Genomic DNA, 72,089 nt, shown 5'->3' on the forward strand with positions numbered 1-72,089 from the left:
GCTTGTTTTGTCATAATATCCTTGGACTTTAAAACTCTGAATTTGTTATTGCATGAGATAATGATTGACTGTGAAAGCCATTGAGAAAGGTTTTCTGTTATTAATAGATGAAATTTGATCCTGAATTATAACATTAAAAATAATGCAGTGATTACCAAGGAAGAAGAGAGCTATACATCTACATTCTATGTGCACACATATATAGTTTTTGGATTGTCTAAAACAGGCTTAATTTTAAGGAGTTAATTTAAAAATATTTTTATGAATATAGCAAAACTAGTTATTTTGAAAACACATCTTTGAACTTTGTAAAATTTTGTGCAAATTAACAAAAGCATTTATAAAATAAATCAAATTGAAATTAATTATGTTTAAGGGAATTATGTAATTCCTTAAACTAAAAAGAGAATAGATTAAAATATACTTAATATTCAAGATTTAGCTCAGGATAAAAACATATAAGCAGATTTCAGGAAATTTGAAAATGACTTGGGGAAACTTTTATAGAGCTGCTTAAAATGAAGCATCTTGGATTTTGAATAAAAATACGTAGTGAATATATTCTTTGTCTAACCAACTGAGCCACCCAGGCGCCCAATATATTCTTTGTCTAAAATGTAAATGAGTCTAGTTTTCTTTTGAATAGTCAATGCAAAGGATAGAGAATAAAGCCTCACATAAAAGAGTAAAAGATCTAAATAATAATAATAATAATAATGATAATTGGACTGTTTAGTGTTAAAGTAAGGAAAACCTCCTGGAAAAAATCTGAATTGTAACTGCATCTTCCATGAGGTGATCAATAAGATAAACTTCTTAGCCGCATATACCTAATTGTAGAGAAAGGACCACCGAGTGACTACTACTGATGTTTGAAAGGGCACAATTTTCCCCAACAATCTTATTTAGTGTCTGAGGAACAAATTGAGTTGGATGGAAACAGTAATTTAGAAGCTGCTTGGGGATGGTATGGCATAGTTTAAATTATAGCCTAGGGATGGATATATATCACTATCCCTATCTATATCCATATCTATAGCATATAACACTATGGACAATTTGGTAATAGATGACATATTTATAAAACATATTTGAAGAATTGAGTATATTTAACCCACTTTTAGATCTTTCATGTAAGTCAATGCAGGTGAACTTAGCAAATGGTCATTTTATGCCTCTTATTTTCAATATCATATGATAATAATGTATTCCGTGTTGTAATATAATATGGTATTTGTCTTTTCAGTTTATGATTAGAGTATTTAAAGTTATTAAATAATGTTTTCCCCTCTGGTGTGTCTTTTTTTTTTTTTTTTAATGTTTTATTTATTTTTTGACAGAGAGAGAGTCAGTGAGAGAACACAAGCAGGGGAGCGGAAGAGAAAGAAGCAGGCTTCCTACAGAGCAGGGAGCCCAATGCAGGGCTCGATCCCAGGACCCTGGGACATCATAACCTGAGCTGAAGGCAGACGCTTAACGACTGAGCCACCCAGGCGGCACCCCCCACCCCCCAGTGTGTCTTAATCTATAGCAGAACTAATTCGGCATAACGCTGTGTTTAAAATAGCATTTTGACCAGCTAACTGGTCAAGTTTTATAACATAATTTAGAAGCTACCATGATAGCTAAGTCAACCAGGATTGTTATAAAATTCCAACCATGATCAGTTTTTCTCAGGCATTTCTCATAGGGAAATTTAAAGAATTCATGTAGGTAAAGTGTTTATGTAGGTACCACATGAATTCATCTACTATCAGTAGGTTGCAAATCTGTTTCAACAGTTACCTAAACTTATTCATGTGGGCCATATCAGACATGGCACTTGGTTAATTTCTGCCTTATGTGTGATGAGGGATGAGTAAGAAATGATAGGGTCACCCCATAGAATTGCTTGGATTTCAATTATTATGTAAGTTGAATTATGATTTGAACACTGGGCTCAACTCAAGTTCTTCCATTTTTCTAAAGTAAAGCATCAAATATACCTGCTTTCTCTACTATCTGTTTTTAACTGAATTATTATAATTGTAGGTAAATTGTCAAAGAAAGATAAAATGGATAAAAATTATCCTGGCTATCCCACAATATACTTATTATTTTTGGGGGTAGAGTTATTATTCTTCAAAAACTCAGAATCTTAAATAGAGGTAATATTACTTCAAGGTAAGGCCTAAGCACCACAAGGGAAAACCTGCCACATTTTATACCCCTCATAATTTATTAGCATCTTTATAAAGCACATTCTTTTTGCCTCTTCACTAAAATTACCTGCAAGATATAACTTCACACTGGCATTATCATTCAAATTTATTATTCTCAGCAGTTCATATAGTGAAAAAACATGAGAGAAATTAAGATTCTTTTAAGAAATTAAAATTCACACAAAAATTCTAATGATCATTTAATTTAATAATTATTTCAGTATTTTCTTTAGTCTACAATGTGGATGCAGAGAATAAGTGTTTTCTTAAGAAATGTGCTTAATTGAACTTTTTTTTTCTTTAATAGAGAGAATAGGAGGTATTTTTGCTATATGTTACATTTAAATTTATATAAGGGACAAATTAGGACCTTAGTCATAGGAATTCCCCAGAAAGTACATAGAGAAGTCAAATACAAGATGTCCATGTTGCTATTTTGTTTCCAGTTTTCTAAGATCAGGCATAATTATGGCAAACATTTATAGGTGGACACGGTCAACTTACTGTTTTTTTAGGGTAAATGTAATTTTTTAATCTGGTAGACAAAGAATATGAAGAGCAAAAACTACTTCATCAGCAGTTGTTCAACATGAACAATTAAATCAACATAGATGTGTAGAACAGACAGCTGAAATCCCTCAGAAGAATCTGACCTTTCTCCTACCAGGATATAATCCCATCCATCATCTTACCATGCCCTACTCACATGATATATCTTATATCAAGAATGTCTGGACATTTCCACCAAGAGTCTACCTTCTTGGGAGGTTTCACAAAGCCCAAAGCCAGGTTTCTGGCTTGGGAAGGGAGAATTTCCATGCCAAGTAGTTCCAAAGCTGGTATCCAAGACTAAGGAAACACTTGCTACCTTTCCCAATCAACCTACTTTTGTCTGGTTCATAATCCAGCATAGAGGCTAGACTTGATACCTGCATTATGTAGCATTGTTCAATTATATGTGTTTCTTTAAGAGAATCTTTAATGTGATAACTAAAGTAGGAAGGAAAAATCTAACATTTGTGTTAGTCAACCCTCATTATTATGATGTATATGCTTCTTGCCACTGGTCTATCAGTATAGAGAGTAGTGGTAATAGTAATACCTATACAATAACATATTAATATACATTAATATTGTACAGTAATATAATAATAATGACCTTTTTATTTATTGCTCTCATTCTCATGATTAGAACCTGTGAAACACTGAATTATTAACTCTGCTTCTGCATCTTCCACCCAGAATTCTTTTTTTTTTTTCCAAAAATGTAGAATATACTTTCTTTTCATTTGACATTGTGTTCATCCATGAGATCTACCTTGATCTAAGGAATGTGCACAGAAACTAAGATTGTACCAATTCCAAGCCTAGGACTTAGAAAAACGTGTATGTTTCCACTCGCTCTCTTATGCCCTGCTATTGTCATGAGAGGAATATGCCCCAGCTAGTCCACTGAACAAATAAACATAAAGGCCTCATGGTGTAGATTTGCACCCCAGCTAAATCTTGGAGCAAAGACCAGTTGAGCCCAGCCAAGGCAACCTAAATCTGTTAACACCTATCAATCTGCAGATGTGTGAGCAAGATGATTGCTATTTTAAACCAGTGACTTTGGGAAGTAATTTGTTAAACAGCAATAGCTAACTTGTTCTCTCTCTTCTTCTTTCTCACTCACTCACTCTGTCTTTTCATTCACAAATCAATTTCAAAATAATTTTATGTTATGCCAATTCTCCTAGCATTTATGAGGCTTTCGATTCTGAAAATCAAGTTTTACCAGCAGATTGGGGGAGGAGTAGAATCTTGAAGTTAAAAAAAAAAAAATCTTCCCTTTACACAAATGGTGTGATGACTTTCACAGATCTTTTAGCAATTTTACTATCTGATGTTGATGATTTCCAAAGAAAGTCCCTAAAACTTCTATGTATGACCAAAGCGAACATTTTAAAGTAAGGTATATTTTAAGGTATATGCACCACTTTGCTCTGTGTGCATTGAGAATATTACTGAATTTTGAATAGTTTCTTCTCACTAATTTTTCAAATATTTTTCACTATGGAAAGAAATCAAATCTTTGGATTTCCTAAAGCTCAAATCATCTTCAATATTTTACATAGCACTTTTATGAGACAGTCAAGGAGCTCTGGATAACAATGTTCTACTCTTATTTTATTGATCAAGATAGGTAAGCATAAAAATGTTATACAATTTTCCCCAAACAAAGAATCACCCAGGAATTATGATGCCTTCAAAACTTCAGTTTCAATTCAATGTCCACTATGTACAATTTCTGGTGAAATTTAATAGTAATACTCTCTGTGAGAACATTCAAACCATTTTATAGTCCTTTATAAATACTTTTACTCCCTATGAGATTGGAGAATCAAAATGTTTTATAGATAGTACAATGAATCATAGTGATTTGCACTATATTTACAAAATGCTTACACATCAAAACCATCCCCATGAATTTCTACTAACCCTTAGCATTTGCAAAACAGAATTTCTAGCTAAAAACATTTGAGTATTTTAGCAGTCAACATTCAAATTCAGCTACTTATGTATAGATTTATTTCTCTTTTCTTATGAGACTGCTATACATTTTTTAAAGTTAAACTATAATACATTTCTTTAGAGCTTTATTAATAGTTCTATAATTTGAGAAACAAGCCAATGTAAATTTTTGAATAGCCAACATCTTTAAACACCAATAAAGGTTTTAAATGCTCTATAGATATAAAATACTTATATTTAATTTTTCAAGGGAAAACTGATGTGACTTTAGGATAAGCATCACACACAAAAAAAGAAAAAGTAAATATTTTGAATAAAATCAGTTCAATTCACAATTCTTAATCATAAAAGTACCATAACCTATTTCTAGTAGCTACTTCACGAAACATATTGAAAAGTATTTAATTTTGGTCTTGCAAAGTATCTTTCTTATCACAGTAGCCTGAATTTACTATTGTTTCTTCATTAAAATTTGGTAAAATGTTAAATTTTACAAATATTAAGGATAGTCCTGACTAATGTGCAAAAGGGACCTAAGGGATACTTGTAGATTTTAGTCTAGTTTTACTCCTTTAATATTATTCTTTGAATGTTGATGATCTTACAAAATATCCTATTAGATCTTCTCAGAGTAAGAGGCAATAAATACCAGAGATTTGAGGAAATTGGCAAATCTCCAAATATCCTACTATGGAGAATGGGCAAAGAAGCAAACTTAGGTCCCATAGGAATTTTCTGAAGCACCTACAAAATGGTGAAGGGGATGAATTTACATTGGTCCAAATCATGAGTAAACAACTGATTTTATACTTCCAGGTAAAAAACCTGGGTGTAGTAGTGGATTAATCCAGGGTATGCCTTCACTCAATGGTTTACCTGGAAAGCAAGAGGGTTGAAAGTTGTGTAAAGAGAGTTGAATATCTTGCTGGAAAATAACAGTAGTATGGAGCTAATTAGAATTATGAGAAAGACAGTGAGGTAATAATTCTAGATGACTGTGAAATCAAGAAACAGTGGTGAGAAAGGAGTGAGAGATAGAAAATTGGTTTTTACATGGAAGATAGGAGTTAATATTTTGTAGTGGAGATGTTTTGTGAAGTTAAGTGAATGCTATTAAAGTTAAGTGAAAAAATAGTATGAATATTCACATTAACAAAAACCACACATTGGCTTTTTTTTTTAGATTACAGTACTAACCTTTTTTTTTTTACAGTACTAACCTTCTGACATCCTACTTAAAACATATCTACCATAGAGTTCAGGATACAAATTAAATAATTCATAGCACATTAAACATTGTTCTTAGATTTTCTTTATTATTTGTTGAAATGTATGCTCTAAAAACACAACTAAACAAGTTTTCTTTTTTAAAATAGAAATGTTTTGTGACCTGAATAACTATCTCACTACAATTTACTTTCTTTTCCTCCATTCCTGTTCTTTCTCTTCCCTTTTTCTTACAAACATTATTTATAGTTCTCTATCACCACCAAACTTTTTCAAAGGCTTTTCCCCATTTGGAGAAGGACGGTTGGCATCCTAGGATCTTCTAGGGATGACAAATTATTACAGTGAAATCCACACAGTGAGCATAATTTCCTTATAAAGTTATATTAAGCCAAAAATCATTAATGATTATTTATTAAGGTAGTATCATGTGTTTTGAATGGGAGAGAATTAAAAAGTAGAAAAAAATTGTCCATAAATATGACAATAGGAAACAAGATGTGTAATGGAACAGCTGTACAGGAAGCACAGCCATCCATTACTTACAGCTACTATGCCCAAAAAGTATTGTATTAATTAATTAATTAAACTTCTTTCAGCACCTTTTCAAAGTCAAAGTCAAAGCCCTCATTTTTAGGAGTAAAACAGTAAGTTCTTGATTTTTTACTCAATATGGCCTAATCTTGTATGAGAAATTCACAAATGATTTTACTACTGAATATTAAAGTGTTAAAGGTTACATTGGTGTTTAGTATTTTGCGTGATTACTACGGTGATGCATAGGAAAAAAAAAAAAAAAACTTTTAATAATGCTTGAGGTGCTAGAAATTTCAAAATAGAGAAATATTTGTTTAAGTGATCTCTGAAAGACTAAGATTAGATTTTTCCAGGGCAGACAGAGAGAAACAACCTATAGTAAATGAATAGCAACCCCCTTATTCACGTCACAGAAAGCCAAATTTAAATACTGAATGGCTGGATAAAGTGAAGTCTCAAAATAATATATATTATGTCTGTTTGATTTGTGCTAAGCTATAAATGCATAAAATCTTTGTTAAATATTTTACATGTTGTATTATAATGTATTATTTTATATTAACTGATACTACACACTATATCAATTGATATTACATATTACATTTATTATATTTATATTTATTATATTTATTTTATATATTTAATTTTATATCAAAATACATTTACATAGTTTAATATTTTATCATTTATATTATATTGATGTTTATTACATGTTATATTATGCAGTCTATAGTAATTATATAAAATATATATAATATACATTTTATGTGCATTATTGTTTTCAGGATAGTGCATCCTAAATTATGTTTTATATTAGCATATATCATTGTACATTTAAAATACTGTGACATTTAAAAGTAGAAATTTCATAAATTTAGCATATATGATTGCACATGATTATGTATATGAATCACATATAAAATATATGATCAATACAACACCAAAGACACAATTCATGAAAGAAATAATGGATAATCAGGATTTCATTACAATTAAAAAATTCTCCTCTATGAAAGACAATGTCAAGGGAATGAGAAGATAAGCCACAGACTGGGAGAAAATATTTGCAAAAGACTTATCCGATAAAGGACTGTTATCCAAAGTATACAAAGAAAGCTTAAAACTCAACAGTAAGAAAACAAACAACCTCATTAAATGGGCCCCAAATTTGAACAGATATCTCACCAAAGATATACACATGGCAGATAAGCATATGGAAATATGCTCTACCTCCTATGCCATCAGAAAATGCAAGTTAAAACAACAATGAGATACCACTCCACACCTATTAGAATGGCCAAATCCTGGAATACTTGTCAACACCAAAGGCTGGTGAGGATGAGGAGCAATAGGAACTCTCATACATTTCTGAGGGAATACAAAACAACAGAATCACTTTGAAAAACAAAACTAAACCTATAATCCAGCAATTCTGCTCCTTGGTATTTACCCAAAGGATTTGAAACCTTGGATCCACACAAAACCTTCACACAGATGTTTATAACAGCTTTATACATAATTGTCAAAACCTGAAAGTAACAAATATGTCCTTCAGTAGGTAAATGGATAAATAAACAATGGTACATCCAGACAACAGTATATTATTTGTGCTAAAAAAAACAGAGCTTTTAAGCCATGAAAAAACATAGAGGAAACTTAAATACCTATTACTAAGTTAAAGAAGCCAATCTCAAAAGGTTATACACTGCATGATTCAAAATAAATGACATTCTGTAAAAGGCAAAATTATGGAGATAGTAAAAGGATCAGTGTTTGTCAGAGGTTGTGGGAAAGGGAGAAATATAGAAGTAAAGCACAGAGGATTTTTAGGGTAGTCAATCTATTCTGTAGTATAATCGTGGATACATGTCATTATACATTTATCAAAATCTATAGAATGGGCAACTCCAAGAGCAAAGACTAAGATAAACTGGACTTTGAGTAATAATGATCTATCAATATAGGTTTATTGATTATAACAAATGTACCACTCTGGTGCAGTGTTTTGATAGTGAGGAGGCTATGCATACATGCGGGGAGGGGGAAATTTCTGTATTGTCCCCACAAGTTTGCTATGAACTTAAAACTACTCTAAGAGATAAATTTTATTTAAAAATACAGTTTCAAATTATATCAGATTTCTCCTCTTGTATTAAAATATATTTTAATATTATATCATGAACACTTGATCTAGTACAATCATAAATTGAAATTTGTGCCACTTTTACTTAAAATATACATGTGACATATATCACATTTATTCCATTGACATATAACCTACTTGCAGGAGAAAAATACTCTTTCCTCACTCTTAGGAAACTAATCAGATATTACAAAATTAGAGGCTTTGTAATTGAAACTAAGAATTTGTTTCTGTTGAAGCCAAATGGTTAGTAAATATGTACCTCGTGTGATAATTTTTTTCATTTTTAATGTATTTTCTATTTTCTGCATTATTTCTGAATTTGATTTAAAAATATAAAAATGAAACTACAGAATGACTATTAAGCTTTCCTGGATCTAGTTAATAGGTTCAGATTGAATCTAAAGTGTCAGGTTTTGTTGGTAGCATATTACAAAATAGGATTTGAACAAACATAAAAACAATTATTGATTAAAGATCCATGTTATAGATAAAAACAAATGGCAACTTCTTTTTTTTTAATTTAAGTAGGCTCCATGCCTAGCGTGGAACCCAACATGGGGCTTGAACTCATGACCCTGAGATCAAGACCTGAGCTGAAATCAACAGCTGAATACTTACCCTACTGAGCCACCCAAGAGCCTCCAAAATGGCAACTTTTATTCATCAGTCATTTAATTGTGGAACAATTTTCAGTGATGTAAAAGAAAGTGGATTTGTTTTAATTAAAAGAAGGTTATTGGCACTAGAAAGTTATCTCTTCAAAGCTACATCTCCTATCCTTATTTATATCTTCCACAATCATAATAGCACATTATTTATATTTAAATTGCCATAAATAAGCAATGGATCAAGTCAGATTATGGATGAAAGATTAAACAGATAATCTTGTTCAGTCCTCAGATTTTACTCATTTCAGTTCTATAATAATACCATATGGTTGTCCATTAATCATAACAATGTAATCATAGAATGACTATATTTTAATACATTATTCCTAATATTTCTCTACTTGCAGTTCAGTATAATTTTATTTTATTTTATTTTTTTATTTTATTTTTTTAAAAGATTTTATTTATTTATTTGACAGAGAGAGAGTTAGTGAGAGCAGGAACACAAGCAGGAGGAGTGGGAGAGGGAGAAGCAGGCTTCCCGCCGAGCAGGGAGCCCGATGTGGGGCTCGATCCCAGGACCCTGGGATCATGACCTGAGCTGAAGGCAGACGCTTAACGGCTGAGCCACCCAGGCGCCCCTCAGTATAATTTTAAAGACAATTATTGAACACTCAACTCTCTGCCAGGCACTTTGAGAAGCACTGGGATACAAAAATGAACTATAGAAGTTGAACCTAGGGCCCCCTGGGTGGTTCAGTCAGTTAAGTGCCTGCCTTCAGCTAAGGTCATGATCTCAGGGTCCTGGGATGGAGCCCCAGGTAGGGATCCCAGCTTAGCAGGGATTCTGCTTCTCCCTCTGCCTTTCCCCACTGCTTGTGTGCTTGTTTTTATTGATTCGCTTTCTCAGACAGAACTTCTAATTACTTTCACAAGACACTGATTGAAAATGCAATTTTTTCCTTCAACATCAGATGTGTTTTTGCTGTTTTCATATTTTCATAAGGGTAACAGATGATGATGTTCTTCTAAACTTCCCCACAACCATCCGGCCAAAGACATTTAAAGAAGAAACAATTTTAATTTGTGTCAATTACCAACACCAATCATTTTGGAATAAATCAGACACTCTGTTCTTAATAAGGAGAGTATATTACTGTTGGTATTTTAAGCTATGGTATATGTGAACTGTAAGAATGTTAAGGAATAATTTCTCATCAAGATGGGTATAATTTTACTGAAGGACAGAACCATTAATATAAATAAAGGTCAAGATATGTTGCCTGCAGCTATTTTCATGCCATTTTAGAGTATTGTGGATGATAATAAAAAAAATACAAAAAGAATATTAGAATTTTTAACTGATTTTATTTTTAATGCCTAATTTTTAGTATTGATGTCATTGTCCTTTCAATATTATTGTAGTCTTTATGATGTGATTTGATGTGAGGTCAGGAAAGAATTCTTGAGACATCTTTGGTGCAAAAAAGGTGGTTTTATTAAAACACAGGAACAGGACCCTTGGACAGAAAGAGCTGCACTGGGACTGTGAGGCAGGATTGATTATATAATTTTAAGTTGGAAGGGGTAGAGGCCAAGGAAGTTTCCAAAAGGATTTTCATATGTTAAATAAGACTTAGAGGATCCTGAAAGCCTGGCTACTCTCAAGCAAAGATTGTTTCTTTTTTCCTCTAGCAAAGCATTAACATTAAGACAGTTGGGAGTTCTTGAAGGAATGTCATACTCTGCCTTCCTCAAGTATTTGTCAATGGGCTGCAAGTTGTAAGGAGATTTAATTTTATCTACATTTCCTTTTGCCTTTGTTCTCCAAACAAAGGTATACAAGGTATACAAGGATAAAGGGATGGTATTTTATGGTATACAAGGGTAAAGGAATGTCCTTTCTGCTCTCAAAGGAGCTCATATAGACAAAGAAAAGCTGTTTAAAGAATAGTGTAGGGGCGCCTGAGTGGTTCATTAAGCATCTGCCTTCAGCTCGGGTCATGATCCCAGAGTCCTGGGATCGAGCCCCGCATCGGGCTCCCTGCTCCGCGGGAAGCCTGCTTCTCCCTCTCCCACTCCCCCTGCTTGTGTTCCCTCTCTCGCTGTGTCTCTCTCTGTCAAATAAATAAATAAAATCTTAAAAAAAGAATAGTGTAATAAATAACTCAAAGGTGTTATTAAAAAAAAGCACCTGCTCTGAACCTGTCCTTTTGATGTGGGAAACAAAGGCAGAATAAAAACTTTTAAATTTTCTTACTACCTACAGCCCATTGACAAGTCCTTAAAAGAGGCAGAGTGACATTCCTTTAGGGACTCAACTGCCTTGATGTTAATACTTTGCTAAGAGCAAAAGGCAATCCTAGCCAGATCCCCCACCCCCCAATCCTGGATCCTGTAAGCCTACTTTAACATATAAAAATTCCTTTAGAAATTTCCTTTATCTACCCCCAAGATACTTGTTGGATGATTTCCAAGCATATGGCCCACCGATATACATCTGAAGGGTCTCATGACTAAGGTTTTATTAGACGGTAATAAATGACCTTTTCCCAACAATTGCTAGCCCCCTGGAAACCTTGCTTCCAAAATTCCTTAGAGACTTATGCTATCCCAAACCCCCTCCCAACTTGAAAGTATATAGTGGGTCACTCCTCATGACCCCAGTACAGCTCTTTCGGCCCATGGGTCCTGTCCCCGAGCTTTGAAAAAAAAAAAACAAAAAATAAAAACAAAACACCTTTTTGCACCAAAGACATCTCAAGAATTCTTTCTTGGCCATAGGCTTCAAACCCTAACATCTTTCCTACATCAGAAACTGCTTATAGGGGCGCCTGGGTGGCTCAGCCGTTAAGCGTCTGCCTTCGGCTCAGGTCATGACCCCAGGGTCCTGGGATCGAGTCCCGCATCAGGCTCCCTGCTCAGCCGGGAGCCTGTTTCTCTCTCTCCCACTCCCCTGGCTTGTGTTCCCTCTCTCGCTGTGTCTCTGTCAAGTAAATAAATAAAATCTTTAAAAAAAAAAAAACTACTTATAAAATACAAAATAGACCCTCATTGATTGTGAAGGGGTACAGGATGAGATGCCCCAAAATATGCCACTTTGGCATAAAGATTATTTCAAGTTAAAAGTAATAAAAACTCAGGGCGCCTGGGTGATTCAGTCACGTAAGCGTTCGACTCTTGATTTCAGCTCAGGTCATGCTCTCACGGGTCATGCCATCGAGCCCCATGTTGGGCTCCACGCTCAGTGGGAAGTCTACTTGAAGATTCTCTCCCTCTACCCCTCCCCCCACATGTGCACACTCTCTCTCATAAATAAGTCTTTTAAAAAATAATAAAAACCCAGGCGCCTGGGTGGCTCAATCATTAAGCGTCTGCTTTCGGCTCAGGTCATGATCCCGGGGTCCCAGGATCGAGTCCCACATCGGGCTCCCTGCTCGGCGGGAAGCCTGCTTCTCCCTCTCCCACTCCCCCTGCTTGTGTTCCTGCTCTCGCTATCTCTCTCTCTGTCAAATAAATAAAATCTTTAAAAAATAATAATAATAATCAAAACCCAGTAGATGAAATAAAAGCTCTCTGCACTGCCCCCCCCCCATAACTGCCTAAATCTACATTGGAAAGGAGGGCCTGAAACAGGAAGAGAACTTATTTATAGAAGCTCCTCTTTACCAAGGAACTTAACTACTTAATAGAGCAACCTTGCTTTCCCCCAAATATTCTTTATTACCTTCTTGCTAATGAGTTTTCTCCACTTTGTGTCCTCAGCCCCCTACTCTTCTTTTAGTTCATATAGGCTTCATGTTGGGGCGCCTGGGTGGCTCAGCCGTTAAGCGTCTGCCTTCGGCTCAGGTCATGATCTCAGGGTCCTGGGATCGAGCCCCACATCGGGCTCCCTGCTCAGTGGGAAGCCTGCTTCTCCCTCTCCCACTCCCCCTGCTTGTGTTCCCTCTCTCGCTGTGTCTCTCTCTCTGTCAAATAAATAAATAAAAAATCTTAAAAAAAAAACATATAGGCTTCATGTTGACTCCTTGTCTTTGGAATTTCATGTCAGTGTGGATCCTTGTACTTTGCCTATTAAATTTGATTTTCCTCCTATTAATCTATCTTATGTCAAATTTGATTCTAAATCCAGCTAGAAAGACCATAGGGCAGAGGAAGTTCTGCTTCCCTGACAACTGATATTCACATTCAGCCATGGAGTGAGTATTTTGCCATGAAAATACCATGTCCCTTAGTTGCCAACAGAAAATTATAAGACATATTTTATATGTAAATATAATTAAAAGAGGTATTAAATATTATGCAGTTAATCAGCTAGCTATAATCTAAAATGTAAAAATAGTCTCTAAGGAATTTACAAATACTCAAATAATAGTCAATGAAAGTAGCTCACATTTTCCTTAAGGTATCTGTACATCATCTTCTCCTTGATATTCTAATCTAGACTATACTACATGTATTTTTTTAAATAAATTATACATGATTTTGCTTATTGTAAGACATGGAAGCTAAGGGAAACAACTATGAAACATTAGTAGAAGAAAGATAATGAAACAGGCTCACCAGATACAAGATTCATAGATTGAGTTAAAAAAAAAAAAAATCAGGGTCTCCTGGGTGGCTCAGTTGTTAAGCGTCTGCCTTCGGCTCAGGTCATGATCCCAGGTTCCTGGGAGTGAGCTCCGCATCAGGTTCCCTGCTTGGTGGGAAGCCTGCTTCTCCCTCTCCCTCTCCTCTTGCTTATGTTCCCTCTCTCACTGTGTCTCTCTCTGTCACATAAATAAATAAAATCTTAAAAAAAAAAAATCAACTATACTTTGTCTACAATATACTCAAAGTACAACAAATGGATAAACAACTATGCACATAAAAATAAATGGAAATGATGACCAATTATATATCAACCAAAAAGAAAAAAAAAAAAAAAAGTGTCACGATGATGAAGGAGCAGAAGGCTAGCTAAGGACAAAGTACAAGTTGACACCCTGCAACTCCCCCCTCTCCCCCAACACACACACACTCCTGGATGGGATATTCATGACATTCCTCCAGGAAGTCCCAACTGTCCTAATGTTGATGCCTTGCTAGAGGGAAAAACAACCTTCACCTGACATTGGCAAGGTCTCTGGTATCTTGTGAGTCTTCTTTAACACATGAAAAACCTTTCGAAACCTCCCTTTTCCCTACCTCTCCCAACTCTGAAGTATATAATTAGCCACCCCTCACAACCCTGGGCAGCAGCTCTTTCTGCCCATGGGTCCTGTCCCCATGCTTTAATAAAACCACCAATTAGCAGCAAAAACATCTCAAGAATTTTTTCTTGGTCGTTGGCTCTGGATCTCACCCAACCAAACCTCACCTATACTCCAAAGCTACATCAATGACATTATCATCAGGGAAAAGAGAAATAAAGATAGAAAAACAAAACAAAACAGCAAAAAACTTTTATTTTATATTGTTAAATACAACCTAAATGACAATGAAACAGTAATAAATCTATGTGTTAAAAGTCTAGCATTAAATATCTTTAAAAAAAAAGAACCAGAGATATATTTATTTTACCTTCCAAAAAACAGAGAAATAAACCAAGAAATAAAAGTATTATACTCTATCATATGAGGTTACAATAAACAGACAGCCAAACAAATGTTTTGCAATAAACCTCCAAAATCTAGGTTAAAAAAAGAAATATGACATTAGCCATAAATGCAAACAAATACCTATGGATAAAATTTACAAAAATAGATAGAACCTATTAGAGAGAACTCTAAATATTTGCATGGTAATACTCCTTAAACTCACCCACACATTAACTTTAATAGCCTTTGGAAGCATAATAATCTAGAAAAAAAATAACTGTGGAAAGTAAAGTTCAACTCCTTCTTCATCCCAAACTTTAATTCGTATTCCAATGGATTAAAAAATTAAAGAGAGACCAGAATTACACTTTAAAATGTAAATATTAATCTTCCTCTGGAGTGGGGAAAGGGTTTCTAAGAAAACAAGCAAAGATAATAGCCATACAGTAAAAATTTAGGGAAAATACTGCAAAAAAAATTTTAAAGTATATCTTTAACAAAAAATATATATATATACAATTTATCTATAATAAATTTATAGAATAAGTAGATCGCTTAGGAAAATGCCATTTTTATAAATTTTATAAATTCTGTGAAGGTATTTTTTCTATTTAAGCTCAGTATCAAGCTTTTAGATGGGTAATTTTCTTTGCTGTCTCTTAGAGGAATGAATTTATTTCTAGTTTACTTGTACAAACTATAGTTATTTGCAGTTCAGCATTATTTGAAGGTATTCTTTGGAACTTCCACTAGAACAAGTCCTGAGCTTTGTCTCTGAACATAAGTATTGAAAACCAAGCCCAAATCACCAGGTGTATAGATGTCTGCAAGGCATTTCTCTCTATTCAGATACCTATTTTCTCTTTGTTCTTGCCATCTAATTAATTTGTATATATTTGTAAGCTCATCTCTACATTTAAAAAAATTTAAGCAGAATTGTGGAACAGGGTATTTATTTATGTTGCCATTTCAAGAGAAAAACTCCATATTTGTTCCTTTAAAAGCAAAGTAGTAAAAATCATTATCAATAAATATTAAAAGAAGACAAAATAAAATTAGAAGAAATCCTGTTTGCAACATATGTAAAAAGCCACAAGTTAAATGTTCTAATATTGAGGAGATCTTGCAAATTTCTAAAATATTTTCACTCATTGTACATTAAGACGAACAACATATGAAATTACTTATTTTCACAAATCATGATGGTATGCTAATATCATATTAGTATTTTAAATTTGATATAAAGCATATTTAGGGTTTAGAAAATTATATTACTCTTTTTCTCTCTGAAGACTAAATGAAGTGATAAATATAGACTTATTTTGCAAGCTACTATAATTATGTATTATATCTGATCAATTTGTAATCAACAATTTTAAATAATACTGATAACCACAGATGACCTGTTTTGTATTATGCATGTTTTTGTACCATACTCCTAATTTTAATTAGCTCACCATTTTATATAATTATTTTCAATTTTTCTAAAATATTCCTCTAGCATAGCATGCTTTGCCTTTCCATGCTACTTAAACGTACTTTTTAATTTGCATCATGTTGTTAGTTCACATTCATTCCAACCTGGAAATGTAAAGCTTGACTATTTCTTGTTAGGTTTTAATACAATCTTCATCAATAGATGGGCCACTGCTATGTAATTGGTTTTTATGTAGAACTCCAGCATTATTATGAGATTGCAGTTTATCTTGCATGACAGTGAGTGAAAGATTGCATAACTCCCATTTGCTTAAAGAAGAACGTTGGCTAGCTGACACAGCTGTTATGATAATGGTAATTTGGTGCTGAATGAGAAAGGAACTATCCAGGGAGAAAATTTCCATAACTATTGCATCTAATATCAGATGTAAGAAGTAATTTTCTCCCATAAACTGCATCCAAAATATTTTGTGAGTTCAGGGGCAAGAATAATATGGCAATATATATTTTTAAATCTATATATACTCACCATTAGTTTCTACAATTCTTTTGTTCATGTGGTACATTTTCTTGACATATTTTAGTTATAGTAAATTGGAGAAATTCATAGAAATGTAAATCCAGACATTTCTAATCCCATCCAATATAAAACATTTACACACACACACACACTTTATAGATAATCCAAAAGTCCATGTAAGTATAGAATTAACTTTCCATAGACATAATTAATAAACAGTTATGGAAGAATGCTTTAAGACTCTTTAAAGAATAGATGGTCGTCTCCTTGCCAGTTTTCTTTGAAAGGGTATAAATATACTACACATAAATAATTATCATGTAGTTATCATTTTTAAAAGAACATTTTAAAAGAGTATAAATCAGGTATTGAAGTGACTGCTGTGGAGAGTCTCTGTAAGGTCCTTAGAATCTGGGACCGTTTGGGTACATTTTCTTATCTCTTTGTTTAATTAGTTATGCAGTGAAAATTTAGATAAGAATAACATAAATATAAGGAAATAAAGCTAACGTATATATTTTGTAGCAATGAAACATGGAAATATAGCACAGAAACTTCTGTATTTTTGATTTTAGCAGTAAAAATACATTTTTTTTAGTTTGTTTGAGTCTCTTCCCCTCTAGCTAATATTCCATACGCAGCACTCTGTATATAGAACTCCATCACTGGTTTCAGACTGATCTCCCCACAAAGAACATCTATAAACTTGGAGAAAATATAAAACATAGGTTTGAAAATATCAAATAGCCTTCAAATGCAGTCAGGACTTAAGAGGCCAAGACCTTTGTGATAAGGGAAGTGCATTTATCCAAACCAGACTTCTCTTCAGCATTTTGTCCTCAGAATATTCGCTAATTCACACCCAGAGGCATAGAGACCTAACAGAAAAATAAATCTACATATTATTTTCTGCAGTTTCATTAAACTTGGGAGGAAAAAAAAATGGAGTTTGAGTCTTTGGCAGCAAAGATTCCAGAGACAAGAATTTCAGAGAAAAAGTGGCCACTGAGAAATGAACCCAATGTTCTGCAGTAGATTTCTCTTTGATGCATATGGCAAATTATAAGCTGCCCATAAATGGTCAAATCTCTGAGAAAGTTAACAAAACACATTTGTGGTGTCTCTCCTGATTGGATGGGAGCCCCCAAATGTGGGGCAACCCAACTGGGTGGAAGCCTGTGGTATGGGCAGTGAAGGAATTCACTCAAGGCAGAACAAAGAAGATAGAAGTTTATTGAACACACTCCAAGAAAGTGGCGTGCAGGACAGCAAAGAAGAGAGTGCCTGTGATGAGGCAGTGAGGCCACAGTTGTAGGGTGGAGTGTGAGATGGGAACATAGGGAATTTTCCTTTTTTTTTTTTTTTTTTTTTTGGTAATCTTAGGAACTGTGCCTGGATGTAATTGGTCGGTTAGGCCTATGGTTATTTCAAAGTGGGTCACATAATGAGCCTGTTTGCATTCAGCTTGGTGTTCACTGTGGGTCCTTTTACCTTACCCTGGTTTCCGTTGTTGCCTAAAAGTGGCCTCTACAGTATTTGCTAACCAGATGTAATCAAGTATAGATTATAGCATTAATACAGTTCTAAGAGGACAACAAATCCTGGAAGTAGGAAGGGCCCCAGTAACACTTCAGGCTTTCAGCTGAGATGTCTGGGGTAACTGAAGATACCATACAAGTAAAGGAAAAATTAGTGAGAGCCTCAAGCTAACCTTCCCTTACTTTTGCACCCATCTGCCAAAGGAATTAAATCTTCTCTGAAGGAAGATAACTTCATCCAAAGTAACTACAATTTATCATACACAAAGTCTTACATTAAATAAAAAAATAAATTACTAGATTTACCGGAATATTGAGCCAAATGGCTAGAATCATAAAGAAAAGATGATAGAAACAGATCTACAAATAAGTAATCCAACTTATTAGACAAAAACTAAAACAACTATGGCTAATATTTTAAGGAAGTATATTTTTTATAAAATAATGAATTTTGCTAGAGAACCAGAATTTTAAAAAAATCTAATGGAAATGCCAGAATTAAAAAAAATGCAAAAACAAAAGTTAGAAGCAGAGTGAATACAGTAAAACAAATATAAGTGAACTGGAAAAATATAAGAATAAATTATCCAGACTGAAACAAAGAGTTATAGATAAAAATAAATTCATAAATTGTAGATGTGTGAAATGATGCAAAATTCAGATATTCTTTTTTTTTTTTAAAGATTTTATCTATTTATTTAATTGACAGGGAGAGAGAGAGAGACAGCATGAGAGGGAACACAAGCACAGGGAGTGGGAGAGGAAGAAGCAGGCTTCCGGCCGAGCAGAGAGCCTGATGTGGGGCCCGATCCCAGGACCCTGGGATCATGACCCGAGCCGAAGGCAGTCGCCTAACCAACTGAGCCACCCAGGTGCCCCTAAAATTCAGATATTCTTATAACTAGACTTCCAGGGGCATCTGGCTGGCTCAGTTGGTGGAGCGTGTGACTCTTAGGAGTTCAAGCCCCATGTTGGACGTGGAGCCTACTTAATTAAAATAAATAGAGTTCTAATATGAGAGGAGAAAAAGGCTGCCACATTAACATTTGATAGATTACTAGCAAACAAATTTTCCAAAACTGATTTTTTTTTAAAAAGGGATGACATGAAGAAAATTATATATCATAGTAAATGTGTAGGAAAACAAATATATATAATATATATTAAATTCATATCTCTCTATATATTCATTTCAAAGGCCCCACAATATGCCTGAGAACTAACCTCTGACCAGAAAAATATAATAATAATCATAACAGCATAAAGCAATCAGAGAGTACCTTTAAAGGTTATAAGAAAATTACTGTCAATGTAGAATTCTATATCCAGTAAAAATAGCCTCCAGTAAAAATGGTTAAAAAATAATGTATATTTTTTTCACAATAATGAGAGAATTTAACATCAGCATATATGCACTATAAGAAAATTATAAAAGGGGCTCTTCAGGTAGAATGATAATTATTCTATATGAAAGCATGGTAGCTCAGAAAGAAATAAAAGCATGCTTATAACCTGAAATGATGATTGGCTTTGTCAAGACTTATGATAATGTGGTGAGGTAAAAAGTATATGTAGATTTGAAGAAACACAACAATTATTTCACAGAAGATAAGAGGGAAAAGGAGATGAAGTGGAATACTTTTTTGCATTGCCTAGGAAGTGGCAAAAATAATAAAGTAAGGAGGTATATTTTTCACTGGGTACACATATAAAATTCTAGAGTAACCATCAAATAAATAAAAGCATGTATACTAATGAGCTGAAAGGAAAAATAAATAAAAAAAAAAACATGGGTTAACAAGAGAAGAAGAAAAAAGGTCAATGAAGAGATAAACAAACAAACAAAAAACAAGAGTAAGCTGGTATTATTAAACCCACATATATAAGTAACTGCATTCAATGTACACAAAATAATATTCCAATTATAATTAAGAGAATGTCAGAATTGACTTTTGGAAACTTTTAAAAACTTAAAAACTATATGCTGCTCACAAGAAACACTTTTACGGACAAATGCATTGTTAAAGAAAAAGGATGGAAATAAAATTCTAGTCAAATTCTAACTAAAAGAATTATTGATGTCTTAAGTCTATATTTAAGGCAAATACTAGTAGAGATGAGAAGGGGCAGTTTGTAACTATAAAACAAACAATTTAACAGGAAATATAACCATCATAAAACTAACTGCCTAGTAACATAGTCTACATATTTCTGGAACAAAATGTTGCAGAAACTAATATAAGATACATAAAAAAACTTCAATTATAGTTAGTGATTTTATTTATTTATTTTTAAAGATTTTATTTATTTATTTGACAGAGAGAGAGAGAGAGAGAGAACACAAGTGGGGGGAGCAGCAGAGGGAGAGGGAGAAGCAGGCTCCCTGCTGAGCAGGGAGTCCAATGCAGGGCTTGATCCCAGGACCTGGCATCATGACCTGAGCCGAAGGCAGATGCTTAACCGACTGAGCCACCCAGGCGCCCCTATAGTTAGTGATTTTAAAATAATCTGAAAATGTCTTTTTAAGTAAAATTACCTTTTTTTAAGTAATTACACACACACACACACACAAACTCAAATGCAAATTGGTAAGTGTGTAAATATTTTGAACAATACAGTTAAAACTTAATCACATTTCAACCCAAACTGCAACATATATTCATTTCAATCAAACGGGAAACTTTTACCAAAATTCACCAAATACCTTCAAGCAGGAATCAGGCTGATAAATCCTCCCAGCTGCAAACATGAAATGTAGTTTATGGAAAAGAAATATGGATGACTTAGATGGTGACGCAAGAACAAGAGGATGGACAACCCCAGGTTGCCAAACTGGGTACTAGTAAGACCTATTCTGCATTCCTTGGATCAGAATCTACATTCTGATCTACAGGATCTACATTCCTTGGCCAGAAGTAGATCTGGCCAAATTTCAAAATTTCTGAGGAATAATGACTACTATGTGCTCTCATTCTTCTCTTTATTAAATGAAAATGGCTCTTGCTATTATCATGTCCCTGCCTCACCCTTGTGATTTTGGAGTATGGTGGTATTTGTATTTTTTAGGCCTCTAAGTTATGAGGCTTACTAAGAAACTGTAAATCTTGAACAAAACTTGAGTTGCCTCATCTACTTTTGGAAGTGTTTTAGATAATAAGATACTGAATGCTAGTAATGTTTTCATGCAGTATTGTGATAAAAATTTTGGAGAAGACAGTGAGCACATTTGTGCATGGAACTAATATAAACAATTACATCAAGGGTATATGGACTTTTTTAGACTGGAAATCATGGCCACAATATTTTTCAGCATCTCCTATCAAGGGGAGTCTATTTTTCTACCCCTTAAATGTGATACTGCCCTGTGACTAGTTTTGTGTGCAATAATAAACAAATATTAAGAATAATGTTAGCCAAAAGATAACAGAAGCCAGAGGATAATAAAATTAGATGTTTAAATACTGAGAGGAAAACAGCCACCTATTAGTCTATTGCTAATAAAATACCCTTCAGTAATAAAGAAAATAAATGAATCATAAATTAAAGTCAGTGAATTTGTCACCAGTAGATTCATATTGCAAAAATAGCTTTAAAATTTTTCTTAATGCTAAAGAAATAATACCACATGTCAACTTTATCTAGGAAGGAATGAAGAACATTATAAATGATGAATATATGGAGAAATATAAAAAACAAATTATTTACATTTTTTTCAATTTATTTAAGGAACAATTAGCATGCAAAGCAAAAAACAACAATATCTTATGGAACTGAGAACTCACATAGAGTGAGTGAGGGGAAAGAAATAATAAATCTGTAATTATATTTAGAAATTTTAACATTCCTCTGTCCATCACTGATAAAGGAATTAGAAACTTGATAAGGGTTTAGAAGATTGAAGGAACACTTTCAATCCACATAATGGACATTTACAAAATACTTTAACAAGAGTAGGATAAAAATCTTTACAACTGGACATGAAACAAAAGACTTGGATACTGAACAGACGATATTGGGATAACTATGATCATATGGAAAAATGATCAAAATACCTTTACTCTTCAGAAAAATGCAAATTAAACAGTACCATACATCCATTACAATTGTTAAAATTAAATTTATTACAAGCAACTATTTGTGCAGTTGTGGAGCAACTGGAATTTTCATGCCTTGCTGGCAAAAGTGTATAATGTTACAGTTGTTTTGGATAATTGTTTGGTGCTTTCTTATAAAATTAAACATACACCTACTTATACTATGATGAACAATTCCACCCCCAGGTATTTACCAAAATAACAACAACATACTCATTTCCACAAAGTACTAGTTCAAAATGGTCATAGAAACTATTCATAATAGCACCAAACTGGAAACAACTCAAATGTCTATTGCATTTCCACCCTAAATATTCCTCCCTGCCCTGCCACTTCCCCCAGAAAATACTGTTAAGTCACAACAGCCCTATGCAAAAGAGCCAATAACCACCAAGAAGAGAATGGCTAAACAAATTATTTTACATTCATATAATGGAATACTACTCAGCAACAAAAAAGGGACAAAATACTGACATGTGCACCTATCAAGCTTTGATCTCACAGACATTATGTTAAGAGCAAGAAAAAAGTTGCAAAGAGAGAATGTTCATCATGATTCTTCTTCTAAGAGTAGGCAGTAATAATCTATCTAGGATATTAAAATTAAAAAAAGAAAAAAATTTCCCTAGTAATGGTGGCAGGAAGAGAGGTAGTACATTGCCTAGAAAAAGACATGAGGCAAGTTTCTGGGTAATGGGGATGTATATACCTTGATTTACATGGTAATTTTATGGATTTGTACAATAGTCAAAACTACTCATTGAAGTGGACACTTCAGATCTTGGAGATTGACATTATATAATTTCTACCTCAAAATATTAATGTAAGAAAAAACAATACCATCCACCTCATTTACATTCTTCCCATTTAATAGGACAAATTATTAAAATACATTATGATTATGAACACTAACAAGAAATGATATACTGATACTCTACTTTATTGCTTATAGCAAATAAAAGAAAAATAAACACAATCTACATAAATACAATAGAATTCAATCTCCATCTTCTCTCAGGAATGATTTCTAAGAAGTTATAATAGCATGATAAATATATTGTCTATTAGCTTTTCTAGAAAAAAGCAGTTTGGAAACCCACACCTGTACCCTTAGGCAATAAATAAAATCATGGAAATTAACATTATTAAGGTCAAATTGGTCTATTTGCATGAATATTTCTCTAATAGGACAGCTAGTGATAATTTGTTTTTACACAGAAGTGATTTACAAAACTCATAAATGCAGCCCATTAAATTCAATTGAATATTTTCCCAACTCAACTTCTTTTAGCTGTATCACAAAAAATTTCCATGCACACTCCAATGAGAATTTGCAAATTTTTACCATTTCACAGGGATTGGGGCAGGTTAGAATACAAGTTGATTCAAGAATACACTGAGTACTTTTGTTGTGGGGATAAAGTAATGCATTCACAGATTGAAGCCCTAAACTCAGTTGCAGTTTAAGAATATTTCACATAGGCATTTATGTCATATATTCAGATGATTTCTCATCAATTATCCTGACAAAGGAACAGTTGAAAAAGAGGATTGTACTAGCAGAGGGATCCATGTGGTAGTTTGGTGCAATTTCACTACATTTAAGTATTAGTACAAATTTAGGGGAACTTTTCTTGTCTATGTAGTAACCAGAAATTGTCATTCACAGAGACATGTCAAGTTAAGTAGATTAAAGTGGAAAATTATTGTGGAAATTTTGAAATTATTTCATTAAACATTTTAAACATTTTTTAGGCCTTCAAGGAAAACAAACATTTAAAAATCATCATTAACCTTTTGCTGCAATGAAGCTAGTATATGATAAATATAAATGTGTTTCTGCTTTCAATTTTTATATAGGGAACTATGGATTACATAATATTGGTGGATGTGCACATACCATGTTTGGGAATCATTATGCATAAAATAATGTAACAAGATATCAGAAAGTTAAAAAAGAAGAAGGAAGAGGAGGGGTAGAGGGAGGAGGGAGGAAGGAAGAAAATGATCAATCTATAATTCTATAAACCTTGTTACTGAGCCCGCTTGCTCAAACTATACACCGCAACATCAAAACCAGAAATAGAGATCGCTTAACTCATGATCTAACTAAAACCCATTGTACTTATTTCTTAGCCCACTTTCTTGAGGCATTGACAAAGGTGTCTTGCAATAAATGGAATATCCCAACTACCAGACCAGAAAATCCCTGATAGCTATAGAATGCCTAGGATACCACACTCCATACGTCTCTTTCACTGCCATGATCACAGGCTGATCACATACCGGCTCCCACCCATGATGATGTGTTCTCTGCCTGCTCTCTTGCATGTACTCCCCCAACCACCCTGCCCAATATCTCTTCATCAAACTCTAGGTGTCCATCTTGTCAGTGGAGAGGTCGGTTGCTAAGTCTTTTATCTGCCACCTTCCCCAGCTGCCCGTACCCAAAATAAACTTACCCCTTTCTCTTCTCCAAACGCTCATCTCTCCAGTTATTGGCTTCTCTCTCAATGGGTTTATCCGAGTTTGTTCCGCAACAGCATTGGTAGATTCAACTAAAGACTATGCTTTTGATTTGTCCAGTCCCCTCAGGATTCCCTGGATGGAGAAGTTGGCGGCAGCAGCATGCCAGGGTTTATCCATTCATTTCCCAAGTTAGTGGCTATGATGGATTGATCATAACACACACAAATACTAACACTATGTGTTTGTGTATGCATGTGTATATGTTCTCTTTCAGTTGTTTTCAATGAATACCAAGTGCTTACTCAAAATTAACAAAAAATGGACATCCATATTTCCACCTAGCTTTATAACGATATTTTCTAATGCATTTAAAATACTCTCTTGTTTGAAATACAATAATTTAATTGGTAATCATTACCTTTTGTTGACTTAGTTATTGGGATCTTAATTGGCATATTGACTAGAAAGGGGCACAAAGGAAGTTTCTGGGTAAAGGATATGTTGTATAACTTGATTTATATAATGATTTTTTGCAGAGCTTAAGTATTTGATATATTAAGTGCACTGTAAATATCTTTCTCTATTGTTTCTTTTTAAATATTTCATATAATTTTAAAATTTTAATAATATATTAATATTTTTTTTGGACACTTTTTTCTCTCCAGCACAGCTCTGATGTTTTGGTACTATATCCACCCCTCCTAAATGACTCATGGAAGCTGATGCACCACACATTTCCAGGTTAAGTTCTTTACGTACCAGATTCATCCTTCCAGTCCCTTTATTCCTGCTGTTTCCTGGCTTATATATGGAGACATGTTCATTTCAGATATCTGATAATATTAACCTCTATTTTCTTCTAAGTACATCTTTAATTCTTTAAAAATGATGAACTCTAGTCTTTCTAGATTTTAGCTTGTTGTATATGAAAAGAATGGTTCCGAACTAATTTTTTCTTAACTGTCTACCAAAGATTTTAATTCTATATTAGAAATATTTCTCCATTGATAAGTAGTGCCTTTCTTTTGCTTTAAATCATATCTCTACTTTTGAAATCAACTGTAGAGACTAATTTTGATTTATTTATCATATTAAATTTCTTCCATTTCAAGTTTGAGATAATCATCCTATGATGTTTTTTAGTCATTTCATAAATCATTTTAATATTTGCTCTTGTTCTCCATCAGAATTCTACATTTCAAAAACATTTAGTTTATTTGGAAGTTTATATTTGCAAAGAACTTTTTACTTCCAGATAAATTAGTGCTATTTAAGAAAATAAAAAATTGACTGCATTTTTTTTTTTTAAAGATTTATTTATTTGAGAGAGCGAGAATGAGAGAGAGAGAGAGAGTACATGACGGGGGGAGGGTTAGAGGGAGAAGCAGACTCCTCGCCGAGCAGGGAGCCCGATGCGGGACTCGATCCAGGGACTCCAGGATCATGACCTGAGCCGAAGGCAGTCACTCAACCAACTGAGCCACCCAGGCTCCCCTTGACTGCATTTTTTATTGGAATGTGTATCATTCAAGTAAATATTGTAAGCCTCAACTGAACTGGCATAAACACTGCTTTGGAGAAAAATATTATTTCTCTTAAAAAGAAACCTTGATTCCAGAGTATATCTAAATTGATAAATCCAGCTGCTCAACAGCATTATTAGTACCCCCAATTCTTTTTAGCCTCCCAATCTTCCCTCAGTGTGTTAATTTTGCCCTCAGGCCTCTCCCTAGAAAGTTGCCCTTTTCTAAGAGTGCATGTGCAAATATAATGTTCACAAAAATAAAAGAGACATTGTCCAATGTGTGTATCATTTTATAAGAAAAATCACAAGCAAACTGATAAACAAAAACATTTTCCAAATCCTCCAAATAAACTTGTAAACTTCTGTGACCTCCTTTCCCATGAGATAATTATGTCAGAAAGCTACATCATTCACTGACAAGAGAAATGGAATTAAAAGGACTATATTAATTAGAGTAGACTTACAGGGATTTAACCTTCAGATTGGGATAATGTCAATATTTAGAGAATCTTGTGGTTAGGGTGAATACCCTGTTCAAATTCAGAGATTAGCTGAAAGGAAAGAAAATGTGGATTGACAGAGGAATAGGAATCCAAAAATGCCAGCTACTGAGGTTATCAAAACAATACATTACAGTATTTCATTTTTCTCATGGAACTTTTTTTTTAAAATTTTAAGCATGTCACATGCATACATGTATTTATGTGTTTATGGAATGTAGACTCTTTATAGAAAAAGGATTCAGTATCATTTAGTCATTATGTCCCTCAATTTCCTGGCCCAGTGTTGGCATACAGAAGGTACTCGATGAGCAGTTGTTGAAAGCATAAATAATGTTATGATTTACACAGTGACGAACAAGAAATATAAAACAAGGTTGAGTAGAGGACTTCAAGGAAACAAAGATTCTTGGATTCAGGTAAGGTCCTGCTCCTCTTAATCTCTACTAATAATGAACAATTTTCTAATTGATGTGATAAATAGTTGGTTTTGTTCATCATTCAGGTTGAACTAAGTTCTATGAAGATTTAGACTACATTTATTTATTTATTTTTTTGTCCATAAAGTCACATAGGGTCTTAATGATACGGGCATTTACTAAGAATTATTTATGTATTCAGGCTATAATACTTTTGTCAGTTTTTGTTGCATATATCTTCATGCACACTGTGGCTTTACTTTATACTTTCTTAATAGTGTCTTTGAGGAGGAAAAAAGAGTACTCCAGAATATATCAGAGTATAATTTATTAACCATTTACTTTATGGAAGCAATTTTTTGGTCCTACTGAACATTTTCCCCATTTACTTTATGCTAGCAATTTTTGGTCCTATTGAATATTTTCCTTTTTTTTTTCATTTTTAAAATTTAAATTTGGTTTCAGAGGTAGAGGTCAGTGATTCATCAGTCTTATATAATACCCAGTGCTCATTACATCACATGTCCCCCTTAACGTATATTGCCCAGTTACCCCAACCCCCCACCCTTCTCCCCTCCAGCAACCCTCAGTTTCTTTCCTGTGATTAAGAGTCCCTTATGGTTTGTCTTCCTCTCTGGTTTCATCTTGTTTTACTTTTTCCTCTCTTCCCCTATGATCCTCTGTTTTGTTTCTTAAATTTCACATATGAGTGAGATTATATGATAATTATCTTTCTGTGATTGACTTATTTCACTTAGCATAATACACTAGTTCCATCCACATTGTTGCAAATGGCAAGATTTCTTTTTTTTGATGGCTGAGTAGTAGCCCATCATATATATGATGGAATAATACTATATATCACATCTTCTTTATCCATTCATCTGTCAGTGGACATCTGGGCTCTTTCCATAGTTTCCATAGCTATTGTGGACATTGCTGCTATAAACATTGTTGACCATAGAGTTGAGGGTCCATTTCTGGGTTCTCTATTCTGTTCCATTAATCTATGTCTCGGTTTTTGTGCCAGTGCCATACTGTCTTAATGATTACAGTTTTGTAATAGAGCTTGAAGTCCAGAATTGTGATGCCACCAGCTTTGGTTTTCTTTTTCAACATTCCTTTGGTTATTTGGGGTCTTTTCCAGTTCCATACAAATTTTAGGATTATTTGTTCTAGCTCTGTGAAAAAAGTTGATGGTATTTTGATAGGGATTGCTCTGAATGTGTAGATTTGCTTTGGGTAACATAGACATTTTAACAATATTTGTTCTTCCAATCCATGAGCATGGAATGTTTTTCCTTTTTTGTGTGTGTCTTCCTCAATTTCTTTCATGAATGTTCTATAGTTTTCTGAGTACAGATTCTTTGCCTCTTCCGTTAGGTTTATTCCTAGGTATCTTATGGTTTTAGGTACAATTGTAAATGGGATTGACTCCTTAATTTCTCTTTCTTCTGTCTCATTGCTAGTGTATAGAAATGCAAATGATTTCTGTGCATTGATTTTATATCTTGCCACTTTGCTGAATTTCTGTATGAGTTCTAGCAATTTTTGGGTGGAATCTTTTAAGGTTTTCCACATAGAGTATCATGTCATCTGCAAAGACTTCTTCGCTGATTGGGTTGCCTTTTATTTCTTTTTGTTGTCTGATTGCTTAGGCTAGGACTTGTACTATCTGTTAAACATTTTTTCTAACAAAAATTCGTGAAAATATTCCGCTGTGCTACTATTATACTTTTCACATTTAGATCTGAAATTCCCTGGAACTGATCTTGTGTTTGATGTGAACTATAAATCAAGTTTCATTGTTTTTCATATAGATAATTGATATAGCATCACTTGTTACAAAGTAATATTTTAAAGATTTTTTGGATCTATATTCAAAAAAGATATTTATTTATTTATTTATTTATTTATTTATTTATTTATTTAATTTATTTATTTTCTTATAATGTCTGTCTAGTTTTGGTGTCAAGATAAGCCTATTTTCATAGGATGAGTTAAGAAATAATCCCTCATCTATTTTTTGGAAGAGTTTATGAAGGACTGCTCTTAATTTTTCTTTAAATTTTTAGTTAACATTCAGCAGTGAAGCCATCTAATGCTGGATTTTACTGGGAGAATTTATTATTATTATTATTATTATTATTATTATTTAAATTCCTTTACTTCTTATGGGTCTATTTGACTTTATTATTTGTTCCTGAATCTTGAGTCTTGGAAGCATATGACTTTCTAGAAATCTAGAAATCTGTCAGTTTTGTCTAGATTATCTGATTTGTTAGCATATCATTGTTTATAGCATACTTGTATATTCCTTCTTTTTACCTATAATTTCAGAATTGATTGCACCTATTTCATTCCTTATTTATGTAAGGTGATTGTTTTGTTGGTCTCAGCTTATTCATAGTGACAGTATCAGCTAAAAATGCCTCACACACTACCCTGGGCCCATAATACTTATGGCAATCCCCCACAAACATTTCCCTCACCACAGGCAACATTGTGGTTGGACCAGCCCTTGTGGTCCTTTTTTTTTTTTTTTTAAAGAGTTTATTTATTTATTTGAGAGAGAGACAGCGAGAGAGGGAACACAAGCAGGGGGAGTGGGAGAAGGAGAAGCAGGCTTCCCGTTGAGCAGGGAGCCGATGCGGGGCTCGATCCCAGGACCCCATGATCATGACCTGAGCCCAAGGCAGACGCTTAAGGACTGAGCCACCCAGGCACCCCCCTTGTGGTTCTTTTTGACTGCAAGACACACTTAAGCAACAATGATCTGGAACTTGGAAAGAAAAAGGTTTCTTACAACTCCTGGAGGGTACAGGGCAAGCCAGAGAGATCTCGGCAGAGAGAGGGAGGGAGTGCCAACCTGGATAAATGGTAAGAAGGTGGAGTGCCCAGGGTTTCCTTGATACCCTCTTATTGGTGAATTTAAAACATAAAAGCAAGAATTAAGACCTAGAAGAAAAAAGCAAGGTTACTCAAAGGGTCACTTACTAAGCCTATCCAGGGCACTCTAACAGGGGACTTTCCTGGGTGGAGGTAGCCTGGTTTCTTACCTAGTTGTTTTACTAGTAGCTGTGTCATAGAACTGACCATATGTTTACATGAGACGGATGTCTTTGAAATGGATGTTTTGGCAATCAAAACTTAATGTCAGGCACTTACATTACAATGAGTCACTTCTCTTTTCTTGATTTGTCTAGATAAAGGTATTCCAGTTTTGTTGATCTTTCAAAGAACCAACTTTTGGTTTGACTGATTTCTCCATTATTTTACTATTATCTATTTCATTTATTTCCACTTTCGTCTCTAAAATGTCCTTTCTTCTGCTTTGGGTTTAGTTTGCTGTCTTCTTTTTTTTCCATTTTCTTAAGGTGTAAGGTAATATTATTGGTTTGACCTCTTTTTTATTTTTTAGTGTAAGCCTTTAAGGTCATAAATTCCCCTCAAAGCACGGCTTTTGCAGTATCCTTATATTTTGGTATGTTGTATCCTCTTTTCATTCATCTCAAAGTATTTTCTAATTTTTCTTGTGATTTCCTCATAAACACATTGGTTATTTAGCAGTGCATTGTTTAGTTACTGCATGCATTTTGGTGCTCTACTTCCTTTATTTCTGTCTCTAATATACTACTATTAGAGATTTGATGTTTGAAATAAAGCTCTGTTTATTTATCTTTATCACTTTTTTCTCACTTCCTCAGAGTAAATAATTTTGATTTGTAAAATCTCAATATTTATCTAATTTTATATATCTAAGTTCATTGATGTGTCTGTCATTTCTATTCTGCTATTCAGTGATTTCTTCAACTAAATTTTTAAATTTTCTAATATTCATTTAGTTCTATTTCATCATTTCTGTTTCTCTGCTAACAGTATATCTTTCCATTAGTGTTTTTACTTTACCTCACAGATAATAGTTGCAATAGGTGTCTAAAAATCTTTTTCTGATAATTCCTTTATCAGTGTGATTTAGAGGTGTGTATCTATTAATTCTCTTTTCTCTTATGAATTGGTCATATTTTTCTTATTCTTTGTATATTGTGTAATTTTTAATTGCATCCTGGACATTTGAATATTATGCTATTTAGATCCTGACTTTTCTTTAAAATCCTCTGAAGAATATTGATGTTTTTGTTTTAGCAGTCAAACAACACAGCCAGGTTGGACCATAAGTTCTAACTTAACTTTTGGTGTTTCTTTTCCTTCCTCCCTTCCTTCCTTCCTTCCTTCTTTCCTTCCTCCCATCTTTCCTTCCTTCTTTCCTTCTTTCCTTCCTTCCTTCCCCTCCCTCCCTCCCTCCCTTCCTCCTTTCCTCTCTCCCTTCCTCCCTCTCTCTCTCTCCTTTCTTCTCTTCTCTTCTTTCTCTTCTCTTCTCCTCTTCTCTTCTCTTCTCTTCTCTTCTCTTCTCTTCTCTTCTCTTCTCTTCTCTTCTCTTCTTTCTCTTCTTTCTTTTTCTCTTATTTCAATGACCCCAAGCAGCCAAAGCAATCTTGAAAAAGCAAAGCAAAGTTGGAGGCATCATAGTCCAGATTTCAAGCTATATTACTATGCTGCAGTCATCAAGACTATATGGTACTGGCACAAGAACAGAAATATAGGTGCCTGGGTGGCTCAGTCGTTAGGTCATGATCCCAGGGTCCTGGGATCAAGCCCCACATTGGGCTCCCTGCTCAGTGGGAAGCCTGCTTCTTCTCCCACTCGCCCTGCTTGTGTTCCCTCTCTCGCTGTGTCTCTCTCTGTTAAATAAATAAAATCTTAAAAAAAAAAAACAGAAATATAGAACAATGGAACAATAGAAAACCCAGAAATAGACCCACAACCCTATGGTCAACTAATCTTCGATGAAGCAGAAAAGAATATCCAATAGAAAAAGTCTTTTCAACAAATAGTGTTGGGAAAACTGGACAGCAACATGCAAAAGAATGAAACTGGACCACTTTCTTACACCATATACAAAAATAAATTCAAAGACCTAAATGTGAGATAGGAAACCATCAAAATCCTAGAGAACAGAGGGAGCAACCTCTTTGACCTAGGCCATAGCAACATGTCTCCAACGGCAAGGGAAACAAAAGCAAAAATGAACTATTGGGACTTCATCAATATTAAATGCCACTGCACAGTGAAGGAAACAATCAACAAAAGTAAAAGACAACCTATGGAATGGAAGAAGAAATTTGCAAAGGACATATCTGATAAAGGGTTAGTATCCAAAATATATAAAGAACTTATCGAACTCTTTTGGTGTTTCTAACATCAACTCTGTTTTCAATGTCTTTGTTATGATGCCTTGGATATGTTCTGTCCCTTTGCCACTTAAATGTGAGTCTGAAACTTGTACAGTGATCTCAATTTCTGAAAACTTCTGCTATGCTGTTTTGGATCTCCATAGCACCTGTGCCACTCCTGGATTGGTTCTCAAATTCTGGTTTCCCTCTGAGTAAGGGACAGGTGGGGCTAGGTAGGGAGAGATAGATAGGGGACTCTGTGATCAGGCTCACAAAATTAAAAAAATATGGGAGATGAAAGGAAACCAGAGATAAAGGAACAAACCAGACGATCCTGTCCTAGGTGGGGTCTTGTAACAGCTACTTGTGACTAACAAAATTACTGTACCCTAAAAAGGAAATAAGCCATTGAAGGTGTTATCACTAGTCCTTGCTCAATGGCGATATCAATAGAGATGTTAAAATGATTTAAGTTCCCTGGTTAGCTTTCTATAAAAGACCATCCCTAAAAGCCCCCAGTGGCAACCTGTCTGGACCCCTTTCACTCCTGAGAGCTTTTTCTTTATCCTTGCTTAATAAACCTCTGTCGCTTTACTCACTCCCCTTTGTCCACGAGATTCATTCTTCAATTTCATGAGACAAGAAACTAGCTCTCCCGCTTCACCTCCAAATCTGCCAACTTTTATTTACTTTTCAAAAGAGTCTTCATGTAGTTGCTTTTTGTATTTTGTTTAGAGTTGTAGTCGTAAGCTGGGAAGGTAGGTTATATTGATCTTACTGTATCTTGACTTACATCAGAAGTCTGTGCTCATTTTAAGTTGAATCTAGAATGGCTATTATCAATTCTCCCCAGGAAAGAATTCCCATCAGTTTTTTTTTCCCCCATCAATTCAAAGATAAAATTTTAAATAACAAATTTTATGTTTAGCAGAATTTATTAAAAATTATGTGGTAGAATATGGCATTTTCTAATAGCGTAACATGTATGAGCACTCTATTACCCTTGGATTTAGACTTACCAAATTTTCTTAGTAGGGATCTTATAACCTGTCATTCTTCTGAGATTTTAGAAACTGTGGTTTTAAGCAGACCATAAAAGCAGCTTATTTTAAGGTATCACCTTAAGTCTTGGATCTGAGAACAATTTAAGGATAGAAAAAAAAAAGCTCTATATAGTGGGTGTTTGGAATTGATCACTTTTTTAAAAAATCAAAACTTCCAAAAGGATGGATAATAGTATACAATATAAAATGTACTGATTTTACAACCCCCATAGCTTGTAATGAGGGAGTAAACTTCTGGTCCCCATGGGTTCTTTAATCTGCTGAATTCCATATTCTCCTTTTTCCACTTTAGGCAATCTTTCATACAGATTAAAGATAGCAGAAGCTAAGAAACTGTAGGCCAAAGGGAAAATACTTACAATCAAAGCCAAGGAAACCGTTCTAGCCAGGTCTGGGACGTAGGAGCAATGTTGTGGCCTGTCCACTATCAACAATTAGTGTAACTGAGAAATAGATTTATATTTTATAATGCACTCAAATACAAAAATTTGTATGTTATGCCACTACCCAGAAAGGAAAGTAAAAGGGAAACCACAGACCGGGAGAAACTATTTGCAACAAACACATTTAACAATGTCCTTATATCCAAAATGCAAACAAACAAAAACCTCTTAAAATCAATAACAAAAAGACAAACAGCTACATTTTAAAAAAATGCAAATTCAGAAAGAAGATATGTGACGCTTCACAAGCACATGGAAATATCATCCACATCTTTAGTTATTTGTGAAATGCAACCTAAAGTGAAAATCAGAGAGTAATTACATACACAAAAAATGCTGAAATTAAAAAAAAAAAACAACAAACAAAAACTAACAACAAAAAGGTTTGACAAGAATGTTAAACAAGTGGAACTATCAAATATTGCTGGTAGAAATAAAAAATTGTGCATCCAATTTAGGAATCTCTTTGACAGTTTCAAATAAATTTAAACATAAACCTATGATCTAGCAATTCCTGTCCTTGATATTTACCCAAGAAAAATGAAAACATGTGTCTACAAAGAGACACATTAAAGAATGTTCAGTGCAGCTTTATTCTTAATATCCCTAAACTAGAATAAGCCTATATATATCCATAAAATACTTGGGGGGGGGGTTGGTTGTGCAATATTCATACAATAATATACTAAGTAGCAACCAAATGAAACAAACTACTGTTAACCACAAAAATAAGGATGAATATCTCACCACATGTTCAGGAATTAAAGCAGAAATAAGAGTATATGCTACTGTAACTGGGGCCCAGGGGTGCAAGAGCACCTGGCTCCTGGAATTCCAATCAGATCAGGGTTGGCTACTTGCCACTGACAAAAGCTGAAGGCAGAGAGACAAGCGGTGGTGAAATAACAAAGGTATTTATTTCAGCAAGGTCAACACCAGGAAGACTGAGGACTAATGTATCGAAGTCTATCTATCTCCAAAGTGCTGAAAATACTTCTAGGTTTATATAAGGAAAACATGGGACAAACGTCAGTGGGCACATGCAGTTGGGCAGTAAAGGTCATGTTGATCATTGTCTTTGGGTCATTCACGTTGGTCTTGCTGGCTCAGGGCAGTCTGTTTTGCTTTAGGGGGTAGTTTTGGTTCCTCTTAGGTAATGTTTGCCCACAGTTTTTTTGTCTAAGTTAAGAGATAAGCTGGAAAGAAGACCTTAATCAATTAGAAAGTACAGACTGAGGTCGAAATGGAGGTAGTTGAAGTTCTTGTTCACTAAATGATTCCACTTATACGATCTCTGGAAAATTTAGTCTAAAGTGATAGGAATCAGGAAAAACTATCAATTTAATTCAACATATTAACAGGTTAAAAGGAAAAGGGGCACCTGGGTGGCTCAGTCGTTAAGCGTCTGCCTTCAGCTCAGGTCATGATCCCAGGGTCCTGGGATCGAGCCCCGCATCGGGCTCCCTGCTCGGCCAGGAGCCTGCTTCTCCCTCTCCCACTCCCCCAGGTTGTGTTCCCTCTCTAGCTCTCTCTCTCTTTCTCTGTCAAATAAATAAAATAAAATCTTAAAAAAAAAAAAAAAGACAAGAAAAATCCTACGACCAGCTCAAGAGAGGTAAATACATCACACCTACTCACATATCACAACAACAACAAAATTTTTTAAACAAACATATTCATGACAAAAAAAAAAAAAAAAATCAGCAATCAAGATACTAAAGGGAACTTCTTGAATCTCATAAAGACTATCTAAAACATCCTATAACTAACATCATTCTGAATCATAAAATATTAAATTTTCCCTTACAGCTTAGCAACAAAGTGAGTTTCTGCTATCATCATTTCTATTTACTGTTTAACTATAGGTCCTAAGCACTGCAATAAGGTGGTGAAAATAAATAAAAGGCAAAGAAATTTGGGAAAAACAGACGCAAAATTTTAATATATGTAGGTGATATAATTATATATGTAGAAACACTTTTAAAAATCTATAAAAGTAATCTTCAAATGAGTAAGTACATCATGAAGTTTTGTGGGATACAGATCATGACCTGAGCCACCCAGGCACCCTATGTGAAATATTTTTAAACTGTGACTGAGTTTAGGGCTTCAATCTGTGAATTCATTACCCCAAAACTGGACCTCTTCCTTCCTTCCTTCCTTCCTTCCTTCCTTCCTTCCTTCCTTCCTTCCTCCCTCCCTCCCTCCCTCCCTCCCTCCCTCCCTTCCTTCCTTCCTTCCTTCCTTCCTTCCTTCCTTCCTTCCTTCCTTTCTTCTTTCTTTCTTTCTTTCTTCCTCCCTCCCTCCCTCTCTCTCTCTCTCTTTCTTTCTTTCTTTCTTTCTTTCTAGATTTATTTTATTTATTTGAGAGAGAGAGCACAGGAAGGAGATGTAGAGAGAATGTGAAGAAGATTCCATGCTGAGCACAGAGCCTGATGTGGGGCTCAATCCCACACCCTGAGATTGGGACTTGAGACGAAACCAAGAGTCAGACACTTAACCAACTGAGCTACCCGGGCGCTCCAGGACCATTTTCTTTCACCATACACAAAAATAAACTCAAAATAGATTAAAGACCTATATGTAAGAACTGAAACTATAAAAATCCTTGAAAAGAGTATAGTCAGTAATCTCTCTGACATCAGCTATAACAATATTTTTCAACATATTTCTCCTAAAGGAAGGGAAATAAAAGCAAAAGTAAGTGATTGGGACTGCATCAAAATAAATAGTTTCTGCACAGCAAAGGAAACAATCAGCAAAACTAAAAGGCAAACTACTGAATGAGAGATTTTTGCAAATGATGTATCTGACAAAGGGTTAGTATCCAAAGTATATGATGAACTGATACAACTCAATGCCCAAAACACAAATAATCCTACTAAAAAAAAATGGGCAGAAGACATGAACAGACATTTCTCCGAAGAAGACATACAGATGGCGAATGGACACATGAAAACATGATCAATATCACTCATCATCAAGGAAATGCAAATCAAAACTACAATGAGATATCACCTCACACCCGTCAGAATGTCTAAAATTAAAAACACAAGAAACAACAAGTGTTAGCAAGGATGTGGAGAAAAAGGAACCCTCGTGCCCTGTGGGAATGCAAACTGGTGTAGCCACTGTGTAAGACAGTATGCAGGTTCCTCAAAAAATTAAAAATATATCTACCTTATGATCCAGGGATCACACCACTGGGTATCTATCCAAAGAACACAAAAACACTGATTCATATGGATACATGCACCCTTATATTTATTGTAGCGTTATTTAGAAAAGTCAGACTATGGAAGCAGCCCAAGTGTCCATGTGTCCATCAGTAGATGAGTGGATAAAGAAGAGGTGGTATATATATATATATATATATATATATATATATATATATATACACACACAATGGAATATATATACAATGGAATATTATTCAGCTGTTAAAAAAGATTGAAATCTTATTTGTAATAACATGGATAGACGTAGAGCATATAATGTTAAACAAAATAAGTCAGTCAGAGAAAGACAAATACCATATGATCTCACTCATCTGTGGAATTTAAGAAAAAAGCAAGCAAGCAAGCAAAGGGGAGAAAAGATAGAGAAGAGAAAGAAAGAAACCAAGAAACAGACTCAACTAGACAGATTAAACTGATAGTTACCAGAAGGGAGGTGGGAGGGTGCTGGGGGGAATAGGGGATGGGGATTAAAAGGTACACTTATCGTAATGAAAAAAATGGAAAAACAATAAAGATAAAGGCTTTGGTTGGTTAAAATTAAAAAAAAAAAAATTTCACTTAGCTTTTAACTAAGGTTTCAAGTTACCTGTCCTCAAAGGGCCAAATATAGTAATACTATTGTTGGTGTTACTGACAATAATTGTGGCATCTATTGCTGGTAATTGACTGTGTATATGTATGTGCACACGTGTATGTGAAAAATATCAATTTTATTATAAATCTAAAACCACTCTTAAAAAATAAAACCTTTTTTAATAAATCTATTAAGATTAAGTGATTAAAAGATGAGGAAGAAAAAATTCTAAATAGTATTTATTTATATATGGAAAAATACTTAAGGATAAAAAAAATTAATGCTTCAGAAAATACGAAAGATCTATGTTTACAATAACAGTATTTTAGACTTTTATTTGAAGAGTTTTTTAATAAATATACTAATTTAATACATCATTTATAAATAATGTGGAGCAATCATGAATGAGCTTAAATGTTTTGCCCTAGGTCAATGGGAGAGTCAGAACCTAAACCCAGGTCCCTGAACATGCCTATCCTTTACACTGAAAAGATGCAATTTTAATTAAAAATTTGAGTTTGATTTTTTCCCAAATTTCTGTGAGTTAAATTAAGAAGGAGCAAGGAGAGAAAATCACCAGCATTGCAGTTACTCTTAGCATCCCAGTTTATCCATTGTTAATAACATAGAAACTGACTTTTAAAAAACAAAAAGATCATATTTACAAAGAGACTTGTAAAAATGTCTATTTTTAAACATTGTTTTAGTATAAGCTAAACATTTCTAAAACATCTTAGATGTAAATTTTATACTACTAAAATAGTTGAAGATCCACTCCTAAAATTGAATTTCCTATGGGTGAATTATATTTTATTTTTTAAAAATCGTATAATAACATAAACATTTAAACGTTCTTTCTTTCTTTCTTTTTTTTTTTTTAAAGATTTTATTTATTCATGAGAGACAGAGAGAGAGGCAGAGGGAGAAGCAGGCTCCCTGCAGAGCAGGGAGTCTGATGCGGGACTCGATCCCAGGACCCTGGGATCATGACCTGAGCCGAAGGCAGACGCTTAACTGACTGAGCCACCCAGGCGTCCCTTAAATGTTCTTTCAAAGCAATAACTGCAATTTAAAATCAGAAATGTCTCTCCATTGATGTGAAATTTCTTTGACAGAAAATAGTGGCTTAAATAAATGAAAGTCATTGAACCAAAGATTTATAGTAATGAAATTTCATATTTGACTGAAAAACAGCTGTGGAAAACCTAATCAAATGTTGAAGAAAAGCTTAAGCGAACTTTATTTAATAGCAACTACTGACTTGAATAAATTGCCAAGGTTATGAAGCTACAATCATTTCACATATTTTATAGAAATAGCCACCAATTACTCCAGATCATTATATTTAAATAGGCACAGATAGAGAGCTATAACCACAGAATATGAATGCTTAGTGTAAAATCTTAATTTACCTTGGCAAATAATTATTAGATATTTTATTTTTAAATTACCTTGATATGCTAAATTTTAGTCTTATAAAGTATGATTTTTGCTTTAATTGTATGTATCACTATATCAAAACATTGACTGAGCTTGTTCCTGGTGAGAAATGTAAGTAGAAACATAAAATGTAAGTAGAACATAAAATTTCAATATGCTTAGGAAATAAGAGAATACCTTCACTTAATAATGGTCAGTTATAAACAATAACTCTTAGGTAAGCAGACATATGATTATTTTTAAAGTGTAAAATGCAGAATACTGTATGATTCTCTTACTTGACTTCAATGTTATGGATATTAGATCATAATTTAATATACATAGTGTATATATTCTGTTTATGACCTACCATGTTAAACAAAAGTATTCTAATGATTTCCTTGATATGCTAAGTAATCATAAATATATGTTGGAATAACCAGAAAAGTTTATCAGGTATATACTCGTTAAACATTTTTCTTTCTTATTTTTTTTTCCTGAGATAAATACATGAAGCTACTGCTCAATTATCTGATAATGAAATAACCTAAAATGTCTTTATTGAATAGAAAAAGATGTAGTTATATACACATTTTTTTTTTTTTTAAAGATTTATTCACTTGTCAGAGAGAGAGAGAGGAAGTGCGCACAAGCAGGGGGAGCAGCAGGCAGAGGGAGAAGTAGGCTTCCCGCCAAGCAGGGAGCCTGATGCGGGGCTCGATCCCATGAAGCTGGGATCATGACCCCAGCCGAAAGCAGATGCTTAACCAAATGAGCCACCCAGGCGTCCCACATAATTATAATATTTGTCTTTTTCAAGCTAGACTCCTTTCTTGGTGTGCTATTTTGAAGTTTAACATCAATCTTCCCATACCATAAAAAAATTTCAGGGGTTCCCCTTGATAACTTTCACATATTTTCTGGGTTTAAGTTTCTAAAACAACAACAACAAAATTCATGTGAATGTCTTCTTCTAAATTCATAACGCTAACTTTCAATATAATAAACATACTATGTCGTATGCACAATTATCACTTGTGTTTATACTCTCTTATCTTAAAACCCATCCGTCTGCTTTCTGCTCAAGTTCTATGGATTTATTTCCTTTAATTCTGTCTTAACATTATCCTTTTTTTTCCCCCCTAATGAGGGAAACTTTGATTTAAAATTTACAAGCTATTCTCTCTAGAGAGTACCATAGTTTGGTAGAGGGGCAAAGCAATGTTCTAAGAGAAAAGCGATGGAGATCCAAACACTCCCCTTTTGAGGTTAACATGAACCATATGGTGATCATGTGATGTTTCTTTTTTTAGACTGTTGATGTGATAGATTACATTAATTGATTTTTGAATGTTGAACCAGCTTTTAATTTAGTGAGAGATGGAATAGTAAATCTCTGTTTAAAGTGAATAAATATTTATAAAAACCAATCTACATAAAGAAAATGTAATATTAATTGAAAGAAATGTCCACTTTAAAAATAAATTACTTTTGGGCGCCTGGGTGGCTCAGTCGTTAAGCATCTGCCTTCCGCTCAGGTCATGATCCCAGGGTCCTGGGATCGAGCCCTGCGTTGGGCTCCCTGCTCCGCGGGAAGCCTACTTCTCCCTCTCCCACTCCCCCTGCTTGTGTTCCCTCTCTCACTGTGTCTCTCTCCGTCAAATAAATAAAATCTTAAAAAAATAAAAATAAAAATAAGTTACTCTAAAAGTTGAATACTGATACATCATTTCCCAGTTCAATAAGATAAAAAGATATAGTCTTTTTTCATAACTATATATATACATTAATGTATTCATTTTAACTTAGATTCAAAATCTTATTAATTCATTTTATTGTTTATCTCTCAGGTTCTTTTTTCTCTCTCATTTTTTTACTTCCAATGAAATGTTTCTTTTAAATTAGCATTTCAACTGTTTTTTTCAGGAATGAAACAGTCTCATCTCCATCAGGCTCTTCCAAAATCTATTTTATAAGGAAGATTGATATCCTTCAAACTTTGTAAAATATATTTTAATACATAATGTCATTGCTTAAAAACATTTACTGGCTTTCTGGGATACTGAAAAATACTTAAACCTTAGGTTTCAATATGTCTGAGGTTTTTTAATACTTTAGCTCCACGAAGTATTCCTAATATTATGACCACTTTCTTTTGCTAAACTTTATTCTAATCAAATTACTATACCTTCAATTCATAGGTCCTGAATTACTCAGCAGTTAACCCAGGTTTTGTACTTTACTCATGCTGTAACAGAGTATACAGAGTATTTACACTACTACTTCCTAACAATGTGATCTTGGTCAAGATATTTAACAAAAATCCAACCTTATTAAGCAGTTAACTCTTAATAAAGAATTACATTCCTCATAGGGTTTTGTAAAGATTTTAAATATAGTAATAATACCTATTACCTCATATAAATTTCCTTTCTTTTTTAAAAAAGATTTTATTTATTTATTTGAGACAGAGAGAGAGAGAGAGAGCATGGGCTTGGGAGGCTGTAGGGGCAGAGGGAGAGGGAGAAGCAGACTCCCCACTGAGTAGGGAGCCAGACACAGGGCTCTATTCCTGGACCCAGAGATCATAAACTGAGCTGAAGGTATATGCTTAACCAACTGAGCCACCCAGGCACACCCATAATATAAATTTTCTAATTAACAAAGCAACACAATGCTCAGCAAAACTGAGATATACAGTTGTTTTTGTTTTTTGTTTTTTTTCCTTTTAAATATTGCCCAGGCCATTTAATTAGTAACTAGTAAGACCAATCTTGTTCCAGGATCTGAACTCTTAACTATTATGTGTACTCTCTCTCATTCTTCTATCTTTGCTTTCAGTTAAGTGCCTAACACTTTGTAGCTGCTCACAGTGTATCTGTTATTTATGATGAGATGACAATGGTGATGATGATGATGTAAGGAAGACTGAGTGAATGAATCCAATAATATGAATAGATTGCTAATGTCTTAAGTGATTTTACAAAGTTAGAAACATTCAAGTTAATCAAACAATTTTCAAAATATTTTACCATTTTTTAAAGGAACTCATAACTGTTTCTTAAATTATTATTAAGAATGGACACACTGGGGGTGCCTGCGTGGCTCAGTCAGTTAAGCTTCTGCCTTTGGCTCAGGTCATGATCCCAGGGTCCTGGGATTGAGCTCCGCATTATTGATCCCCTGCCCAGCGGGGAGCCTGCTTCTCCCTTTCCCTCTACCGCTGCCCCTGCTTGTGTTGTCTCTCTTGCTCACTCTCTCTCTCTCTCAAATAAATAAATAAAACCTAAAAAAAAAAAAAAAAAAAAAAGAATGGAGACACTGCTCAGCTCTCTCAAAGCCTGAATAAACTGTGGAAATTAAATTTGTAATTAGATTTTTTCAGTTATATCTATTGACAAAAACATATACTATTTGGAATAGTTTGGAAGCTCATAGGGGAAGCATCATATGCTTATAATTATATTAGGAATATTTTAGGATTATATTAATTTCACATAGTTTAATGGTTTTACTTTTCCTGTAGAAAAATACATTGTAATAAAAAAATCAGGATTTCAGATAAATATCTAAGATCTGACAGAATATACAAATGGACAATTGCCAGATGATATATAAAAATAGAATACAACCTGCAGCAACCAGCCCAGGAAGCCAACGTACTGTCTATAGTAACCAATCCAAGAAGTCAGACTATTTTCCCAAGGAACCAATCCAGGAAGACAAACAATAACCATGGCTACCCTCAGGTCAGAATGACCAGGGCTTAATCAATAAGTGTCAGCTTCCCTAATTTTTGCCTCCACTTCAAACTTAGGATCAACTAGAGACAGCCAATCACATGTAATGCCCCACTGTTAGTCTTATTGAAACTTGTCCATGTCAATATCCTCCAATCAAGGCATAGCTGAAAGCTTCCTTTTTTTCTTACTACAAAGTTTTCCCACTCCTCTGCCTTACTTGTGAGTCTCTACCAAACTCAGATGATAGCGACTAACTCCCTTGCTACAGCAAGCTCTGAATAAATAGCTTTTGCTTGTTTTTATTTTACTAGTCTTCACTTACTTTTATAGATCTTTAGATTAAAGTCTATTAAAAAGCTTTCAGATAGCCTACTTTATCAGGTAATCTTTCATTCAGTGTGTTATAATTTATATAAATTGAGAATAAAATGTATTATTTAGATACTCTTTAAATATACTCTCTTACAAGTGTTAAATAGATAACAAACAAAAACCCTAAGCTTATCTGATTTTTGGAAAGAAATCTGAAATTGATAGCTTCAATAAAATTTATTTTTATTTATTTTCTGTGATTGATCACCTAAATGAATTGCTGAAGGGGTGGGTGCCTGACTGGCTTAGTCAGTTAAGTGTCCCACCCTTGATTTTGGCTCAGGTCATGATCTCAGGGTCCTGAAACTGAGACCCGTGTGTGCTCTGCTCTGGGCATGGAGTCTGTTTAAGATTCTCTCTCTCTCCCTCTGACCCTTCCCCCCTGCTCCAACACACACTCTCACTCTCTCTCTCTTAAATAAATAAACAAAAAGTTGCTTAAGATTGAAGACTTAATGTTTAAAAGCTTATTTAAAGTCGAATTAGAGTGAGCTCAATTGAGATAGAACACTTGAATTTATCCCTCATTTTATTCTCTAAATCTTTGTGAATGACTTTGACTAGGCTTTAGTTTACATAATATTTTCCCTGTTAATCCTTTCTTCCTTGCATTGTTCCTATTAATTATTAAAAAAAAATCCCTTGTATTTTCCATATTTTTTTTTTTAGATTTTTATTTACTTATTTGACAGAGAGAGAGAAAGTGAGAGAGGGAACACAAGCAGGGGGAGTGGGAGAGGGAGAAGCAGGATCCCCACTGAGCAGGGAGCCTGATGCGGGGCTCAATCCCAGGACCCTGGGATCATGACCTGAGCCAAAGGCACACGCTTAATGACTGAGCCACCCAGGTGCCCCATATTTTCCATATTTTCCATATTTTTAAGATAAGGACAAAACTTATAGGAATAAAAAGGAATCAAATATCAATGATAGACTTCAGGGCCCTTGTAGGAAATAGGAAATTACAACAAAAACTTATCATACAAATTGTGCTATGTCTGTTGTTATATTAATAATAGGGACCATCTTTAACACGAAGTGAACAATGTAATATTGGAACTTAAAAGATATGGACACGTTTGTACCCAGAGTCAGATTTTGTGCTATTGCCTATTTTCCACAGAATAGTTATATTTAACTAAATCTGTAGTATTTTTATCCAACAGGTTTTGATTTGCTCCAAGTTCCCAGGATGCTAAGAGTCATAGATACTCCAGGGATAGGTCCTGGTAATTTAGGTAAAAATGTAAATTATTGGTAATACATTTTTACCCCAAATAACCTTACCGTTCTTTAAACCTCTCTCTAGCTTTAGCTTTCAGAACACTATGTTAAGTCTCTCCCTTTTCAGATTGTGGATTGTTAGTTTCTAACTAATCTTTTTGCTACATTACTCTCTTTCTCCCCCCATATCCCTAATTCTACATCTTACCAAATTCACGTCTCCATCTTAACAAATTAGCAAATGCATACATCAGGAATTTGATAGCTCATTATTGAGTAACTAATAATCAGATTAGATAATATATGAACATATTAAGGGGAGTAAAATTGATTCAAGAATCAATTCAGAGCACACTGAATTTTCATTTAAAGTTTTAATATTGTTCTTTACTATTAAGATGAAGAAAATATCATTTTAATATCCTTTGGATTTTCATTTCTAACTTTCACCTTCTCTCTTTTCTTTCTTTTCTCTTTTATTATTCACTTATGCCATTTTTTTCTAACCCTCTTTCTTCTATCCATACACCAAAATATGTAAGATTCTTGGTTATTATGATCAGAATTTGTTAGGAGATATAGACATTGTATAGGGCCCTAATTTCCTTCATAAAGCAATAGTTGGTTATTTGGAACAAATGGAATAAATTCATTTATTGTGAACTCCACAAACTTCGTATTTCTGACCATCAATATGTGAAAAGGAGGCTAATAACTCACCTAGAATCATTTCCATGTATTCAAATCAATACTGTCATATTTTCGTATTATTGCTCAGGCAGAAGTGAAGTCATACTTAGGCATATTGAAAAAGAACCTAAGGCTGACTTGCAGTACACCTGTTACTGGACACTGATTCTGATGCAGGGGATAGTAGAGAATATGGTGTAACCTCAAATTTCTCATAAGGTTCCTCATGCTGTTAAAATAACAGAAAATCTTTATTTCCAATTTATTAAAAATATACATTTTTTGCTTCTATGGAAAGAGCAAATATGCAACTCAGTGTTGTTTCCTGATAGTCCCAGTGTCTGCTTTATGCTTATGGTTAAGCTTACTTTCTCAGTTGTTCGTGTTTTTAAATTGATTAGTGTGGTCAGTGATAGTTTTCATTTTCAAAAACAATTGAATTTTTATTCTCTGTGGAAACCTTCAACTTGCAGGCTACTTTACTTATTTCAGGTAAGCAAAAAAGCTCCTGGTGACTGGAAAAAATAACAATACCTGAAAATATGTTTAATTTCTCTCAAAATCTCCTGATTTAAAATCCAAAGCAGTTGCTAATGTTGTTTTTCTTGATACATGTGTAACAGAACATAGCTATGTTAAGATTTGATTCTAAGCACACTCAGTATGTTTGCAGGTAAATAACAGCAACATGTATGAAATCAAAGAGTGCCTATAATGTCCAATAAAAATGCTTAATGTCAGTAGTATTAGCACAATGGGTCAAAAAACAAAGAATGCAGTCCATAGTGACAACGAACTATATACAACAAAAAATAATTCCACATGAGATCATTATCTAATATTTTAGAGTCAGGGTATTATTATGGCCTAAAGTTTATGGATGATTATAACCTAGTCTTTTTTGTTTTTTAATTTATGCAGTAAGTGAAGTAGAAACTCATTTCAACAAACTGAGTTTCAGAAAATTTAATAGCAAAAACCCCATGCTCTCAAGATCATAAATGGCCTTGCCTGTCTAGGTGCACAATTCAATTTAATTAGATTTATTAAGAATCTACAATAAAATACTTTGTTAGTAACATGCTAAAACTTTCACTATTCAGAAATTTATATTAAAAATATAACTGAGGGACACATGGGTGGCTCAGTCAGTTAAGTGTCTGCCTTCAGCTCAGGTCATGATCTCAGGGTCCTGGGATCGAGTCCCGCATCGGGCTCCTTGCTCAGCGGGGAGCCTGCTTCTCCCTTTCCCTCTGCCTGCTGCTCCCCCTGCTTGTGCTCTCTCTCTCTCTCTCTGACAAATAAATAAATAAAATCTTTAAAAAATATATAATGCAAGTTGGTACAGCCACTTTGGAAAACAGTGTGGAGGTGCCTCAAAAAATTAAAAATAGAGCTACCCTATGACCCAGCAATTGCACTCCTGGGTATTTACCCCAAAGACACAGATGTAGTGAAAAGAAGGGCCATATGCACCCCAGTGTTCATAGCAGCAATGTCTGCAATGGCCAAACTGTGGAAAGAGCTGAGATGTCCATCAACAGATGAATGGATAAAGAAGATGTGGTCCATATATACAATGGAATATTACTCAGCCATCAGAAAGAATGAATACCCAACTTTTACATCAACATGGATGGGACTGGAGGAGATTATGCTAAGTGAAATAAGTCAAGCAGAGAAAGTCAATTATCATATGGTTTCCCTTATTTGTGGAACATAAGGAATAGCATGGAGGACATTAGGAGAAGGAAGGGAAAAATGAAGGGGGGGAAATCGGAGGGGGAGATGAACCATGAGAGACTGTGGACTCTGAGAAACAAACTGAGGGTGTTAGAGGGCAGGGGGCTGGGGGGATGGGTTAGCCTCGTGATGGGTATTAAGGAGGGCACGTATTGCATGGAGCATTGGGTGTTATATGAAAACAATGAATCATGGGATCACTACATCAAAAACTAATGATGTACTGCATGGTGACTAACATAACACACACACACACAAAAAGACCTGAGACCCACAGAGCTCAAGTGAGTGGCTCAGGGCCACAGAGGCAGTTCAAGTGTAGAGCCACATGTTTCCTAGGTTCCATCTGGGGCATTTTAACTAGTGCCAAGGATTTTTGAATGCCTAAAGGTCCACAGTGGTAGTACTAGGACACTCAGACTTATTTTCAGTATTAAAAATAAAGTCTAAATATTTATCCCTTAAAAAATATGTATATATATATATATATATATATATATATATATATATATATATAATTGAACTTTACATTTATTAGGGAATCCAGTCATACATAAAAACAACATTAAGTGTGATAAGCAGTGATCAAGCTCATTTTTTTCAGTTCTTACAAAACAATGACAAACTTAAAAGTGCCCATATACTTTACACTCTTACCTAATTTTCCATGTACTGTAAAATATTTAAATATATTTTTCTTAGTTTTAATTTTAATATTATAAAATAATTGTTCTTTTCTTCCTCAGGAGTAATCAAGTCATAGGAAGAATATACTTTTTAGACTCTAAGATACAGTTGTAAGTTGAGACAGGTTGCTTCCCAGGTACAGATTTTTTAAAAAAATGTTTGCTTCAGGCTCCTAATCTACTGAATGATGGGTTATGTGCTTATAGGAAGAGATTAAATTCATATCATGTCAACATGTTACGCTTCATCTTATATTTGCTGAAGAAGTCAGACTTATTGGTCCTTGAAAAATATGTGACACATTTACTGGGAGACATTTATATTGGTCAAAAATATCAATTCAGTTTTAAAACATGAGCTTTCTAACCATCATATGGAATATGGAGAGATTAGTAACTTGTCTCAGACTGGTTTCCAGTATTTTGACTGATAGACTGAACATAGCAATTCCCTGTGTTTATACTTTAGTCAGGTAAGATCCATATCAATATTCCCAACTTTCAAAATTTAATTAAAAATATATGAATGATTCTGTGTGTATGTAAAATATGAGCTATACATGCTATTCAGATTTGGAAAAGCCACCTAGGCACTTCTCTGTCTTTTGGTAAAAAGATCCCTTAAATCAGACCTTAAATAGAAAAATAAGAGTGTAGGATGTCTTCTTCAGATGTTCAAATTCAGTTGTTTGAATCTGTGGCCCTTGCCAAATTTGAAGGATGCAGCAAGCAGAGCAGACATTTCTCCTCACCACTGTTCCAACTTAAGAGAACCCCATCTTATGTTTTGGAGATGGTCACAGATATGGTTTGGAAAGAAAAAAAGACCTGGATGCTTAAAAACAAACTTGAGAAATAACTCAGGAAATCATATAGCCTTGTCTACAGGTTAAAAAAAAAAAATTCTAAGATGAAAAATGAGGTAACCAATATTACCAGTTTTGTTAGGGTTAGAGTTATGAGAAAAATCAAATTTCCTTTATTCCTGATATTAAATCCTGCAGTCTTATACATTCTCATCAGGTACATTTGCCTTTTTAAAATATCAAAAAAAGGTCTCCATAAAGAAACAATATTCTATACTTAAATTTAGATTTCTTTTCTTCAAAAATTATAACAAGAAGACCAGAACAAAAATATTCTTACAAAGAGCTCGACTGTCTATATTATCAAGTTAATAAAGACTACCTTTTCTTAATTCCCTATGTCATAGAATAGAATGATGAACAGAACCATCAAGATTTGTGCACCTCTGAAAATGGAGGCAGGCTAACAACATATACAGAAACATATAAAACATACAGTATAAGATAGAGAGTACCTGATGAGCAGCAAATGTTTTAGAGTAGATTTGGGCAGGAACCAAAGAGATGAGAGACAAAGTATGTTCTTGAGGAAGTACCTCCTTTCCAGTGGGAAATAAGAAAGTGATGAAGCAGCTATGAGGTTGGTAGGTTTGAACGTTAGTGTAGAGAATTGAAAGACAAGACTTCCATATGTACAGAAGATGGGGCTGGGGAGGTGGGGAAATGTACTAATATGCAGGATATGGAGACTAGATTCTCTTCTAAATTCAATGAAATCTATCAAATGATTTCTTGCAAAGTGCTTGATAATGATCTGTTTTAGATTTTTAAAAAATAATTATAAGCTGAAAGGTGGTAACAGCAACCATGCAGTAAGAATTGACGGTGGTTTGGAACAAAGGTGTAAATAAAATATGAACATAATTGAGGTGTTTTTGAGATAACATCCATAAGAACTCTTGATGAATTTTATAATATGTATGGCACTTTAAATACATCTTTACCTATATCTCATCGTTAACCTATATCTCATCTTACTAATTAGGATGTACTTTTAAAGTTAACACAAACTTCTAGTCAAGGCTTGAAAATATTTGAGAATACTGAGCTAAATTTATCTTACTTATCTCTTTCAGTTTTTAATTTTATTACATTATTTCAGTTTATGGATCATCTCACTTGTTTTAAAACTGAGGGCACTGAATAGTTTTGAATATCTGACAAAACTTATTAAATTGGAGAAATAGAGAGTTTACATTAAGCCGATCTAAATAGCTTAAAATTTAATTACAGCTACAAATTTATTTTGACCACTGAGCTGCCAGAGAATTCTGTAGACCAAATCACATATTGTAGTATCTTTGTCCATCTCTAATTTTTTTTTTTTTTTTTAAGTAGGCTCCATGCCCAACATGGGGCTTGAAGTAATGGACCTGAGATTTAGAGTCACATGCTCAATGAACTGAGCAACCAGGTGCCCCATCTCTAAATCTTATTGAGACTTTTTATTCCTCTTTCTTATTCCCTACCCATTGTCCAAAATGCAATTACCCAGAAAACTACTAATTTTTTTGATTTTATTGTTCATATCAGATTACTTCCTTCTAATCTCTCCTTCTGAATTCAATTCCTGGACCACTATATATATATATTCAAAACTTAGGAGAGAATTAATTTCTTTTGAACAACATGGTCATCTAGTCCATACACATCATGAAGAATAGGCAGATAACCTGAGGGTTTATTTGGTTTGACTTTTAATTCATAGAATTAAGCAGTTAGATATAAAATCCTCAGAAATGGAAGTATAAAACATAAAATTAATTTTGAAAAAAGTTCGTTTGTGTTGTCTCTTTAAGTTTAGTATATAAAATTAAGTAGTAAAATATAAAATGTCCATAAATACAAAGTCTGTGTATATGTGGGGTATGTGGTTGTCCTTTATTTCAAAGACAAAACTTTATGGAAAGTATAAAATGGACTGCCCTGCCATTTCATTTAGAGGATATATTCATTGTACAAGAAACAAGTGGCTTCAGTAGGACCTTCCCTTTTAGATGTTTCTCAATTTAAGAACCAGGAATGTTTGGCAGAAGCCCTGAGTCCTCTCCATGGGTCCTATTGTTAGATTCTCAATTTTCATGCAAAAAACAAACAAAAAAAGCTCTGCCTTGCTTTTCACTTTTAATAACAGTGCATAAAATCTCTGTATTTTACTGTAATACAGAATATTTAGCTGCACAAGAATAATTTATTAGCACAATATTGAAAACTATTGCTAATATATTTCAAAAGCCTGCTGAGAAGAATGTGGAGTTGTCTTTTTTGTTTGTTTGTTTTGTTTTGTTTTGGTCTTTTTTTTTTTTTTTTTACATATTCTAAAATATCCTTCTAGAATTAATCGGAGAAATGTGTACATGGAAAATCGGTGCTTTATTGGTCAGCTATTGGGTGGTCTTTACCAAACTGTGTTTTGGAAAGTTATCCCTAGGTATGGTAGAAGGAAGCACCTTCCAACTCCTTACTTTTTAGACTACATAGATCTGGGACTAGAGCTAATATAGTATAGAAATTATAGTAGTAGGAATCATTAATTTTGGCAGGAAGAAATTCTATTTCTCTAATATATGATTTCACAATGGAAGTGATATTGTCCACAAAAGGGTGAAAATTTGTTCTGGGGGAAGAGAGGCAAAAAAAAAAAAAAAAAAAAGAATCTTACTATTTTATATATAAATCAGAGATATACATATAGTACATAAAGAGATATACAGCACATCTGTGTAATTAAAACTTTCAATGGGGGGCAATAATGCAAATGGAAGGGTGGAAAACACTATTCTAATGAATGCTTAACCCTGAATAATCTAAACAACTAAACTCTTGAGGAGTATAGGGGATCATAACTTGAAGAATGCACTTCCTCTCAGGGCGCCTGGGTGGCTCAGTCGGTTAAGCATCTGCCTTCAGCTCATGTCATGATCCCAGGGATCTTGGGATTGAGTCCCACGTGGGGCTCCCTGCTCAGTGGGGCATCTGCTTCTCTCTCTCTTTCTGCCCCTCCCCCCCACTTGTGTGCTCTCTTTCTCTCTCAAATAAATAACATCTTTAAAAAAAAAAAAAAAAAGGAATGCACTTGCTCTCATCACTGAATATGGTTCTAATTATTAAACTGTTCACTCACCCTGACAGATTTTGCAGGACAAACTGTTTATTTTACAACAAGAAATAGTCCTACAACCCCCCCTGCTGTTTTTACTGGATGGGTTATTTTGAGGGAAACCATTCATTACATTACATAGTATTTTCATGTTTAAGACTTTTCTTTTTCTTTTTCTTTTTTTTTTTTTTAGTAATATCTACACCCAAAGTGGGACTTGAACTCACAAAGATCAAAAGTCACATTTCCTCTGACCGAGCCAGCCAGGCACTGCTCATGTTTAGGACCTTTGAATGAAACATTGCCCTGGCCTCAATCCTGAGAATAATTATACTTTTGAGCATCTGTTTGTCTTATGAACCTTATGGAATCTATAACTGATTTTATTTCCCTCTTCACATTAGCTAATGCAAACATAATCAAAATTTTGTCCCCAGATATAGAAAGTATAAAAGGCCTGAAAACATGTATTTGAATTAACCTAATTTTGATAGGTATATAATGCTTTCTGGCATGCTTTTCTTTCTTATTTTTTAACCTATTTTTAAGTTTATTTGATCTTAAATGAATCTTTTTGTGGTTTGAACTACCTATTATCACTTTTATAATATGGAAGAGATACATATAAAAGTAGTTTTCCTTTATTTTTTTTTAATTTCAGTTTCCAAATTTACTGAGTACCCTCCAGAATTAAAATTCCAAGTGAGTAAACTCAGAATTAAATTTGTCATTTAATAAGAATGCTTTTATTCAAATGTAAACATCATCTTGTATGATTTTGAGAATGCACTGAGTATTGTGTGTGTAATGAATGTTTGTGTGCAGACTCTAAGCTACAGTCTAATCAATTTTTAAGAGAGAGAAACTTAATGAAGAAGTTGTATATTCCTCACCTTTTTTTTGTTACAGAACACTGACAACAAAAAGAAATTTAAGTAGTCCCCATACAATGCACACTCACAATGTTATGGAGACTGTGATTTCAACCGTATTAGCAGAAACTCACTGAAGGACTGAGGGACTATGACTGGGAGTATAAATACACTTATCAAGAGAAAAACTTCTGTGTAAAGAGATTTCTATTTCTCAGATATTTAAAGCTAAAATGACCTAGATTTGAAATATCATCTTAAATTAAACCTTGGGGCCTACAGCACATGGTTACTCTGCTTGTGCAATAAAGTGCCTATATTTGGACAAAATAACGCAATCTAAAGAATCATCATCGTCACAAGACCCTAACTCCTTATATACATTGTCTTGAGAAACGGAAGGCTGTGAGTGGTATGAAAAAGGGGGCAGAAGTTGTACAGAAATTGGAAGTATTAAATGAAAAATTAGGGTCCTCAGTGTCCTTATCACTAGATTAAAGTGAAACTTACATAAGACGCAAGGGTGGTGCTATAGTGGCTAAGATTCTCCCCACCCCCAATCAAACTGATACTTGGCTTCATGTTTTTATGAACTATAAATCCAGTTGATTCTGTTAGGATTTTATTTAGTTTTCTCGAGTGGTTGTTTCCTTATTTAAAAAAAAAAATCTTCTAAAATTCTTTAAAATTCTCTTTTAAGTTGTCTTACTTAACAAAAGAAAAATTCTCAAAAGAAACCAAAATTTCCCAGAATCAAGAGTTGCTAAATTATATAGCTATTTTTAAATTATAAACTAATCAACAATAGCATTTTTTTGTAGTGATGAATAAAGTGCTCAAACTAAGACACACAATTTTTACATTTCTAGGAGGAGTTCTAAAGAACCATGTTTCATAATTTGAATTAATATTAGGTGCTTAATCACAATATTCATAAAAATCCTCCATTAAAGCAGAAACTAATAGCCATGTATAAGGAAAGGATATACTACAGTTTAGCTCAAATTGCATAATATGTCTAATATACGTGAGGTGTTTTTTTAAAATCTAATTTAAATATCAGAGTAACATTTTAGCTGTAGTTCTGCAATTCAATGTGATAATCATATTGATGTCACTTTTTAATATTACCTAAGTTGGTAGAATTAAAAAAAAAAAAAAACCTTTGTGTTTCTTTTTTCTATTTAGTAATTGATGATAATTTTTACCTCTGTTTTTCTAGTAAAACGTCATGCCTTCTTAAATCTTGAAAACATCATTCTAAAAATTCTCCACTATTTTAATGTTTGAAGAAAAACTGAAGTTTTATTCACGGAATAGAGCTTTTATGTCATGCAAAGATATAAAATGTTTTGATAGCACCTGTTCTTCCTATTTTATAACTGAAATAAACTCTACTTTGTTATAAAACCATCTAAAATGTTACCTGGAGGGGCGCCTGGTGGCTCAGCTGTTAAGCATCTGCCTTCGGCTCAGGTCATGATCCCAGGGTCCCGGGATCAAGCCCCGCATCGGGCTCCCTGCTTGGCGGGAAGCCTGCTTCCCTCACCCACTCCCCTGCTTGTGTTCCCTCTCTTGCTGTCTCTCTCTCTCTGTCAAATAAATAAATAAAATCTTTAAAAAAATAAATAAATAAATAAAATGTTACCTGGATAATAACTTTACTTCTGGATATAACAACCATGAAAAAAGTAGTGCTTTTGAATTTATAATTTATAGTGTATAAAAAAGAAGTAATTAAAATATTAGACATCTAAGGATAATTTCTTTGAAGGGAGACATTTTTAGGAATTACTGTTTGAAGAACTTATAAGTAGTGTTTGAAAACTAGCCTCATTTAAAAGCAGGAAGGTTTGAGGCTATGTTTCTATAAATTTTCATATATATATAACTTTTCTACAGTTTTAATATATATGTGTTTACATATGTAGATACATCTTTAGATAACTAGAATATGAATTTTATGAATATATAGTAGAATATTCTCAGCATGGTTTCATTTTAATTTCAGTTCACGTAGAACAGCATATAACAGAATAAGGGTAAATTTTCAAGATAGATAGCCGAAGATCTAATCATGTATCCATTGCTAAGCCTCTGTATCCACATACATCTTATTATAAAGCTGTTGTAAATATTAAATAAGAGAACTGTGTCTCTGACAATGTCTGCTCATTAACTGCCAGTTTTTCTTCTGTTTCTGTATTAACATTCATTTACTCAAGAAGCATCTTTTGGAATTCTAGTATATAATTTGCACTCTAATAGAACTGATGCATAGAATTTTCCTTTAGTTCTGAAAATAAAAAGAGTTCCTAATATCTCATTAAATTATTTTACTTATTCTTCAATTGAAAATTTTATTCAGAAAGAAAAAAGAAAATTTTATTTAGAATAGACAAATATGTAATTTTTTATGCTAGTGAAGCAATTCACAACAAAATTGTTTTATTTGTTATATATTCCACCTGGTAGTAATATGAGGTCAAACAGAAGTTATTCATATTGATAAAATTTTTAAAAACCCTTTGTTAGTTTGGGTACCTTCAGAACTAGACTCTAAATCAAGGATTCAGTTCAAGCAATTTATGGGAGGGGCCAGAGTAGGTGAGGAACCAAAATGCAGGGAAGGAAAGGCAATGATAATGGTTGGCTACACAGTGGAATATGGAGAATACTCCCACAAATACAAGCCTCAGTATTACTAACCAAGTGGTAAGGAAGCTGGTGTATTTAAATCCATTCACTGACTGCTCAGTGATTAAGGCTTCACCACATCGGGAACATTTCCAAACACATCCATCATCCTGAGGACAGATCAATAGAAAAGGTATAGATGCTGGCTCTTGGAAGTCAGGCTGACATACATGGAAGTAGTCAGATGCTGCAACAATGACTGCATCTGCTATAAATGCCTTTTTTTTTTTTTTTTCAAATCACCCAAGGATTTTAAAATATAAAACTAGGTAATAGTCATTGAAGCTAATTTTACATTTTTTTTTAAAAACTGAGTTTGATGAAAAGTTTCATTACTCAAAAAGCTTTAAGATCATATACATTTCATTTATTTCTTTTTCTTTCTTCTTTTTAGGGACAGAGAGCGTGCACGAATGGCGGGGAACGGGAGGGGCATAGGGAGAGGGAGAGAGAATTTTAAGCAGGCCCCATGTCTAGCACAAAGCCCTACGTGGGGCTCAATCTCACGACCCTGAGATCATGACCTAAGCTGAAATCAAAAGTCAGATGCTTAACCAACTGAGCCACCCAGGCACCCCAAGATCATATACATTTTATTAAAATAACAGAATAATAATCATTTTTTTTCGTAAAGACTAGAAAATATAGATAAGGAAAGTCAGAAAAGTGTGGACTTAATACTGTGAAGAGATAACCAATGTTAACTTTTTGAATACATCAGTATTTTTTCTAGTACATATCTATATTGCTAACTATAATAGGTTTTTTAAATTTATTTTTTATTCAAGTGTAATTAATATACAGTGTTATGTTAATTTCAGGTAAACAATATAATGATTCAGTGTATAATATATAATCCATGCTGTTTACTTGGTAGCATCAATGTCCCAAAAAGCAGCAAGAGAGAAAGTCCCAGTTCATACAGACTTTTCAAGCCTCAGCTTCTGTCGTTAATTGCTATCGTTCTATTGAACAAGACAAGTCACAAAGCCAGCCCAACATCAGTGTGAGATGGTGCAACTAAAGAAGATGAATAGCAGGAAGGGAATAAAATATTATAAAATGCCATACTATATAATTCCATAAAATACCTATTCTCAAGAAGCTCACAGTGTAGTGGAAGGGAAAGAGACATGAACAAATCATAACTTTCAAAAGTTATGTCATAGTAAAATTATTGAAACTGACCAAGATGGCCATATCATTCTCCATAGCTTGACTAAACTTTAGACAGGTTTCTTTCTGACTATAGGCTCCTAACCTCCCTTTCCTTAGAGCATTTACTTTAGAAAACTTGCAGTTGTAAATTCTTACTCTGATCCTTTCAGATATCAATCTTCTCTCAGTCTCTTGCCAGTTTTACAACACAGGACTGTCTTTCTCAAGGACATCACTTTGAAATGTAATCATCAAAAGAAAAAAAAAAAAGGTAGTGCTCCTATCTTCTGGTCTCTATGGAAGAGTAGGAGCCTAAATTCTATAAGCACCAATTAGCATAACACACATGACCTAATGACATTAACCAACCTTCCCCTTAACGTCCTCTAGTACTTTTTCACTGTTCTCCTCAGCACTAAAAAATTCCTGTCTTTTGTTTCAGTAGAGTTCAATCTCTCTCTCTCTGATTGCAATTGCAATAGTCTTCCTTGCCTGCTTAACTGGTCCAGTGCAATTTCTCTTTGACAGAACCAAGAAGAGAGTTTTAATCTTTCACAGACAGAGGAGTAGACTAGGAATCAGGAAAGATTTCTCTTGTAGGTATTGCCTGAGTTTATTGTTTATACTTTGGACTGCGTTGGAAACAAAATATGATCTTTCCCTTGAGAGAACCTAATGAATAATGACTGGGTTTCTTAACTTTCCACAAAAAAGAAGAATTGATCTGGAATTTAAGGAAAATATTGCCTAATTCTATCCCAATACCTTCACTCAAACCTTGTGAACTATGTTGCATTTTCAGAGTTATCTTGATACTAGTAATGGTGTATCTTCACCAGGGAACATGCATTTATTTTCCTCAATATTATAAAATTGGAAATTGGTACTCTGGCACTCTAATCATACTACTGTGAATTTTGATAATAAAAGAGGTTAGAATGATGCTTCAAGAATCCTAAAAGAACAGATTTTCTAAGAGTGCTACAACTTTTCTTGAAACTAAGAATCCATTCTTTAATATGAAGTTGAATTTTTTTCCCTGATAGGTATTCATTTTGATGTTGAGAAAATATTCCATATTCAAGTTGTTAAGAGGTGGCTATGGTCTGTATTTTCGCATCCTTGCAAAAGTCATATGTTAAAATCCTGATGTCCCAGGTAATAGGATTAGGAAGTGGGGACTTTAAAAGGTGCTTAGGTTATGATGGTAGAACCCTCGTGAATGGGACTAATACCCTTATAAAAGAGACCCTACAGAGCTCGCTAGTCCCTTCCACCATGTGAGGACCCAATGAAAAGGTGCCATCTAGGACATGGGCCATACCAAACACTAAATCTTCTGGCACCATGATCTTGGATTTCCCAGTTTCTAGAACTGTGGAGAAATTAATTTCTGGTGTTTATAAACAACCCAGAGTATGGTATTTTGTTATGGCAGTTCAAAGGGACGAAATAAGATATTTAAAAAATATTAATGGACTTAAAGACAGATATAGATGTGTTTTATCTACCGCCTTTTCTGTTTGTGTTTGTTGTTGTTGTTTCAGGTGTAGGATTTGACGATTCCTCACTTACATACAACACCAGTGCTCATCACAAGTGCCCTCCTTAATACCCATCACCCATTTATCCCATCCCCCTAGCCACTCCCCCCCCAGCAACCCTCAGGTTGTTCTCTATAGTTAAGAGACTGTTTTATGGTTTGCCTCTTATTTTTTTCCCCCTATGTTCAGCTATTTTGTTTCTTAAATCCACATGTGACTACCACCTTTTAAACACATACTTAATTGTTTATATTGATTTCTGCTTGACACATTCAGGTCATTTCTTAGTCTTATCGTATTCCTGTATTCTTGAATTAAACCTTGCTTTTCTAAGATCTATTGCAACACAATATTTCTAGAGTATATTTCCTATTGTTAGACTTAAGAAATTTTTATATTCATATTACTATGTCATTGGTATATAAAATTTTTATATTAAATTTTTTAATCTTTGAGTTTCAGTGTTGGGCCAACAGTACAAAATCTATGGAGAAATTTTCCAACACTATCAGTGGTGAGTAATAATTTTCAGTAACAGTTCTTTTAGAATTTTAGAGATTGAAAAATTCATTTAAATACGGACATAACATATTAGCTTTTTAAAACATTTTCTCTAATTTCTCCCATAATTATTATCCTATTAGGTTTGTTTTCTTTAAAATCATTAAATCATTTCTGTTAATGTATTTTTTGAGAAAATAATATAGACTGATATAATGAATTCTTTTTTGTCTAAATCTCAGTTACGGCACACATCCTACAAATATCACACATATTATAAAGGAGGGTAAATGAACCACCATTGCCCATATCTACAAATTAAAGAGAAGATAGAAATCACTATTACTTTCAATTCATAGGTAATAAAATATTGGAAACAAGGCAGAGCCATTCAAAGACCATTACTGGAGCAGAGAGCCTTGTGTAGATTTCATAAAAAAGAGGAAAGAACAGTGGAATCAACAATGCAGAACACACATGAAAATAACCCCAAAATTTCCCTGAGTGGACAATTGTTAAAAACAGGTCTGAGATATGGTGGTTAAAACACCAAATGCTGTAAGAAGGAATAGTAATTTTAAGAAAAGCACTACCTTCTGGACAGAAGGGAGATGACTGTGGAGGAGATGGCATCCTCTGGAGGCTTGCTGGTAAAGGATGAAAAGGAAGAAATGAGTGAAAATTAAGGATCTCAAAGTAATCAAAGAAAATCAGAAAAGCAGAAAAGACTAATCCCCTCCTCTCCAAAATTACTAATTTATTAGTTGAAATGCTCATCATAATACATGCCAATACCAACTATTGTTGATTAAGGAAAGTATATGACATTTCACAATAAAGAGAACATATTAGGCAATGTCTATAAGAAGATACTAAATGAAAAAAAGATCAAAACATTTCAGCTGACAAAAATACTCATAAGAAAAGCAATCATTGGAGCACCTGGGTGGCTCAGTCAGTTGAGTGTCAGATTCTTGATTTTGGCTCAGATCATGATCTCAGGACTGTGAGATCGAGCCTCACATTAGGCTCCACGCTCAGCAGGGAGTCTCCTGGAAATCTCTCTCCCTCCCCTTCTACCCCGCCCCCTCTCTATTTCTCTCTCTCTCTCTAAAATAATTAAATAAATCTTAAAAAAAGGAAAAGTAATCATTAAAAAGAGCAATCGTGAAACACAACACTTAATTAGCTGAATAAAAAACAGAGACTCAATATCAAGATAGGAATGGACAAAATACAGGAATATATGAAAACAAGAGTTGACTAAATTCATGAAAGAAATTGGGGCATGGAAAGTAGAACAAACTCATCCCAGAAATGAGATTAAATTCAAAGTGCATAAGGGAGAGGAGTTCCCACTAAAAATACAATAAAGCATCGATTGATGAAAGATATTGATAAAAGAAAATAGCCAAAAACCAAAAAAGAAAATGTCGGAAATATTGGAATTAAGAAGTATATGAAATTAGAGTATTAGTGGTGGACTTAGATAATTGATGAAGAAATTCCAACATATGTACAGTTAACATCTCTGGAAAAGAAAAAAAAAATAAGACAGAAATGGTATTTAAAATATAACATGATAAATTTTCAGAAATACATATAACACTTGAATCTACCAATAAAACAGACTCATCATGTAACTGAAAATCCTGATCCCAAATACCAATAGTAAGACATATTCTTATAAAATTTCTTCAATCTGGGCAAAAAGATCAAGAAATTGAAATGGAAAGAAAACCACAACAACATATAAATGAGACAAGAGAACAATTTGAGATTTCAAAATTCTCAAGGAAATAAATTTTGAGCCAAAAGTTTTATATCAAGTAAAGCTATCCTTAGGTGCAAAGCTATTGTACTAGAATTATAAAAACACAAAAATTTAGGGAATATCATATATACAGATCTTCCAGAAAATCTACTAGAAAACTTCACCCAAATAAAATATGCTGGTGAGACTTTTGCAGAAGGTCTCATAATGAGCATTGGAAATATTTAATTGTACAGCTAAAACTAAAGCAAAAGTAAAAATAAGTGCAAGAATAGTATGTCAAAATTTTTTGCTCTACTGAAGTAAAAATAACACAAATAAATTGGAAAAGGGAGAACGGACAAAGCAGAAGAAGCTTGTTGATAAAATGCTAAGAAAATAAATGGGACAAGGAATAAATTGTTAGCATTTAAAGCTAATAAAGAGAAACCTAAGTAAACAAATAAATTACTATAAAAATCATAAAAAGTATAATTATTAAGGAAATCACCAGAAAAGTGGAAAGTAATGAAAAAAGCACTATAAAAGTAATTTAAAAAATCAACAAAGCAGAGTCAGACTGATACAATAATCTATATAGTAAATATAATCTAAAATAATATCACAGAACTGAGGCCAAATATAGTAATCACATCAATAAATGTAAATAGATATAATCACTTACTAAGATAATTTTAAAACACCACAAAGCAAAACAACTCAAGGCTATATACAAGGTACACAAACAAACTGAAACAAAGTTATTGAGAAAGACTAAAAACAAGGGGATGGGCAAAAGTATATCAGCAAATACAAATTGTTAGAAGCAAGGTTGTCAAGAAATATGAAGAATTCAATTTTACTTCACTTGAAAGTTAACAAATTATTTTGCCAGTCTCATGCATGCTGGAAGAAGATGCAATACCCCTGGGTCACAGACAAAGGACATTATTATTCACAAGTCAGCAGGCAGCACAAACTTAACTTTACACTGATTTTCCTGGCCTCTCAAGCCCCACAGAGGTTTGGTAAAGCAACTGAGGTGGATGCTACATATGCAGTACCTGTGTATTATGAACCCTGAATTTAGGAATCTGACACTGTTATCACGAGCTGCAAGCAAACCTGTCTGTCATTTGCCTTGTAAAGAGACATATTCATTACACTAGACCGTAAGCCGACCAATCTTTTGTTCCAGAAACAGACACATTATCATTCAAAGCTGTTTAGTATACACACATATTGTATTAATCAGCCCTTTGATGAAGGAGAGATTACTGATATAGGGATATGGGGATGGCCAGACACACAATCTAATACTGAACAGATAAATCCAACAGCAGTTTATTAATCACATTTACTCCCAGCCTATTAAGAACAAAGATGGCATTCAGGACCCTATGGGGTTGTAGCCAGAACAGAGAGGACAAGCAGAGGCTGTGGATGGCTGACTCTGACACCTCACCAAGGAAGATATATAGGTGGCAAATAAGCATATGGAAACATGCTCCATATCTTATGTCATCAGGGAAATGCAAATTACAAGATACCACTACGCACCTATTAGAATGGCTGTTATCCAGAACAGTGACAAACAAAACACTGGCAAGGACGTGGAACAACAGGGAATCTCATATGTTGCTGGTGGGAATGCAAATAGTACAGCCATTTTAGAAGACAGTTTGGCAGTTTCTTCTGAAACTAAAAATACTCTTATTTATGATCCAACAATTTTGCTTCTTTGTATTTACCCAAAGAAGCCGAAAACTTGTCTGCATAAAAACCTATGCATGTATACGCAAACAATGAATCGTGGAACACTACATCAAAAACTAATGATGTAATGTATGGTGACTAACATAAAACAAAACAAAACAAAAACCTCTGCATGGATGTTATAGCAGCTTTATTCATGATTACCAGAGGTTGAAAGCAACACATGTCCTTCAGTAGGTGAATGGTTAAATAAATGCTAGTATAACCAGACAAAGAATCTTATTCAGCATTACAAAGAAACGAGCTACCAAGTCATGAAAAGACATAAAGGATCCTTAAATGCATATTACTAAATGAAAGAAGCCAATTTGAAAAGGCCATATACAGTATGATTCCAATATATGACATTTAGAAAAGCAAAAACTATGGAGTCAATAAAAAAAAATCAGTGGTTGCCAGAGGTGTATTCAGGGTGGTGGGATGTGGGAAGAGAGATGAATAGGCAGAGCACAAAGGAACTTTAGAGCAGTGAAAAATACACTGTATGATACTATAGTGATGGATATATGTCATTATACATTTGTCCAAACACATAGAATATACAATACCAAGAGTGAACTCTAATATAAAATATGGACTTTGGGTGATTATGATGTGTCAATGAAGGTCCATTCCTGGTAAAAATTCTCATTCTATTGGGACTTCATCAAGATAAAAAGCTTTTGCACAGCAAAAGAAACAGTCAACAAAACGAAAAGACAACTGACAGAATGGGAGAAGACATTTGCAAATGACATATCAGATAAAGGGCTAGTATCCAAAATCTATAAAGAATTTATTAAATTCAACACCCAAAGAACAAATGATCCAATCAAGAAATGGGCAGAAGACATGAACAGACATTTTTCCAAAGAAGACATCCAAATGGCCAACAGACACATGAAAAAGTGCTCAACATTGCTTGGCATCAGGGAAATCCAAATCAATAAAACCTCAATGAGATACCACCTCACACCAGTCAGAACGGCTAAAATTAACAAGTCAGGAAAGGACAGATGTTGGCGGGGATGCGGAGAAAGCGGAACCCTCCTACACTGTTGGTGGGAATGCAAGCTGGTGCAGCCACTCTGGAAAACAGTATGGAGGTTCCTCAAAAAGTTGAAAATAGAGTTACCATATGACCCAGCAATTGCACTACTGGGTATTTACCCCAAAGATACAAATGTAGCGATCTGAAGGGGTATGTGCACCCCAATGTTTATAGCAGCAATGTCCACAATAGCCAAACTGTGAAAAGAGCCAAGATGTCCATCGACAGATGAATGGATAAAGAAGAGGTGGTATATATATACAATGGAATATTATGCAGCCATCAAAAGGAATGAAATCTTGCCATTTGCAACGACATGGATGGAACTGGAGGGTATTATGCTGAGCGAAATAAGTCAATCAGAGAAAGACATGTATCATATGATCTCACTGATATGAGGAATTCTTAATCTCAGGAAACAAACTGAGGGTTGCTGGAGTGGTGGGGGATGGGAGGGATGCGGTGGCTGGGTGATAGACATTGGGGAGGGTATGTGCTATGGTGAGCGCTGTGAATTGTGTAAGACTGTTGAGTCACAGACCTGTACCTCTGAAACAAATAATACATTATATGTTTAAAAAAAAAAGAAGATAGCAGCAAGGGAAAAATGAAGGGGAGAGAATCAGAGGGGGAGACAAACCATGAGACACTATGGACTCTGAGAAACAAACTGAGAGTTCTAGAGGGGAGGGGTGTGGGGGGATGGGTTAGCCTGGTGATAGGTATTAAAGAGGGCACGTACTGAATGGAGCGCTGGGTGTTATACGCAAACAATGAATCATGGAACACTACATCAAAAACTAATGATGTAATGTATGTGATTAACATAACATAATAAAAAAAATAAAAATAAATTCTCATTCTAATAAGTGATGTTGATAATGGAGGAAGCAATGGGAGTATGTGGGAAATCTCTGTTCTTTTCTCTCAATTTTGTTGTAAACCTAAAACTGATTTTAAAAAAAGTCTTTATTTAAAAAAAATTATGTTTCTGAAGATGAAAATTCATAGGGGGAACTATAATATTTATGGTACTTTCTTGGTTAATTGCACAGCCACCATCTTCATATAGATGTAAGGGGTAAAATAGAAGGAACACAAAAGTAATGAGATTAAACATACTACTCTCTGGCCCAGAAAGATTAATTAAACAAAGAAAAAATAAGGAGAGTGAATATCAAAATCAATAACCTATACCTATTGTCATACATATCAAATTTTAAAGCTGTAATAATGGGCAACATATCTATAAATGTGCATAGTACATTTAAGAAAATTGACCACATACAGGTCACATGCATACACACACACACACACACACACACACGCACACACACACATTTCATAAGAAAGAAATAGTACAGAGTTGTCCTGTAATAAAGTAGTAATACTAGAAATTGTTAACAAAAGCAAGCAAACATGGGTACCTGTCTGGCTCAGTCAGTAGAGCATGAAACTCTTGATCTCTGAGTTGTGAGTTCTAGCCCCACCCTGGGTGTAGAGACTACTTAAAAATAAAATCTTAAAATAAAAAAGAAAAGCAAGCAAACAAACAAACAAAAAACTGGAAAGCTTTCCATCTAGAAATCGAAAAGCCTTTTATTTAAAAAAAACTATTGGGTGGTAGAAAAAATGCAAAGAAGAAAATAATTTATTACATTAAAGTTTTAAATCCTTTAGGGAGTACTGAGTTGCACTGTATTCTCTTAAAATTTTTATTTTCTGATATGCAAATTTAATAGATTTTTTTTATAGTTCAAATTTTAGGATTCATGTGTTGTCTTTGTGATCCTGTTGGAAACAATGGCTGGAAATTAATCTCTTTTTAAAAGAATAAGCTTGCTAAATTTATCAATTCTGGTATCTCTATATTTTCTAACTCACTATGATTTAGCTATATATTTTTTTCTTTCAGCTTCTATCAAAGAGGAAATAAAAACTGTAATTGTAAAATATTTTGGAGCACTATAATCAAAGGAAATGTATGCAATACATTTTTCCATTATTAAACAGTTACATGTAATTTATAAGAAAAATACCTCAAACACAAGGAAACAAAAAAGGGGAGAATAAAAAGAATAGGATATGGTGTCAAAATGATAAACATAAGAACCTGATATGTTAATATCAGACATAGTAGATATTCAGGCAAAACAAATGATTTAGGATAAAAATTTCACTATGTAATGTAAGCAAGTAGATATAGAAATTAAAATTAACAGATATACATGAAGAAATCATAAAGCCAGAATCATAGTGGGAGAATATGACATACTTTTCTAACTATATGCTAGAATAATAAGACAAAATAATCTTGATACCTCTAAAATGGTAATATCCATCAAGACCTGAACATAAAGCATTTGGTGCCTCAAAATTAACACATCAGAATTTTTAAGTCCCAATTCCATTATTTTTTGGACTGAAGCCAAATTCATTTTATCACCATTATTTACATATTGTTAGAGTTTTTTCCCTCATATTTTAATATAAGGAAATACTACACAACTAATGAACACTACATCAAAAACTAATGATGTAATATACAATGGCTAACTGAACATAATAAAAAAATAAATTAATTAAATAAAATAAAAAATAATATAAGGAAATATTTAAATATTTTAAATATTATGAGGATATGTTTCAAATAGTTTGAAATATTTAAAAGGACCTAAGAATTATTCTCTTTATGTCAATTTTGTCTGGAACACATATATGCAAGTATAAATTTAATTAGTAAAATTTTCCCTGTTAAAATTTGCTTGATGTAATGCATTTTTCCAACTGAAATCTCTTTTATGAAAATAGGTTTTCACTCTTCATTTGGTATCATTTTTTCAGATTCAGATTCATTCTTTGTCTTTACAATTTGCATTTTTAAAAATGGGAATACTTTTCCTTCGATTTCACCAGCTTACTTTATTTCATTTCAAATCTTTACTTTTAAATTTAGTGAATTTATATCTTTTTTCCTAATCTCAAGAATCTTTTACTTTACAACTTTCATCTTGGCCACCCTCCCATTTTATTTTATCCAAATAAAATCATTTTCATCCTTAATTTTCTGGCATAAAAATTATTTCTTGTTTTCTTTACTAAATTATGTGCTCACATTATGCTAAGTAAAAGAAGCCAGTCACAATAGGCCACATACAATATGATACTATTTATATGCAATGTCCAGAATAGGCAATTCCACAGACACAGAAAGTAGATTAATGATTGCCATGGAATGAGGGAGGGAAAGGGAGGAAAAAAAAATCTGCTAATGGGTATAGGGCTCCTTTTGGGGGTGATAAAAATGTTGGGAAATTAGATATTGGTGATGATCATCAACTTTGTGTCTATACTAAAAACCAGTGAATTTCACACATTGAAATGGTGAATTCTATGTGAAGTACATCTTAATAACATTGGGTGTCTGTGTACATGTACATATATATTTTATAGAATTCTGGTAGATGGAATGGTCAAGTTAGGAATAAAAGTCTTATGTCAGTTTTGTAATCTGAAATGACATTTCCTCACAGTTTCCATATCTGAGGACTCTGAGACCCAGAGTCTACCCACTTGAAATGGAGGCTGGATGTATTTGTTGGATACTGCAAAACCACTCACCACAGGAAGAAATGGTAAACTCATGACCTTTGCTTTTTTTAGAGCAAGGGAAGAATGGTGTCCAGAGCAAGATCGTATTTTTCCAAGCACAAAGAAAACCTTGGGCTAAATAAAATAATATAAAATAAAATAAAAATAAAAATGCAGTAAATGAATATAAGGAGAAAAACAAGTTTCTTAAGCATTAAAATCAGTTCAAAAATGTCAAGTCTGGTAAAAATCCACATTTGAAAATTTCAACACATAAGATATTTTCTGAAAGAATACATTTTTTAAAAAATTTAGCATATTGGATTAACTTAAGAAACTATGCCTACCATTAATTTTAGTTAATATATTGATTTCTTTATCCCAAAAAATAGTAACTGAACAATAATTGATTTGATGATTATGGTCAAAATGTTTAAGGACAGCTATTTAAGTGAAATTTCCATTCCTAACTGTAAATACAATTTCCTAATCTTAATAGCTGGCTTTTCACAACAAGAATAAATATCCTTCGCACCATATAGTGTAGCATGACTTTCTTAAATTGCCATGGTTTTCAAAAAAATGTTCTTTTTGTCCATTAAGTTTTCAAATATTGACTATTAAAGAATATCTATACTATATTATCTTTAAATATGTTCAATAAATATCAAAATAATAATATTTCAGTCACATTAATAATTTGTTGATCCCTTTGATGTGCTATTATAAAATTTATATATACATATTTGTATGTATGTGTGTGCACGCATATATATATATATATATATATATAATATGAAAGTTAAATATGAAAGAGAATCATTTTATACATATTGAACCTGGGTGTTCAGGCCCAAATACAGAGCAAATTGGGATGCAGCAATACTTGGATAGGGAAGGAAACCATGGTGAGGGCACTCAGGTTTTAGAAATGCTGAAATTTAGGTATGTGCATTGGAGGAAAGGGTAACCAGTAGATTTAATGTTGATGTTCAAATACAACTTTCATGTTCAATAAATAGGATATTCAAAAAGCAATTTCCAGACAATGGCAGGTCTTCACTTCAGACAGATCACCATGTATTGTTTGTACAATGCATATCCATGTAGAACAGGACTGAAGTCAGTGAAGTGGAGATTGTAAAGATTTGGTCTGTGTGTTAGCATTGTAATAAAAAGAGCTCTGATTTAGAACTAACTCAGCTATGATTCAGATCTGAAATTCAATTAGATTACTGAGGTGGAAGCCCAGTTGAATTAATCAGTCAAACACAACTAGCTTCAGAAAATAATGCAATTTAGAAAACACAGAAGTATCTTGTCCTTTCTTAAGAAAATCAATTCTGAAAAAATATAATTGGACAAAATATAAAACCTATTCTACCCTGGGTATTTTCTCAATGTAAGATTAACTTTGACATGGGAAGAAAAGCCATTAAAACTAATAAACAAATACAGTGAAGTTGTATAATACAATAACATATAAAAATCAGTTATATTTCTATACACTAACAATAAACTCCCTGAGAAGGAAATTAGGAAAACAGCCCCATTTACAATGGCATCACAAAGAATAAAATACTTAGCAATAAATTTAACCAAGGAGATGAAAGACTTGCACACTGATAACAACAAATCATTGATGAAAGAAATTAAAGGCAAAAATAAATGAAAAGACATTTCATATTCATGGACTGGAATACTTAACTTTGTTAAAATGTCTGTATTACCCAAAATAATCTACAGAGTCAATGCAATCCCTATCAAAATCCCAATGACATTTATTTTACAAAAATAGAAAAAAACAATCCTAAAATTAATATGGAATCACAAAAGACCCCAGATAGCCAAGGCAAACTTAAGAATAACAAAGGAGGAGGCATCACATTTCTTGATTTCAAAATATAATACAAGCCATTATAATTAAAACAGTATGGTACTGGCATAAAAACAGATACATAGACCAACAGGGCAGAATAGAGAGCCTAAAAATAAACCCCCACACATACAGTCAATTGATTTTTGAAAAAGGAACCAAGAAGACACAACAGGAAAAGGATAGTCTCTTCAACAAGTAGTGTTGGGAAAACTAGATATCTACATGCAAAAGAATGAAATGAGAACCTTTTCTTATACCATACATAAAAGTGAACTTAAAAATGAATTAAATATTTCAATGCAAGACCTGGAACTGTGAAACTCTTGGAGGAAAACAGGTGACAAGATTCATGATATTGGACTTCGCAATGATTTCTTGGATAGGACACCAAAAACACAGGCAACAAAAGAAAAATCAGACAAGTAGGACTTCCATTAAACTAAAAAGTCTGTGCACAGCAAAGGAAATAATCATCAGAGTGAAAAAAATGACCTACAGAGTGAGAAAAAATATCTGCAAACCATATATCTGGTAAGGGATTTGTTATAAACTGAATGTATCCCCGCAAAATTTATATGTTGAAAACCTCTCCCTGATGTGATAGTATTAGGAGGTGGGGCCTTTGAGAGGTAATTAGAATTAGATGAGTTCATGAGCTGGGAGCCCTTACTAATGGATTTGATGCTTTTAAGAGTCCAGAGAGAGCTTGCTCCTCTCTGCAGTCTACCATGGGGAGATACAATGAGGAGTGGGCAGTATATAATCCATAGTTCACCAGAACCAGATCATCCTGTCAATCTGATATTGTACTTCTAGCCTCCCGAACTGTGAAAAGTAAATTTCTGTTGTTTATAAACCACTCACATTATGCTATTCTGTTATAGTAGCCCAAACTAAGACCAAATTAATATCCAAAATACACAAAGAACACCTACAACCCAATAGCAAAGAGACACATAACCTAATTAAAAAATGGGCAGAAAATTTTGGAGAAATTAGAACCTTGACACTGTCGGTGGCAATATAAAATAGTGCAAGCACAAGTATGTAAGTATTGTGTCCTTTTGCAAGATGGACATGGCATGCAAATAATGCCATTAGCTACATTTTGTGCCTGAGCTCCTTACTGATAAAATCTAAACCTCTACCATACTTTAACTTGAATTTTCCAGTCTTCTCTAAAGATCTGGATTTTTGATTCATATACATTATGGGCTTTTTTTTTTTTTTTCATTATGTTCTTGAAGTAGTTTCTCAAAATATTCAGATTACTATTTATTCAAGGATTCGTTTATTTATTTTAGAGAGAGAGAAAGAGAGCATGTGAGAGTGGGATAGAGGAAGAGGGAAAGAGAGAATCTCAAGCAGACTCCCTGCTGAGCATGGAGCCTGACAGGTGGCTCCATCTCATGACCCTGAGATCATGACCTGAGCTGAAATCAAGAGCAGGCTGCTTAACTGACTGAGCCATCCAGGCACCCCTAAATGTTCATATTACTTTTGATATTAAATAAATGTATAATTTTAGTCAATTTGCAAAATTTACCCAAATGGAATCAAAGTGATCAAAACTTTTAATGTCAGAATGACTAAAATCAGTAATGCAAGAAACAACAGCTGTTGGTAAGGATGTGGAGAAAAGGGAACCCATTTGCACTGTTGGTGGGAATGCCAACCCATGCAGCCACTATGAAAAACAGTATAGAGTTTCTTCAAAAAGTTAAAAATAGAACTATCCTACCATCCAGCAATTGCACTTCTAGGTATTTACCCAAAGAATACAAAAATACTAATTCAAAGGCATATATGCACCCTGATGTTTATAGCATTATCTGCAATAGCCAAATTATGGAAACAGTGCAGCTGTCTATTGACTGATAAATAAAGAAGATGTGATATATATATATATATATATATATATATATACACACACACACACATATATATACACACACACATACACACACACACCATGGAATATTACTACTCAGCCATCAATAAGAATTAAATCTTGCCAGTTGCAATGACATGGACGGAGCTAGAGAGTATTATGCTAAGAGAAATAAGTCAGTCAGAGAAAGACAAATACCATATGATTTCACTCATGTGATACGATTTAAGAAACAAAACAAATGAGCAAAGAAAAAAAAAGGAGAGAAAGGCAAACTACAGACCCTTAACTATAGAAAACAAACTAATGGTTATGAGGGGGGAGGTAGGTGGGGGATGGTTTAAAAATGGGGGGGCGCCTGGGTGGCCAGTTGGTTAAGTGTCCAACTCTTGATTTCAGTTTAGGTCATGACCTTGGGGTCGTGAGATGGAGCCCCGCATCAGGCCCTTCACTCAGCATGGTGTCTGCTTGTTCCTCTCCCTCTGCTCCTCCCCCTGCTTGCTCTCTCTCTCAAATAAATAAATAAATAAAATCTTTAAAAAAAATAAACAGGTGATGGGAATTAAGGAGTGCAGTTGTTATGATGAGCACTGGGTATTGTATGGAAGTGTTGAATCACTATATTGTACACTAGAAACATATTACACTGTATGATAACTGCGATTTGAATAAAAATTAAAAAACAAAACTTTGAGGTATCATATCTAAGCTCAGCTAAGGAATCTACATCTTCCAAGTTCTCAATATATAACATAGATAGTATATAATGTATATTAGATAAATATTAATGTATTAATACATCATATAATAATAATTTTATTAATATATACTATTACAATAGTAATATTCTACAATAGTAGAACATTCTGTCCTTCACTAGTCCTTTTTATTTATAATTTTTTTAATTTATAAATTATTTTAAAAAATATTTTATATATACCATTTCATTCCCTACTCACTTCATTAGTACAACCAAGAAGCATCTCCTGCAAGGGACCTAGCCAATAATGAATTTATATTGCTTTTGAATTTTAGTTATTTTTTTCATGCTTAAACATCAAAATGGGGTTGATATAGAGCATTAACTAGATAAGGAGAAATTGATTTATATAAATAAAAAGGACTAGTGAAGGAGAGAATGTTATATTTTATAATAGCATATATTAATAAAGTATATATCTAATATACATTACATATTATTTATGTTATATATTGAGAACTTGGAAGATAGATTCCTTAGCTGAGCTTGGATATGATAAAAATTTTTGAGAAGGTCTGAGAGTGAAACTGAAGGCAGAGATATCCTCACAGTTCCTTCAATTTCATCCTATCAATCCAGTCTCTCCAATGGGAAGCAAGAGAAGGAATTGTGGCTGCTATGAGTGGTACAGAGCAGATAGCATTTTAATAATGAGGAAACCAAAGCTTGGCAATATTAATTATTTTCCCAAGATTACACATTTAGAGAAGTAATGAAAGACTAAAAACCTTAAAGCTTTTTTTTTTTTTTTTTAAGATTTATTTATTTATTTGAGAGAGAGAGAGAAAGAGCAAGCAAACAGGGTAGGGAGGGGGAGAGGGAGAGAGAGAATCTTAAGCAGGTTTCATGCCCAAGGCGGGGCTGGATCTCATGATCTAAGCCAAAATCAAGAGTCAGAAAATTAGCCAACTGAGCCACCCAGGAGC

The sequence above is a fragment of the Phoca vitulina genome, unplaced genomic scaffold (genome assembly GCF_004348235.1).
Source record: "Phoca vitulina isolate PV1807 unplaced genomic scaffold, GSC_HSeal_1.0 scaffold11, whole genome shotgun sequence".
NCBI lineage: Eukaryota > Metazoa > Chordata > Mammalia > Carnivora > Phocidae > Phoca > Phoca vitulina.